Consider the following 72,089-nt stretch of genomic DNA (forward strand, 5'->3'; position numbering starts at 1 on the left):
AACATTAAGTTGGAGGACTCGAAGAGCAGGACCAACAGCTTGAAAGCTGTCAGGAGCTGCTTGTTGCTGGCTTTGAAAGTGACTGGGATCCATGTGGATTCAGTTGGCTAGGAAGGATCGTCAGTTTCCCCAATGAATGGGTACTCACGAGATGCACCACGGGAAGGTCGATCCAATGCATCCAAACTCAGTGGCCAGTCACCTAACTCAAGTTGGACGTGCTAAGATCGACCCAGTCTGGAAAAGAGAAATTTCCCATGAGTGGTCATCCCACTTGCGGTTATCTTGTCCATCTCCAAAACTCTCTCCCTTTACACTGTCTGAACTGGAAGACGCTTTGAAGAGGGTTAAACCGGGAACAGCTGCTGGCTATGATAACATCACCCCAGAACTCATTCTTAACCTGGGTCCCGCGGCAAAGAAGTGGCTCGCTTCATTCCTGTCCCACATCTTGGAATCTGAGTCTATGCCCAAAGTTTGGCGTTGTGCGAAGATTATAGAGGTTTTGAAACCAAAGAAAGACCCAACACTGGCCGCCAGCTATAGACCAATTTCTCTCCTCTCCGTGTGTTACAAACTCCTTGAGAGGCTGCTTCTGTCACGTATTTCTCATCTTACAGAGAAATTCCTATCACCCGCCCAGGCTGGTTTCCGCCCAGGAAGATCTACCTGCGAACAAGCCCTGGCCCTCTCAACTTACATTGAAAATGGATTCCAGAAGAATTTAAAGACGGGTGCTGTCTTTGTTGATCTCACAGCAGCCTATGACACAGTCTGGCACTGTGGTCTCCTAGTCAAGATCTCAAGATGCCTGCCTCCATGGGTGGCCAACACTATATCGTTTCTTCTCCAAAACAGAAGATTCCGGGTACATCTGGGTGACAAGTCTAGCAGATGGAGACTTGTCTCAAGTGGTCTCCCCCAGGGCTCTGTTCTGGCTCCTACGCTATTTAATATTTACATCAATGACCTCCCAGAAACTTCTTCAAGGAAGTTCATATATGCCGATGACATCTGCTTTGCAACTCAGGCATCAAAGTTCGACATCCTTGAGGAAACACTCATGAAAGACATGTCTCTGATATCTGATTACTGTAAAAAATGGCGACTAATCCCTAGCACTGCAAAAACGGTATCATCTGTTTTCCATCTACACCATGCCTCGGCCTCGCGTGAGCTTAATGTGCAGCTTGGCGATACAAGAATCCGGCATGAAGCCCAGCCAGTCTATCTTGGCGTTACTCTCGATCGCACTCTGTCATTTCACGAACATCTCATAAAAACTGCAGCAAAGGTGGGCGCGAGGAATCACATCATTGCAAGACTGGCCAGCTCCTCATGGGGCGCGAGCGCTTCCACACTACGATCATCATCTCTGGCATTATGCTATTCCACTGCAGAATACTGTGCCCCAGTATGGTTCCTTAGCCCCCGTGTCCACTTGGTCGATTCCAAATTATATTCCTCCATGAGAATAATTTCTGGAACCATCCGTTCCACCCCGGTTCCCTGGCTGCCAGTTCTTAGCAACATCGTCCCGCCAGATATTCGTCGGGATGCGGCATCATCTAAGTTCATTTCCCACGTCTACGCTCGACCGGACCTGCCAATATACGCGGATATCTTCGCCCACCCTGTCCAACGCTTGACGTCTCCTCACCCAATCTGGTCCCCTACGCCTACACTGAACTTCTCTGTTCCAGACTCTTGGAAACAGAGCTGGCAGTCAGCTGAGGTAAAGAACAAACACCTCATCACAGACCCCTACAAGCGTCAACCCGGCTTTGACCTGGCACGTTATGATTGGGCTCTCCTCAATCGCTATCAAACAGGCCATGGCCAGTGCGCCGCTATGTTCCATCGCTGGGGAGCCAGAGACGACCCGAACTGCCCCTGCGGCTCCAGACAGACTATGACCCACATAGTCAATGACTGCCACCTCTCCAGATTCAAAGGAGGTCTCAAAACTTTACATCAGGCTCAACCTGATGCTGTTGACTGGCTACGGAAGAAGGGCAAACGCTAGAAGAAGAAAAAGAAGAGGCTTTCCTGTTTTGTTTATGGTTTTTGTTGTTGTTGTTTCACTGGTTTGTTTTTGCCTTCCCAGGAAAAAAGCAACAGAGCAGATTTAAATTTGCTTACTAGCATTCACATTCCCCTGCTCTTTCATTACTTTACATTCTAATAATAGTAAGTGCAGGATTTCTTTCTTTCTTTCTTTCTATTTATTTATTTATTTTACCAGAGCACTGCTCAGCTCTGGCTGACTGTGGTGGGAGGGTAGGTAGGATTGAACCTGGGACTTTGGAGCCTCAGATATTAGTCTCTTTGGTGCCTCACACATGGGAGTCCTTTTGCATAACTATTATACTATCTCCTCAGCCAAGATTCTAATAATAGAATCTAGATCTTATATCACACATAAAATGAGCCAGACACAACCCCATGCAGGAGGCACTGTTATTACCTACAGTTACAGATGAGTAAACAGAGGCACAAGTAAGTTGTCCGGTGTTGCACAACTGATGACTGCTGGAACTGGGATTCACACAAGACCATGCAGTCTACCTCTAGCACCCAGATGGATTTCTTAAATATACAGTGAGATTGACTTTGCTTTCTCTTTTTTATTTATTTATTTATTTATTAATGAGAAAGACAGGAGGAGATGAAGAGTCAGTCAGACATTGCTCTGATACATGTACGGCCGGGGACTGAACTCAGGACCTCATGCTTGAGAGTCCAGCACTTTATCCACTGTGCCATCTCCCGGACCACCTCTTTTCTTTTACTTTTTTAATTTAATTTAATTTTATTCCCTTTTGTTGCCCTTGTTGTTTTATTGTTGTAGTTATGATTGTTGTTGATGTCGTCGTTGTTGGAGAGGACAGAGAGAAATGGAGAGAGGAGGGGAAGACAGAGAGGGGAAGAGAAAGACACCTACAGATCTGCTTCACCACCTGTGAAGTGGCTCCCCTGCAGGTAGGGAGTCGGGGGTTCGAACCCAGATCCTTATCCCAGTCCTTGTGCTTTGTGCCACCTGCACTTAACCCGCTGCGCTACAGCCCGACTCACTTTTATTTTTTTTTTAACCAGAGCAGTGCTCAGCTCTAGTTTATGATGGTGTGGAGGATTGAACCTTTGAAACCTCAGGCATGAGAGCCTCTTTGCTACCTACCTCTACCCTGATTTCTTTTCTATACTTTCATGGCTATGTGTTGGTTCACCACAATCAGTTTACAGAACAATTCCATTAGCACTCATGTCTTAACCATATAGTACCTCTTCTATATACTAGAACCTATCACACGTCTCAAGAAAAACTTCAAAATTTTTTAATCTTTTTTAAAAAATTTATTATTGGATAGAGACAGAGAGAAACTGAGAAGGGAGAAATAATAGAGAAGGAGAGAGATAGAGAGACACCTCCAGCCCTGCTTTACCACTCGTGAAGCTTTCCCTTTGCAAGTAGGGGACCAGGAGCTTGAACCTGGGTCCTTCTGCACTGTAATGTGTGTACTTAACCAGGTGTGCCACCACCTGGCCCCCAAAAATCTTCAAATTTAAGCAGAGAAACTTTTTTTTAGATTGATTTTATGAGGGAGAGACCAGAGCACCATACTACAGTGCCAGACATTGAACCCAGGGCATCAGGCTTGGAGGTTCTCCTTTATCTGCTAAACTATCTTCCCACCTTTAAAGGTTACAGTGGCTTATAGTGGTGTGGGGCATTGAACTTGAGGCTTTGGAGCACTAGGCATGATTTTTTTTAAAGATCTTATTTATTCATGAGAAATGAAAGGAAAGAGATAAAGAACCATACATCACTATGGTATATGTGCTGCCAGGGAATGAATTTGGGACCACAACATGAAAATCCTTTTACAGAACCATTATGCTATTTCCCTCATCTCTCAGTTAGTTTTATGTTGATTGTACTTTCCTGGCTGGCTAGGAATCTTTTCACATTGTTTACTAGTTTTGCCAAGTACCACAGACAGATCACAGCATGCTTTGACATCCTGACCTATAATTCTGATTAAGAAAATAATAACTGGGTCAGGGGTAGATAACAATGGTTATGCAAAGGTACTCTTATGCCTGAGGCTCCAAAGTCCCAGGTTCAATCCCCTGTACCACCATCAACCAGAGCTGAGCAGTGCTCTTGTTAAAAATTTAAAAAGAGGAAAGAAAGAAAGAAAGAAAGAAGAAAGAAAATAATGACTGTGGTCCAAGAGGCAGTGCAGTGGGTAAAGCATGAGGTCCTGAGTTCGATTCCCAACAGCACATGTACCAGAGTGATGTATGGTTCTTTCTCTCCTATATCTCTAATAAATAAAAAATCTTAAAAGAGAGAGAGAGAGAAGAAGGAGAAGAAGGAGGAGGAGGAGGAGGAGAAGGAAGAGGAGGAGGAAAATAGTGACTTAGGAAGAGAAGATGGAACCATAGGAAAATGGGTAAATATACCTAAATATAGGTAGTTACACAAATAATAGTCAGCCCATATCTATGACTTTGGGAGAACTACTGCAGTTTCCAATGGAGGCAATGGGGACACAGAACTCTGGTGATGGGAACAGTGTGGAATTATACCCATTGTCTTATAATTTATTAAATCATTAATGAAAAAAAGAAAATAGTAAATGGGGGGGGGTCAGCTATGACAGACCTGGTTGAACATACCTGGTTCAAATTTCCACTCCCTTCCTACAGGGTGGTAACTCAGGAGTAATGAAGCAAGTCTGCAGGTGTGTCTCCTTCTCTCTTCCCACCCCCCACCCTCTCAATTTCCCTCTGTCCAATCTAATAAAAAAAAAAAAAAAAAAAGAAAGAAAGAAAGAAAAAGAAAAAGGGAATAATTGGCCATCAGGAACTGCATTTACTGTCTGGGTACCAAGAACCCAGCAATAACCCTGGTGGTAATTTAAAAAAAGAATAAAAAACAGATATACTAAGTTACACACACAGGAGATTTGGAATGCAAACATCCCTCTGGATGGTATACCACTAAGCTATATGGGAAATAGACTATTATTTTTTAATATTAGTCTTATTAGTGACATAGACAAACCCAAGTTTTAAAAACTAAGTTTTTTGAACTGTGTGTGGCATATTACACCAAAGCAAAGGACTCTGGGGAAGGAGGGGGTGGGAAAGGATGATAGTGTTTGTAGATCCTTGTATGTCATGGTGGAAAAAGACCTAAGTTGGGGATAAGCATGGTGCAGACATTTATCACAAAGAGATAACAAATTGTACCTTTGTGACAAAAACTGTACTATAAACCTTTACCTGGGCGGGGTAGATAGCATAATGGTTATACAGACTCTCATGCTTGCAGCTCCAAAGTCCCAGGTTCAATCCCCTGCACCACCATAAACCAGAGCTGAGCAGTCTCTGATAAAATAAATAAGGGAGTCAGGCAGTAGTGCAATGGGTTAAGCACATATGTCGCAAAGTGCAAGGACCTGCATAAGGATCCTGGTTCGAGCCCCTGGCTCCCCACCTGCAGGGTAGTCGCTTCACAGGTGGTGAAGCAGGTCTGCAGGTGTCTTATCTTTCTCTCCCCCACTGTGTTCCCCTTCTCTCTCCATTTCTCTCTGTCCTATCTAACAACGACATCAATAACAACAACAATAATGAAAAACAAGGGCAACAAAAGGGAAAATAAATATTAAAAAATTATTAAACAAAAATAATAAAAAATAAACCATTACCCCCCTTATAAAATGATTTAAAAATTTTTTGACAGGAAGCAATATGATTTGCTACCCAGATAAAACCTCCCTTAAACAGATATTGGTTAGTGTAGATATTGTAAAATATCTCTCTCTTTCAAAGGATTTATTTGGGCTGGGGGAGATAGCATAATGTTTATTATGCAGACTCTCATGCCTGAGACTCCAAAGTCCTACGTTCAATCTGCTGCACCATCATAAGCCAGAGCCAAGCAGTGCTCTGATATTTCTCTCTTTTTAAAGACTCTTCTTTTAAAAAAAAAAAATTATTTATTCCCTTTTGTTGCCCTTGTTTTTTTTTTATTGTTGTAGTTGTTACTGGTGTTGTTGTTGGATAGGACAGAGAGAAATAGAGAGAGGAGGGGAGACAGAGAGGGGGAGAGAAAGATAGACACCTGCAGACCTGCCTCACTGCCTGTGAAGCGACTCCCCTGCAGGTGGGGAGCCGGGGGCTGGAACTGGGATCCTTACGCAGGTCCTTGTGCTTTGTGCCACGTGCGCTTAACCCACTGCGCCACCGCCCGACTCCCCAAAGAGACTCTTTTTAAAATATTTATTCCCTTCTGTTGCTCGTTGTTTTATTGTTGTAGTTATTATTATTGTTGATGATGTTGTCATTGTTCGATAGGACAGAGAGAAATGGAGAGAGGAGGGGAAGACAGAGGGGGAGAGAAAGATAGACACCTGAAGACCTGCTTCAACCACCACTTGTGAAGCGACTCCTTTGCAGGTGGGGAGCCGGGGGCTTGAACCGGGATCTTTATGCTGGTCCTTGCGCTTTGCGCCATCTGCGTTTAACCCTTAATCCTCTGCACTACCGCCCGACTTCCTTTTTTTTTTAACTAGAGCACTCATCAGCTCTGGTTGATGGTGGTGCAGGGGACTGAACCTGGGACGTCACAGCCTCAGGCATGTCAGTCTGTTTGCATAGTCATTATGCTATCTACCCCTGCCATTCTCTCTCTCTCTTTTTTAAAGATTTTATTTATTTCTTAATGAGAAAGATAGGAGAGGGAGAGAAATAACCAGATGTCACTCTGGTACATGTGCTGCTGGAGATTAATGCAGCACCTCATGCTTGAGAGTCCAACGCCTTATCCACTTTGCCATCTCCCAGACCACTTGATATTTTTTCTCTGTATCTCTATCATTAAAATAAAATTAATAAAATAAAAAGGATTTGTTTTATGAGAGATTAAAAAAAAATTAAAACCAGATTTTTATTGATGAACCAGTAGGTGGAGCAGTGGATAAACTGTTGGACTCTCAAGCATGAGACCCTGAGTCCAATCTCCAATATTACATGTCCCAAGTGATACTCTGGCTCTCTCCTCCCTATCTCTTTCATATCTATATGTATATACATATACATACACACACATATACACACACACACACACACACATACTTAAAAAAAGTTAGATGCCTGGGAAGTAGTGTAGTGGATAAAGCACTTGACTCACAGTGCAGCGGGTTAAGTGCACATGGCATAAAGTGCAAGGACTGAAGTAAGGATGCCAATTTGAGCCCCAGGCTCCCTACCTGCAGAAGGGTCATTTCACAGGCAGTCTGCAGGTGTCTTTCTCGCCCCGTCTTTCCCTCCCCTTTCGATTTCTCTCTCCTACCCAACAACAGCAATAACAATGATAAACAGCCAGAGCAACAAAAGGGAAAAAATAGCCTCCAGGAGCAGTGGATTTGTAGTGCAAGCACCAAGTCCCAGCGATAACCCTGGAGACAAAATAAATAAATAAATAGATAAATAAGACTGTTCTGTTCTCTCCAATCCCCTAAATAAACTTGGATCAACAATGGTAGAGAATGTTCCATCCTCCGAAGGGAGGCTGGACAATATACTCGATGCTACACCTGAGGAAGATGGGTCCTGATATTGGGGCAGCTTGGAACGTTCCTACTTATGACCTCAGAATGTGAGCTTATATCTATGGGATGCAGAGGTCACATAGGCTCCTAAGCTGAATATGGGCCCCAGACCAAATCAAATTGATGGGATATACAATCAACAATATTTATACCCCTGGGAGTTGGGCGGTAGCACAGTGGGTTAAGTGCAGATGGCGCAAAGCACAAGGACTGGCGTAAGGATTCCGGTTGGAGCCCCGGCTCCCCACCTGCAAGAGTCACTTCACAGGTGGTGAAGTACGTCTGCAGGTGTCTTTCTCTCCCCCTGTCTTCCCCTCCTCTCTCCATTTCTCTCTGTCCTACCCAACAACGACATCAATAACAACAATAATAAAAAAACAGCAAGGTCAACAAAAGGGAATAAATTTTAAAGTTATACCCCTTTTTCCCATATTAGGGAGCTTACTTTCTTCCCTGATCCAGCTCTCTGGTCCTTTTCCCAGCCATAACATCATCTCCCCAGACAATAACTATGATCTACCTGCATATCAGATTTCAGGCTCAGGCAAGAAAACAAAAACAATACAAAAAAAAAAAAAAAAAAAAACTAGTATAGCCACAGGCCCTTTGGCCCATTCCTGTAAGAATGGCATACATCAAAAAGGAAAGTAGCAACAAATGTTGGAGAGGCTGTGGGGAGACAGGAACCCTTTTACATTGCTGGTGGGAATGTAAATTGGTACAGCCTCTGTGGAGAGCAGTCTGGAAAACTCTCAGAAGGAATATAACTAAAATATACCTACTAGCTATCTACAAAACAGAGACCCTCCCAACTCTTCATCCACTATTCCAGCCTTAAGGTTCATGATTGGTCAACAATGTTTGGTTTCATATGTTAACTCTCTTTTCAACCACCAGGTTCCAGATGCTAGCATGATGCCAACCAGACTTCCTTGGACAGACAACCCCACCAATGTGTCCTGGACCTCTGCTCCCCCAGAGCCCTTCCCCACTAGGGAAAGAGGGAGACAGACTGAGAGTATGGATCAACCTGTCAACACCCATGTTCAGCGGGGAAGCAATTACAGAAGCCAGACCTTCAACCTTCTGCATCCCACAATGACCTTGGGTCCATATTCCCAGAGGGTTAAAGAATAGGAAAGCTATCAGGGGAGGGGATGGGATACAGAGCTCTGGTAGTGAGAACTGTGTCAAGTTGTACCCCTCTTATCCTCTGGTTTAGTCAATGTTTCCTTTTTATAAATAAAAAAAAAAAGCAAATTATTAGGGGCTAGGCAGTGACACACCTAGTTGAATGTACCTGTAACAAGGCACAAAAAGACCCAGGTTCAAGCTTCTGGTCCCCATCTACAGGGGAAAGCTTTCCAAGTGGGGAAGCAGTGTTGCAGGTGCCTTTCTTCCTCTGTATCTTCCCCTTCCCTTGAGATTTTTCTCTATCCAATAAAGATAATACAAAAAAAAACTTAATAAATTTTGTCCTAATGTTTTCAAAGATGTATAGTATTATTTCTATCTATCAAATAAACAAGGGAGGGGGTAGACAGCATAATGGTTATGCAAACAGAATCTCATGCTTCAAGTTCCAAAGTCCCAGGTTCAATCCCCCGCACCACCATAAACCAGAGCAGAAGTGTTCTGGCAAAAAATAAAATACATTAAAAAAATACTTTTAAAGTACTTACGAAGCTATTCTATGGATAGAGGTACTCTGCCATTATTTTTTATTATTTTCCTTTTTAAATTTTTATTTTTGTCTGGTTTGTTCATGCATGTATGAAGGCTGGGGGCATATATTTGAGTAATAAGCACTCAAATACACAATGGACATTAAAATCATTTGCAAACGCTGTTTAATGTAAAGATTCCTTTACTAGCAGGTATGAGGAACACAGTTCTTAGCACCTTCACCTGCCTTTATGGACCTTAGGATGAGCACTGCAAAATACCTTGGAGTGGTCTGGCCCAGGGCCTTTATGGACCTTAGGATGAGCACTGCAAAATAACTTGGAGTGGTCTGGCCCATGTGGTAGTGAATGAACTGTTGGACCTAAGATGAGTTTGAATTAGATCCCTGGCATCGCATGCACCAGAGTGATGCCCTGATTACCTCTCATTAACATATATTTTTTAAAAAATTAGAGGGAAGGGGAGATAGCCCAATGGTTATGCAAAGACTTTCATGCCTGAGGCTCCAAAGTCCTGGTTCAATCCTCTCCTCATAAGCCAGAGCTGAGCAGCAATCGTCTCTGTATTATTCTTACTGAAATAAAAACAAAACAGATTGGGGCCAGGTGGCAACATACCTGATTAAGCACACATTGTAGGGTGCAAGGACCCAGGTTCAAATCCTTGTTTCACCTGCAGGGAAAAGATTCACAAGTGGTGAAACAGGGTTGCAGGTGCCTCTTTCCCATTCCACTTCCTCCTCCCCTTTCAATTGCTTTTAAAACCAGAGCACTGGTCTGCTGTGGCTTATGGTAGTGCAGGGGATTGAACCTGGGACTTTGGAGCCTCAGCCATGAGTCATCTACCCCCACCCTTCAGTTGCTATCTCTGTCCAATAGAAGAATTACCTTAAAAATAATGAATCATTCATCTGCTCCAATATAAAATACCTTTAGTAGATTAATACATCCAGCATCCAGTTTTGATGCTTTGCATAGTTCTTGGAAATTTCTCCCAACTTCCTTTCCCTAATTCTCTCAACTCTACAACATATAAACTGCCAACGTTTATATTAACAAATAAACCAGAACTAGGAATATCTGTCACTTTCCCTTGAGTTCTTCTCAGGTCCTTTAAATACAGTAAAATCTTTTTAAGTGTCCTGGCTCTTAGTGACTCAATTTACTTCCCTTTCCCAATTATGAGTCACCTACTGTAGTTACCCCAAACAGCAAAGCTTGACAGAACCTTGCTACCCACCATGGGTTTTTTGAAGAGAAATAACTGAAGTTAGCTTGCAACTCCAATAAAAGCAATTTGATTTCCTTGTTTGATGTACCATGAAACACACAGGCATGTTTTTTTAAAACTTTATTTCAACTTAGCTATGCTTACAGAAATACACTCATACTGGTTAATATAATGCAATTTAACTTATCCTAGGCAATTTGGACCAAAACATGGTACATGGTTTAAGCTTCTTAAAAAACAAGAATTTGAAACCTGATTTATTTTTTATCTATTACAAATGTATATAAAAGATCTTCCATCAAATGCTGCTAAAGCAGGCAGCAATAACCTTGAGAAATTAACCTTTGGTTTGTCTCTGAAAAATAACACGTATTGCACTGTAAAAGTTTATAAAATTGGTGCAACAAAACATCATTGTAATGTTTCAATGCCAGTTTACAAACTTCAGTAACTAATAGATATTGAAAAGGGAAGGGAAGGCATATATACACTTACGAAACTTAAAAAGCAATCTGATTTAGTTAGCATTATATGTAGATAGCAAATCTACATAAACCAAGATTCAGATAATTTCTCAAATCAGAGCTGTTCATTTGCTGAGGTCAATAAGGAACTCCAGAATTTCTTATTTATGCAAAACAGAAAAAGTTCTTCTCCAGCTTCTTAGTCCAGAAACAACATTACAGGACAGTCAAAGTATACCTTCCATTGTTGATATTCATAGGGTGACATGATGAGGTCTCTTGAGTTTAAATTCAGATTAGCACTTACAAGCAAAATTTTAGTCCCCAAAGGTAAAGGTCACATGACTTTAGAATTACAAGAAGTAAAATGGCCCTTCTTGGGAGACTAGAGCAAAACTTCCAGCCATAGTTATATATATATATATATATATATATATATATATATATATATATATATATATATATATATATATATATATATAAAATGTAACCCCTTGTAAATTATACCTTGAAAAAAAAAAGCAGCTCTGCAAAGAAAATATAACTTAAAATATCTTGAAAACGAATGTGAATACAGGTTCAAAAGACAGTTGAAGGACACTTTTTCACAAAGACTACCTAATATTAGGCTTAAACATAACATTATTCTAATGTTTCAAGTTTATCTCTAGTTACTAAAAATCAATTTACAAAGACAGGTTCACTTTTTTGATCTTCTATCAAGAGGGAAAATTCTAGCTTCAGTTCTATTGAGTGGAGAAAATCAAGAAAACAAAGATTCAAACAGTTCCATGCAAATATCACATTTTTCAAATGGGAACTCCCAACTAGACCAGAAGTTCATATTACTAACAAGTTTTTCATTGAAACAATTTTTTAATAAGTAAAGTACAAATACATGGCATTAAGTTTCAGAACCTAATATAGGCCTGAAGAAGTTCTTGTTTTGTGGAAGAAAGGCCTCAAGTCCTACTCAATTCCCACTAATGTTTTCATAGACCAATTAAAAGGGGGTTTGACTTCCTTAATATTTTAGGAGTCTAGTCTCACAAACTAGAAATCAGCCCATTTCCCCAGATATCATTTTTTTACAGTGAAAGAATCCACAAAAACCTTTCTTAAACTAATTCCCAATCTGTACTAATCTTTTTCTCTTAATGTAAAAGACAACTTACATAAAATGTACCATGAACATTAAAACTAGTTATTAGACAGACTTAACTAGCTTTATAATTTAAGTTTTAAAACATAAATATTTGCAGCTTGATCTTCTGTTGACAATGATTGTCAGAGCCAAGAATTCAACAACATTTACTAATTTCCATTCATACACATAAACACACACCATTAACATACAACCTTCTCAAAGTCTTGAGTCTTCTTTAGATCTTTGGCCTCTCAGTCAATTCCATGTTCATGTCTTTTAACTCAAACTTCACTCAAGATTTTTAACAAAAACCCACGTCATCAGTACTTACTCTTTCATGTTGCACTGCCCAAATCTAAAATCTGCCTTATAAACCTAGTAAGATGAAAGAAAATAAATGAAATATAAAGTGGCACTTTCAGATGAGAACATGGGAAGATCATAACTGTCCACAATTCCCTATTGGGATCATACTTTATTTTACTATAATGAATATCACCAGCAAAATAAATCCTATGTTGGATTCTTTCACAGTCTTTGGCAACTGGCCAAAGAACCAACCAAAAAGTTAAAGGATATTCTATTTCATACAGAAGTGCTCCAATGGGAACACCAGGGTAGCTGCAATTCTCCTTGAGGCCTAAATTATAGAGAGGCTGTCACAAGGTCAGCCAGGACACCCACTAGTTTGTGGAGATCCCTGAGAAAGTGTGAGGCTTTACAAATCTGAACTTACAATTTCACCAGCATTTTCTACTGTAGTCATTTATCATAGGAAACCGAAGCTGGTCTATCAGCTGTCATACCACCTTCCCTATCCTAGGCTTTCTGTGTAATGGCTATGGCTTTTTAGAATTTCATAGCTGTTATCCCATAAAACTTGGAGTAATTATCTCTTATTCCAGGTTTTCAGTTTCTAAATATCACTTACAGTCCTTTATTTAGTTAAATAGTCATAGAGACAACCTCTATCGAAAGTTTCCATCTAAAATATGACTTAATACTGTGTTTTTTAAAAAAGTACCTGTACCAAAACAGGCCAAAATTTTTTACTGATGATTGGTAGGAGACAAAAATCCATTCAGTATATAACCCAGTGGTTTATTGCAATGTTCATACTGAGAGCTCTGAATTTACATTTAAAATAAATAAATGAAATACAGATTCTGGAGTAGATTTCTGGTGTGAAAAAAAAAAATCAAAGGACTAAACCAGCATGTTTCATTTGCTCAAAAACTTGCACACACTAATATTCTGCAAAAAATGCAACTGCAGCAAAAGAAAGGAGAACTGCCCTTTTGCAAACACAACTAAAAGCACCCCTCCAAAGAGGTAAAAAAATCAACATGCATATATAAAGTGTTACTGTATAACACAAATGCTACTTCTAGGGAGAAAAAAACTGCATAGTTTTAAAAAAAAAGAAAAAGAATGTGCAACATCTTAAGCCATTAAAGCACCCCCCCAAGGAAAAAAAAACAACACCTCCCCAAAATAATCATTCTTTTTTATGATTAACATACACAAGTAGGAAAGACTAATCAAAACTCAGGAAGTAAATACCTGAGCCAATACAATGACCATTGTTGGGAGAATCTGTATTCAGTTTAAGTGTCTCTTCTTCTCTAAAAAGATTTTTTTAAAGTGCTAAATTTTTATATAAAGCAGGCAAATTTTCAAGTAATTTCTATTTAAGCATGCCAATTTTTATAAACTAGTAAGCAAGGAGCTAATAATAAACTAAGGTGAAACACAAAAGAAGAAAAACTGCCAAGTTATAGATGGACAAAGCAAGAGAATACTATAATACCACCTTGGCCTTCTTTCAGTCAAATGAGTTAAGAGACATAGGCATCTGCTGGTTTTAGTACACTAACTCCCTTGGATTTGCTAAAAAGTATATATCAATAGTTATAGTACTAGCCAAAAAAAAAAAAAAAAGTGCTACATAGAAATCAACACTGGACACTAAAGCAATTTAAAATATAAAAGGTTGCCTACTGCTGTAAAAATATAAATGTAATAGACCTTACAAACTAAGAACTGAAGTTTTTTTTAAAAGTTTCATTACTCCTGCCCTTTAGCTGCTTTTTCTAAGAAATAAACATTAACCAAATGGCGATTGAGGTGTTTGCTGTAATCTTTCTCCTTTCTAAAAGACCGATCACAGAAAATGCAAACAAAATCTCCTTCAGCCACTTTGACAGCCACGGTCTCCTTTGCATTTTTTCTATCAGTTTCTTGTGGCACTGGACGAGCCCCATTCAATCCAGAATCATCACTACCCTCTGACATGTTGTCACTGAGGTCACTTCCATCATGACTGTGGATCCCTTCATCTTCCTCCTCATTTACTACTGGGGTAACAGGAGGTGATGCCACAGCAGTTTTGGACAGTGCTTCATGTTTTTCTATGGGTAGGGGAAGAAGGGGTGGCGAAACTGATTCATCATCAACTACTGAGTCTTTACCAGGGTGATTTTCTATTTTGTTCTCATCAATGTCCATCTCTTTTTCACAAAGTGTGTCGACCTGTTTATCATCTGAAGTTTTACTTTCTGACACATTCAAGTCTTCACAGGGCGAAATACTGGAAGATTCAACAGCAGCAAGACCAGCTGAACTCTCATCTGCCTCTTCTGATTCTCCTACTTGAAGAAGGACTTCATTATTTCCTTTGCCTTCTGTGGTTAATTTTTGGTCTTTTAACTCCTCTTGTAAGTTTTCCTTTGGTTCTGATGATGATGGAGGTGAGAGATTCTGTGTATCTGCACTTTCCTTTAGAAGCTGGCTGTCTTTAACAGGCATTAAACCAATTTCACTTAGAGCTTGCTCTTTCTGTGCCATTTCACTCTGCTCATTCAACTTTTCATTTTTATCATCTTTTTGAGGAGACATCGTGGGAATCAGCTGCATATGAACAGGTGGCTCCACTAGAGCAGGCTCTTCAGGAGGTGGTGGCTCTGTCTGAGCTGGCCCTACCTGAGGGGGCTCTGGAAGCGGCAACTCTGTCTGAGAAGGCTCCATCTCAGCTGGCTCCTTCTCAACAGTCTCTTTCTGCACAGACCCCTTCTGATCACACTTGCTGCCTTTTTTACTTGACTTATTTTTCAGAGTTTTTTTCTTTGTACTTGTTTTCATGCAGGTACTTTGCTTTTTATTCTCTACCTTGCTGTTACCCTTTGGCACTTCCTGGCTATTTTTGGATTTACTTTCTGCCTTTCTTTTCTTTTTTGCCACAGGCTCATCAACTCCAGAATCTTGTAAAGAATGGGGCTCAGCATCCATCTTTCTTTTGCTTTTCTTGGCTTTACAGGGTTTTTCTAAGTTATTTTCTGTAGGCACATCCATCTCTTTAGTTTCTACTGCTGGCTTGTGAATTTCAGAATTCACTTGGATTGAGGCATCACTATGAGGATTATTATCCTCTTTTGAGATATTGTCATTTTTCTCCACTGTTTCAGACTTTTCATTTTTCTGTCCAGCCACATCTTCTGGCATTTTTGCCTGCTCTGTATCTGGGTTTTCGCTGGAAATAATACCAGCCAACTCAGCCTCTCGCTTTTTGGTTTTCTTTAATTTTACTTTTGAGACATCCATTGTTTTATTAGTACAAGAAGAATGCTTAGATTTGAAGTGATATTGTAGATTACACTTTTTAGAAGCTGCGTAGTCACACACAGGGCAATTGAACTGCCTTGGGTTAATATGCAGTTCTACGTGCTTTTTGAAGTTACTTCTATCTGCTGTTTTGTAGTCACAGTGTGGGCAGTTAAGAGGCTTAGGCCCATTGTGAACCTGTCTTGCATGGCGCGTCACTTCATGTTGATTTGAGGCCACGTAACTGCACTGATCACATTTAAATGGCTTCTCACCTGAAGGTAAATAACAGATGTTACAAAGGACACAAAGAACCCAAAAAGTTTATTAAAGTATACTCATGGAATCTGGTTAAAAAAACAAAACAAAAAACCCACAAAATATATTTAAAAGATAGTATCATGCATATCACATTTACCATATTTATTTGTATATCTTTTCATCCACTTATGCTGATTCTCAAATCAAATGGAAGATAACTCCCTCAGCTTACCATCTTCTAAAAAATAGAACAGAGATTCATCAAAAAGGCCCAACTAACTATTGGCCATTAGGTGGGCTCTGGGTGTTAATTTTGGAACTAAAGTACTTAGAGAACATATAATGGAGTAGAAAATAAAAATCCGTGTGTGTGTGTGTGTGTGTGTGTGTGTGTGTCTGATATTTAAAAAAGAAATGCCTTACATTGTTAAGCTACACTCACAGACCTTTGGACTGAAATGTCTTAAAATACTGTCTTTAGCTTTAAGGAGCCACAGACTTTTAGACTGCTACAGCACCTGAGACAGGTGAGTCAGGTTCTGTTCATTTCCAATGCCAGAGTTATTTTAAAAGCAAAAATATGGTTAAGTTAGAAGACTGCTTTTTATTTCCCACATCAAAGGATATACAAATAGATACGGTATATAAGTTAAGCATACAAAGCTGCAGGTACACATAAAACCAGAACTGCCCCCACCCCCAAATGAAAGGTATCAGAGCACATTCTACCTGAATACATACCAATCTACATCACATTCTAGTTAATATTACCAAATGGTATCCATACCCCACTGGTCCAATGGAATGCATAGCAGAAAAATGGAAATCGACATTTATGAAAAGTCATTTGTCAAATATTCTCAAATTCATAACAAATCCTTTTTCTCCCCATAAAGCAAAGCCACTTGAACATTAAGTAAAATCAAGTAAATGACAATGTTTACATTAGATAGTGTCTGGTAACAAAATTATTTTATAGCAAACTAAAAATTCCTCTAGGTGCATCAAATTGACTATGTAGCTAACTAAACAACTTCCCCCACTGGTGACACACTGATGATTCCATAAGTGTTTCTATGGTATGCCATATTTATTTATTTACATATTTATTTACTTATCCATTTGTTTTTGTTGTTATTGTTGTTGCTGGACAGGACAGAGAGAAATCAAGAGAGAGGAGGAAGACAAGAGAGGGGGAGAGAAAAACAGACACCTGCAAAACCTGCTTAACCACTCGTGAAGTGGACCCCTGCAGGTGGGGAACTGGGGGGTTCGAACTGGGATCCTTATGCAGGTCCTTGTGCTTTGCGCCATGTGGGCTTAACCCATTGAGCTATCGTTCACCCCCTATTTATTTTTTTTAACCAGAGTACTGCTCAGCTGATTTATGGTAGTTTGGGGATAAAGAACCTGGGACTTTGGAATCTCAGGCATTACAACTTTGCATAACCATTATGCTATCTCCCCTACCCTGCTATATTACTAACTGACCCTATCTTCACACCAGTGAATGACTTCAATGGAGACAAACACTTGTTTTACATATAAACAATATTGGGAAAGATGACATAATGATTAGGAAAAAGAGCTCTACAACTTACTGGGAGATCTTGAGCTGAGTATTGAAACCTTTCTAAGGTTCAATTTTCTCACCTATAAAATAAAAATAATCTGGGTCCAGGCAGTGGCATACCTGACACTACAATGTGCAAGGACCCAGGGTCAAACCCCTGTTCCCCACCTGCAAAGGGAAAGCTTCACCAGTGGTGAAGCAGGGCTGCAGGTGTCTGTCTCTTTTCTTCTCTATCTCCCACTCTTCTCAGTTTTTCTCTGCCTCTATCTAATAAATAAATAAATACAAAATATAAATAATCTAATTGATATAATGCACTCCGTATGGAACAGATAGCCAATAGTAAGTGTACACTACCTGAAATTTAATTTTGGAATGAACTGGTGGTTTTTTGTAGACGCAAACAAAATGGAGCAGTCACATTTATCCTGCATGTCAAATCCAACCTCTAAATAAATAAATAGTTGATAGTTTTCCTTTATGAAAAACTGAGTGGCTGAACAAGTTGTGGTATATACACAATGGAATACTACTCAGCTGTAAAAAATGGTGACTTCACTGTTTTCAGCTGATCTTGGATGGACCTTGAAAAACTTATGTTAAGTGAAATAAGTCAGAAACAGATGGATGAATACGGGATGATCTCACTCTCAGGCCGAAGTTGAAAAACAAGATTAGAAAAGAAAACACAAGTCAAACCTGAAATGGAATTGGAGTATTACACCAAAGTAAAAGACTCTGGGGTGGGTGGGTGGGTGGGGAGAATACAGGTCCATGAAAGATGATGAATGACATAGTGGGGGTTGTATTGTTAAATGGGAATCTGGGGAATGTTATGCATGTACAAACTATTGTATTTACTGCTGAATGTAAAACATTAATTCCCCAATAAAGAAATAAATTATTAAAAAAAAAAAAAGAGAGAGAGACCAGAGCATCTCTCAGCTCTGGCATGTGAATTCCAAGGCTTGAAGCTGGAACCTTATGCAAGCAACTTCTGTAACCTACTACTGAACTATTTATTTGCACAGCCTTATACTTTATATATATATATATATATATATATTTATGGGCAGGGGTATAGAGCATAATGATTATGCAAACAGACTCTCATGCGTAAGGCCCCAAAGTCCCAGGTTTAATTCCCCACACCACCATAAGCCAGAGCTGAGCAGTGCAAAATATAGTAAAAAATACCACTTGACCTATCAGATACACATATATATCACAGTATAGTAAATACTTATATTAGAGTAGAAGGGCATACAATTGGTTACTACTTAGCAATAAAAACAAAGTCCTAATAATGAAACACAGGATGAATCTCAAAATAATTTTGCAGAAAAAGGTTTGTGCAAGGACCGGCTTAAGGATCCCGGCTCCCCACCTGCAGGGGAGTCGTTTTACAGGCAGTGAAGCAGGTCTGCAGGTGTCTGTCTTCCCCTCCTCTCTCCATTTCTCTCTGTCCTATCTAATAACGACAACAATAACTACAACAATAGGAAAAACTTGCCATATCTTTAGTGTTGTTTCCTTTTTTAGGGGCCAGATGGTGGTGCACCTGGTTAAATGTACACATTACAATGCACAAGGACCAGGGTTCAAGTCTCTGGTCCCCACCTGCAGGGAGAAAGCTTCATGAGTGGTGAAGCAGGTCTGCAGATGTCTCTGTCTCTTTCTCTATTTCCCCGGCCCTCTCAATCTCTCTATCCAATAATAAATAAATAAAATTATTTTTAAAGTCCTTATAAAATGAGGGCAATAATGGAAATTATACATCACAGTTCAACTTTTATTAAGTGTTATGGAACTTGTTAAAGATCTGATGAAAAGTGGTCCGGGAGTTGGTGCAGTGGATAAAGCATTAGACTCTCAAGCATGAGGTCCTGAGTTCAGTCCCTGGCAGCACATGTACCAGAGTGATGTCTGGTTCTTTCTTTCTCTCCTCCTATCTTTCTTATAAATAAATAAAATCTTAAAAAAAAAAAAAAATCTGATGAAAATTAAGACCCTTCTTTCCCAGAAAAGGTGCACACAGATCAACATTCAGTTTCAGAGCTTCTCCCTGTTAAGAATTTCCATTTAGTGGTCTGGGAGGTGGCACAGTGGCTAAGGCACTAGACTCTCAAGCATGAGGTCCTGAGTTCAATCCTCAGCAGCACATGTACCAGAGTGATGTCTGGTTCTTTCTCTCCTCCTATCTTTCTCATAAGTACATAAATTAAAAAAAGAAAATAAATAATCTAAAAAAAAAAAGAATTTCCATTTAACAGCAGAAGAGGTGTCTTCAGTATAGTGTGTAAGTTATATGCTAAAGCTTCCCAGTTTGCATGAGGTTTACATATGCCTGAGCAGAGCTGAGTAATAATCTCTTTAAAATTTAAATATTTCTAAGTTACTTTAAAAGTATCATAAATCATGACCAAGTTTCATGTCCAGAACAAACTTCCTTATAATGACTATTTACTAAAAATGATAAAAATTCCCCTTACTGTACCAACCTGAATGAGTTCGCATATGTCTAGTTAGATGAGTCTTCTGGGAACTTGAGTAATGACAAAGTTCACATTTATATGGGCGTTCTCCTGGAAAAGAAAACAAACATTTAAATATGATATAAGGTATATACAATTCCCAACAACTATACATTATTCAGAACTGAGCACTTTGCTCTGGCGTGTGGTACCAGGAACTGAACATTGGATCTGAAAGTCCACTGCATAAAGCAATATGCTATTGGTATTTCCTTAGCCCAGGAGTGAGCACTTTTTAAGGAGATATTTTCTTCTTATTCTTGGAAAAAAAGTCAAACATGTCATATATTAGGTTATAAATGTAAATGATTTAATTTAGAATTGACATAACTGTATTTTGCTACCCAAAAAGCTACTCAAATTTTCCGATGCTTTAGCCTGGATATTTTTGTGGATCCTTATAAATTACAAACCTACTATTTGAAACTATTACCTCAGGGCCAGGAAGTAGGTCAGCAGGTAATAATAAGCTCATCAGTTCAAACTCAGGTATCATATGGAAGCACCATGGAAGATCTATGAGAGGTCAAGAGGTCCTGTGGTGTCTCTCTTACTAAATGAAAAGTGAAAATACTGAACCCAGGAGACTACTCAGTAGTATTACAAATGCACAAGGCACTTAGCTCATTCTTAAGTACTGCATAAAATAATAAATCCTTGGAGCCAGGTGGTGGTACACCTAGTTGAACACACACACATTACCATGTGCAAAGACCTGGATCTGCATGTACCTTCCTCCTCCCCACCTGCAAAAGGGATGCTTCACAAGCAGTGAAGCAGGTCTGTCTCTTTCTCCCATCTCCCTTCAATTTCTCTCTGCCCTGTATCTAATAAAAAAGAAAAACAAAACAAAAATGGAAAAAAAAAAAAAAAAGGCTGCCAGGAACAGATTTGTAATGTTGACACCAAGCCCTAAGCAGTAACCTCAATGGCAATAAAAAATATTGAGAATGGGAGTTGGGTGGTAGAACAGCAGGTTAAGCGCAGGTGGCACAAAGTGCAAGGACCAGTGTAAGGATCCCGGTTCAAGCCCCTGGCTCCCCACCTGCAGAGGAATCGCTTCACAGGTGGTGAAGCAGGTCTGCAGGTGTCTATCTTTCTCTCCCCCCCCTCTCCATTTCTCTGTTCTATCCAATAATGACAACATCAACAACAATAATAACTACAACAATAAAACAACAAGGGCAACAAAAGGGAATAAATAAATAAAATATTGAGAATATTGGTTCAAAACAAGGAGACTTTTAAGGGAGGGGGGTAGTGTTGCTTTAAGGTATATCATAGATAACACCTTTATAAAAACACCTGATAGTGGTGGCACAGTGGATAAAGCACTGGATTCTCAAGCATGAGATCCTGAGTTCAATCCCCGGCAGCACAAGTACTAGCTAGAGTGATGTCTGGTTCTTCCTCTTTCCTCCTGTCTTTCTCATTAATAAATAAAGCCTTAAAAATATTTTTAAAAAATTAAAAAAATAAAACCACCTGGTAATTTTTCATCTAGTTTTGAGCTATAAGAGAGCAAATGACATTGAGTAAATTACTTGAGTTAATTTTCCTCATTTATAAAAGTAATTACTACCTTTACTTCTTAGCATTGAAGGTAAGAAGTAAAGGTAAGATATGCTGAGCACTTTAGCACTGTGCCTGGCTGGCACAGACTGAGGAAAAACTGAGTGTAGTAAAAAAAAAAAAAAAATGAGGTGGCAAGTAAGAAACATGTTTCTATTAATCTTTTATAAAACTAACTGTACAGAATGTTTGCTTTTCAAAGGTTTTAAATGTGTTTCTGTGAAAGTACTAAGAATGGTAAATAAATACATGAAAAGATGCACATTACCATTAGTCATGAGGGAAATACAAGTCAAAACTACAGTGAGATGAAGACTTCAAACCCAAAGGATAGCTGCAGTCAAAATTAAAGATGATCAGTGTGGTCTGGGAGGAGGCACAATGGATAAAAACATCAGACTCTCAAGCATGAGGTCCCAAGTTCAATCTTTGACAGCACATATACCAGTGATGTCTGGTTTTCTCTCTCTGCTTATCTTTTTCCCGAGTAAATAAAATCTTTAAAAAAAAAAATGTTCACAAGTACTAGTTTGGATATGGAGAAATTTTCAATACTTTGATGGTATTATTGTAAACTAGTGCTGTCACTTTGGAAAGAAAACTTTTATTAAGCTATCACTGCGTCTAGCAACTCTAGTCCCAAGAACACAGCCAAGAGGGATAAAGAATACATGCTCGGGAGATGGGCGGTAGCGCAGTGGGTTAAGCACATGTGGCACCAAACGCAAGGACCAGCATAAGGATCCCGGTTCGAGCCCCCTGCTCCCCACCTGTAGCGGAGTCACTTCATAGGCAGTGAAGCAGGTCTGCAGGTGTCTATTTTTCTCTCCCCCTGTCTTCCTCTCCTCTCTCCATTTCTCTGTCCTATCCAACAATGACAACATCAATAACAATAACTACAACAATAAAACAGCAAGGGCAACAAAAGGGAATATTAAAAAAATAAAAATTAAAAAAAATACATGCTCACAGAAAGAATTATCCATGAGATATTTACAGTTATGTAAAGAGACCCTTATGCCTGAGGCTTCAAAGTTCCAGGTTCAACCCCCCCGTACCACCATAAGCTAGAGCTGAGCAGTGATCTGGTAAAAATAAAATAAAACCTAAAAAAAAAAAGTGGTCCGGGAGGTGGCGCAGTGGGTAAAGCACTGGACTCTCAAGCATGAGGTCCTGAGTTCAATCCCCGGCAGCACATGTGCCAGTGATGTCTGATTCTCACTCCCTCCTATCTTTCTCATTAATAAATAAACTCTTTGGAAAAAAAAAAGAGAAAACTGAGAAATGTTACACATGTATAAATAACTGTATTTTATAAGCCATTAACACCAATTAAAAAAATATTGTGGGGCATCGGACAGTAGTGCAGTGGGTTAAGCACCCGGAAGGACAAGGACCGACGTAAGGATCCTCATTCAAGCCCCTGGCTCGCCGCCTGCAGAGGAGTCACTTCACAGGCGGTGAAGCAGGTCTACAGGTGTCTATCCCCCCACCTCCATCTCTCTCTGTCCTAACAACGATAGGCATCAATAACAATAACTACAACAACAATAAAACAAGGGCAACAAAAGGGGGGAAGCAAATTTAAAAAATATTGTATATCCATATAAAAGTAGTTTGGCAGTAAAAGGAAAAATGACTACTGTACATACAACATAGAAATAACCTTGAAAACAAGTAAAAGATAATCTCGAAGAATCACAAACTGTAGGATTCCATTTGTGTGAAATATCCAAAACAGGTAAATTCATAGTAAGCAAAATATATCTCCTAATTGGTAAAATCACCTGCAGAGGGATAATTCAAAATTATCATCTTTCAAAGGAGAATTAGGGCTGGGGACATAGCATAATGATTACACAAAGGCTTTTTTAAAAATTATTTTATTTATTATTGGATAGAGTCAGAGAGTATTTGAGAAGGGAGGAGGGAAATAGAGAAAGAGGCAGAGAGACACACCTGTAGCCCTGCGTCACCACTCGTGAAGCTTTCCCCCTGCAGGTGGGTACCAGGGTCTTGAACCTGCATCCTTGTGCACTGCAATGTGTGTGCTTAACCAGGTGTGCCATGGCCTGGCCCCTACACAAAGACTTTCATGCCTAAGCACCAAAGGCGCCATGTTCAATCCCCAGCACCACTATTAGCCAGAACTGAGCAGTGCTCTGATCTAAATAAATAAATAAATAAATGTAGAATTAAAGAACTGTTGTCTGGGAGGTAGCACAGTGGATAAAGTACTGGACTCTCAAGCATGAGGTCCTGAGTTCAATCCCTGGCAGCACATGTTCCACAGTGATGTCTGGTTGTCTCTCTCTCCACCTATCTTTCTCATTCATACATAAATAAAATCTAAAAAAAAAGTTTTCATGCAGGCATCGAGCCACAGTGATAAACCCTCAGACGACAAAAAAAAAAAAAAAAGTTAAACATCAAAACCACAGAATAAAAAATCTGGTGGTTTGTGATGCCACAACCTAGAGCACTCACAATATCAGCAGCCTCCCCTGGGCCAGTGTTCTCACTTTCCTATTTTAGAGAGTGTATGTGTATGTGTGTGGGGGGGTGGCGGGGGCGGGCGGGCGCGAAGAATGAGGGTTATCACAGCATCCATCAAACTTCCTCTGGTTCCTGGACTTGGAACCATGGACTGGCAGGCAACCTAACCTAGCATGTCTGAAATTAAAAGAATCCTTAGTCTCTTACAAAAATCTACCTAGAACAACTGATTTGGGGGCAATCTTTTAAAGGTGATGTTTTTCTCAGTAAAAATGGGCTGTCAAGTTACCTTGTAAGTTCTCCTCTGAATAATAACCGAATGGGGTTGGTGGTGGTCAAGGCAGTTGGCGCAGTGGATAAAGCACTGGACTCTCAAGCATGAGGTCCTGAGTTCAATCCCCGGCAACACATGTACCAGAATGATGTTTGGTTCTTTCTCTCCTATCTTTCTCATTAATAAATAAAATCTTTTTGAAAAAAAGGGGGTGGGGGTTGGGCTGCTAATGCTGTGGTATATACAGGCAACAATGATAGTTTTTTTTTTTTTAACCAGAGCACTGCTCAGCTCTGGCTTATGGTGGTGTGGGGGATTGAACCTGGGACTTGACAGAACCTCAGGCTTGAGAGTCTGTTTGCATAACCATTATGCTATCTACCCCACCCCAACAACAATAGTTTTAAAGGTTTTTTTTATTTTTATTTTTAATTATCTTTATTTACTGACTAGAGACAGCCAGAAATCGAGAGGGAAGGGGGTGATAGGGAGAGATGGAGAGACACCTGCAACACTGCTTCATCACTTGCAAAGCACTCCCCCTGCAGGTTGGGACTGGGGGTCGAACCCGGGTCCTTGCACATTGCAACATGTTCACTCAACCAGGTGCGCCACTGCCTGGCCCCAGTTTTAAAGTTTTTAGTAAGGTGCTATCCAGTAGAACCTAGAAACCTTGCTTGCAGAGATCCTTACAGTGGAATTTCACTGCAAACTTTATTAGATTTATTAAGTAATCAGAGTATCAATTCCTCTTCCCATGTGCCCACTTAACCTGTGGGGTTTAGTCTTCAGTTAACTCCTCCAAAAGGGATCTAATGATGTGATATGTTGGTAGAGATTCTCCTAGGATGTTTAAAACCTTCAAATTTTGCCTTTAAAAATAAAACTTTTTTTTTAGATTTATTTATTTATTCCCTTTTGTTGCCCTTGTTTTATTGTTGTAGTTATTGTTGTTGTTCTAGATGTCGTCATTGTTGGATAGGACAGAGAGAAATGGAGAGAGGAGGGGAAGACAGAGCAGGGGAGAGAAAGACACCTGCAGACCTGCTTCACCGCCTGTGAAGCGACTCTCCTACAGGTGGGGAGCCGGGGGCTCGAACTGGGATCTTTCTGCAGGTCCTTGTGCTTTGCGCTACATGTACTTGACCCGCTGTGCAACCGCCCAACTCCCTCTCTTTTTCTTTCTAAAACATTTCCTTGGCCTTCAACTTTACTTGTCTATTGTCCACTCAAGACCTGGAAGCTCTGGACCTGTCATCCATCTATCTATCTATCATCTATCTATCTATCTATAAAAAAAGAAAGAAAGAAAGAAAGAAGGAAAGAAAAAGAGAAAGTGCCAAACACTGTCTATAGCAACCAAGGTTAACTGCCCAGACACAGCTACACAGTCACCATAGCAGTAACCACCCTGAGCAGTGGGCACAAGTCCCACCCCCTTACCTTGGCAGCCTCTGCTTCTGTGAGGACTCTTTCTGCTCTGAGCCTGCAACCCCTGTATAAGCTTGTACCATCCCTTGGTTCAAGACCAGTGTTCTCAAAGAGGTCTGAACTCTTGACCCATGTGAAATAAAACTCTCCTTTCTTCCTTCACCCACCCCAGCTCGTCTTCCTAATTTACAGATTTCCTTAACAGACCCGTTCTCATTAAAAAAAAAAAAAAAATTAAAGTGAAGCTTAGTGACACAATTGCCAGCACAGAAGGCACTTAAAAATTAGAAGAGAGGGGGGGTCGGGCGGTGGCGCAGTGGGTTAAGCGCATGTGGCGCAAAGCGTAGGAACCGGCGTAAGGATCCCGGTTCGAGCCCCCGGCTCCCAACCTGCAGGGGAGTCGCTTCACAGGCGGTGAAGCAGGTCTGCAGGTGTCTATCTTTCTCTCCCCTTCTCTGTCTTCCCCTCCTCTCTCCATTTCTCTCTGTCCTATCCAACAACGAATTGTGTCAACAAGGGCAGTAATAATAACCACAACGAAGCTACAACAAGGGCAACAAAAGAGGGAAAAAAAATGGCCTCCAGGAGCGGTGGATTCATGGTGCAGGCACCAAGCCCAGCAATAACCCTGGAGGAGGAAAAAAAAAAAATTAGAAGAGAGACCAAAGGGGTAGGGGCGTTGGTGGGCAATTGTTGACGAAACCCCAAGGGCCCCAACTAGCTTCTCCTAAGGCACAGTGTGAAAGGCGACTGAGCAATATCTGTGATTTCAGGGCAGCAGAAGCTGTCTGGGGCAGAGCAGAGGGCAGCCATAGATCTGGGGTATCCACTAGGCATTGGTGACGATTCTGACAAACAGTCCTGAATCACTAAGAGCCCTTGAGGCCCTGCAAGGCTAGCATCTTTATGCCAGTCCTCTTCTTTTTAAAACTGTATTTATCTTAATGAGAGAAATAGCGAGACACAGAGACCAGAGCACAGCTCACCTCTGCAATAAATAAATAAATAAATAAATAAAATAAAACTCTTGGGAGTAGGGCGGTAGCACAGTGGGTTAAGCGCAGGCAGCACAAGGATCCTGGTTCGAGCCCCTGGCTCCCCAACTGCAGGGGAGTCGCCTGGCTTCACAGGCGGTGAAGCAGGTCTGTAGGTGTCTGTCTTTCTCTCCTCTTCTCTGCCTTCCCCTCCTCTCTCCATTTCTCTCTGTCCTATCCAGTAACGACGACATCAATAATTAATAGCTACAACAATAAAAAACAAGGGCAACAAAAGGGAATAAGTAAATAAATATTTAAAATATATATATATATAAAAGAAAACATTTTTCTCTCTTCTAAAAAAGATTTTATTTATTTATGAGGAAGATAGGAGGAGAGAACCAGGTATCACTCTGGCACATGTGCTGCCGGGAATCGAACTTGGGACCTCATGCTTGAAAGTCCAAAGCCCTATCACTGTGCCACCTCCCGGAACAGGAAAATTCTTTTTCTGTATTATCACTTATTACGCATTTATTTCCTTTCTTGGGAAAATACTTTTTTGTTTGTTTGTTTTTTAAATATTTTATTTATTTTCCTTTTCGTTGCCCTTGTTTTTATCATTGTTGTGGTTCTTATTGTTATTGATGTTGCTGTTGTCCAATAGGACAGAGAGAAATGGAAAGAGGAGGGGAAGACAGAGAGAGGGAAAGAAAGACAGACATCTGTAGACCTGCTTCATTGCTTATGAAGCGACCCCCCTGCAGGTGGGGAGCCGGGGGCTCGAACTGGAATCCTTAGGCCAGTCCTCGAGTTTTGCGCCATGTGCGCTTAACCCGCTGCACTACAGCCCAACCCCTGGGAAAATACTTTCAAGTATAGCGGTCCCACTGATCTTTTTAAAATGAACTTATTTATTAAACTACACTTCATTTTAGACGCAAGTAGATATCTTTCTCACATAAATAATTCAGTTATACTTTTGGTGCAAACTTCACTCTCATCTGGTATCTCTTCTAACAAAAAGAAATCATTTTTGTGGTCCAGAAGTGGCACAGTAGATAAAGCACTGAATTGTCAACCATGAGGTCCCGAGTTCAATCTCCAGCAGCACATGTACCAGAGTGATATCTGGTTCTTTCTCTTTTTCATGAATAAATAAATTATTTTTTAAATTATTCTTGTTTTATCTTTATTTATTAGACAGCCAGAAATTGAGAGGAGAGGAAGTGATAGAGAGGGAGACAGAGAGACACCTGCAGCCTTGTTTCACCACTTGCAAAGCTTTCCCCTTGCAGGTGGGGGCCAGGGACGCGAACCCAGGTCCTTGAGCATTGTAACGTGTGCTCAACCAGGTGCGCCACCACCTGGCCCCAAGAAATCATTCTTTAAAGAATACAGAGGGGAGAGCCAGGCGGTAGTGCAGCAGGTTAAGTGCAGGTGGCGCAAAGTGCAAGGACTGCTGTAAGGATCCCGGTTCAAGCCCCTGCTCCCCACCTGTATATGTGTGTGTGTGGGGGGGGGGGTCACTTCACAAGTGGTGAAACAAGTCTGCAGGTGTCTATCTTTCCCCGTCTTCCCCATCACTTTCCATTTCTCTCTGTCCTATCTAACAACAATAATAACTACAACAATAAAACAAGGGCAACAAAAGGGAGTAAATAAATATTTTTTTAAAAAGAATACAAAAAGGGCAGGGGTAGATAGCATGATGGTTATGCAAAGAGAGTCTCATGCCTGAGGCTCCCAAATCCCACGTTCAATCCCCACACCACCATAAACCAGAGTTGAGCACTATTCTGATAATAAAAAAAAAAAAGAGGAGGAGAAGGAGAATAATTTATAGACTACTTGGCAGCCCTGGAGATGATGCAGTTGGTAAGGCATTAGAGTCTCAAACATGGGAGCCCAAGTTCAAGCATCTAATGCTGTTTCTCTTTTAAACAAATCAATTGGGGCCAGGGGATGGCGCACCTGGTTAAGTGCACAAGGACTCAGGTTCAAGCCCCTAGTCCCCAGCTGCAGGGGGAAAGCTTTGCGATTGGTGAAGCAGGTCTGCAGGTGCCTGTCTTTCTCCCTCTCTCTATTTCTCTCGTCTTTGTCCAATAACAAGTAAAATAAATAAAGTAAATAAATAAGAAAATAAAGTAAATAAATAAGAAAAAAAAATCAACAAATCGGGATTGGGCAGTGGCACACCTTACATGTTACAATGCTTAAGGGACCCAGGTCCAAGCCCACAGTCCCCAACTGCAAGGGGAAAGCTTTGCAAGTGGTGAAGCAATGCCGCAGTGCAGTTTCTCTCCCACTCTATCACCCCCACCCCTCTCAATTTCTGGCTATCTCTATCCAATAATAAAGATAATTAAAAAAAAAAAGTTGGGAGTCGGGTGGTAGTGGAGTGGGTTAAGCACACGTGGTGCGAAGCACACATAGCACATGGATCCCAGTTCGAGCCCCTGGCTCCCCACTTGCAGAGGGGTTGCTTCACAAGTGGTGAAACAGGTCTGCATGTGTCTATCTTTCTCTCTCCCTGTCTTCCCCTCCTCCATTTCCCTCTGTTCTATCTAACGATGACATCAATAACAACAATAATAACTTCAATAACAATAAAAAACAAGGGCAACAAAAGGGAAAATAAGTAAATATAAAAGCAGTTTTATCTTACCTGTATGAGTTCGAACATGCTGGATATAATTGTTTTTCCTGTCTGAGAAATAGTTGCACTTTCCACATGTATATACTTTCCTTGGAAAATGGTTTCGCAAGTGTTTCCTCCAGTGATACTCACTTACTGTGGTGTATGAACAAATGATACATTTGTAGACACGTTCATTATCTCCAGCTCTTGTGTGGTGCTTCAAATGAGCAGTATAGTGATCATATCGATTGGTATTGTAGCCACAGCGTTCACAGCGAATAGGACCCTTGGAGAACTCACCCTCTTCCACAGGAGAAGAACCAGATTCCCTGGCTTTTGCTTGTTTCTCTGCACTTTCTTCGACAAAAAATTTCTTGGCACTATGAACTCTGATGTGATGCACAAACTGTTCTTCAGATTCTGCTTCATAGTGGCATGGCTTACAACGAAAGGGTTTGATCTTCAAGTTCTTGCATTTGTCCTCTGTTCCAGGTGCCTCAGGAGGAAGATCGTTATTTGAGCTATAAATTTCTGGGGCAGCTGATACTTCAAACATGGACTGTGGTTCTACTTCTACAATACTGAGTTGCAGACTTTCTAGTTCCATTCGTTCCAATCCGTTGGGTTCGCCTCCTATATGAGGCTCTTCAAGTCCTTCTCCATCACTATCTGAAAAGTTGTTATGACCAACAGGCATCAATTCAGCCATCTGTCTTTCTTCACCAACCAGGTAATCACAGCAGTTCCCATTTACTTCTCCAGTTAGGGCCACATTTGCCAACATGATAAGCTGAGGCGCAGCCAATTCGGCTCTTGAGAGGTCATGCAAGTCATACATGTCGTTAGGCAAAGCCATGCCGATGTTGCCACTGCTGGTGAACAGCCCGCCTCCTCCAGAAGACTGCCCCATTATCTGAGTGGCCATAGTTGTTGTCTGAATTAAAAACAAATATTAAACACCAGCTTAAGCACAAATTTAACTATCTAAAACCAAAGCATCACTGCAATTATTTAAAACTCAATACACTTACCAATATAATTTTTTAAATATTTTTGTAGGGGGCCAGGTGGTGGTGCATCTGGTTAAGCACACACATTACAGTAGCAAGGACTGGGGTTCCAAGCCCTTGGTCCCCACATCCGCAGGGGGAAAGCTTCAGAAGTGATGAAGCAGGGCTGTAACTATCTGTCGCTTTCCCTGTCTCCTCTCCTCTCTCAATTTCTGTCTCATTCCATTACTAAATAGATAAAAATATATAAAAAAAAGTGTCGTGATCCAGGAGGTGGTACAGTGGATAGTGTTGGACTCTCAAGTGTGAGGTAGAGTTCAATCCCTGGCAGCACATGCACCAGAGTGATATCTGGTTCCTTCTCTCTATCATTCTTCATGAATAAATAAAGTGTTCCCTTTTATAAAAAGGGGCGTGGGGGTAGATGTTTATGCAAAGAGGCTCTCATGCCTGAGGCTTCAAAGTTCCACGTTCAATCCCTCCACCATAAGCCAGAGCTGAGCAATGCTTTAGTAAAAGAAAGGGAAAAAAAATTTTTTTTGTTGGGTTGGTACACCCAGTAGAGTGCATGTTACCATTTGAGAGGACCCAGGTCCAAGTCACTGATCCCCACCTCAGGGGGAATGTTACCAGCAATGCTGCAGATGCCTCTCCCCACCCCCATCTCTTTGTGGGGGGGGGGAAGGAGGGAGACCATTAGGAGTAATGGTAGAGTTGTACAGACACTGAGTCTCAGTGATAACCCTAGTGGCATAATGGCTTGTGATAGCAGTGGATTTGTATAAGCACTGATCGCAGTGATAAGCCTTGTGAAAAAAAGAAGGAAAAAAAAAAACCCTTCTTTGTAGCTGGGGGTTACTCAACAAGTAGTATATGTTCTTTACATACCTAAGATCCAGGGTTCATCTTTGGCACTGATTATGCCAGAATTATGCACTGATGTCTCTTGCATAAAATCTTTATTATTTTTATTTCTTTACTGTAGGCACCAAAGATAATGTATTACCCTATAGAAAGCAGGGTAATTCTATCAGCTAACTCCATTATCTCAGTTTTACCACTGGCATATCCTTTGAACATATTTAAACTACTTGGTGGTGGGGGGGTGTGCAACCTAATTTTTTTTTCCTCCGGGGTTATTGCTGGGCTCGGTGCCTGCACCATGAATCCACCGCTCCTGGAGGCCACTTTTCCCCCCTTTTGTTGCCCTTGTTGTTGTAGCCTCGTTGTGGTTATTATTATTGCCATTGTTGACGCTATTCGTTGTTGGATAGGACAGAGAGAAATGGAGAGGAGGGGAAGACAGAGAGGGGGAGAGAAAGATAGACACCTGCAGACCTGCTTTACCGCATGTGAAGTGACTCCCCTGCAGGTGGGGAGCCGGGGGCTCGAACAGGGATCCTTATGCCGGTCCTTGCGCTTTGCGCCACATCCACTTAACCCACTGCGCCACTGCCCGACCCCCGTACAACCTAATTTTAAGGTTAACTAAAACAAATTTTTTTTTGCCATTCAAGGCAAAAAAAAAGTGATAGAATTCTAGACTTACTAGCAGGAGGTCCAGAATTCAATCTCCCTGTCACCAAATGTGCCAATTCTCTCTCTCAATCAAGTGAGTCTTTAATTTTTTCTCCTTTGGTGGTGGGTACTTAACACCGGGCATCACGCAAAGTAGGTGCCTACTAATGAACTATCTCCCTAGCCCAGAGCTTTTTTAAATTCAATATACAAATACTAATCAAGTATTCAATACCATTTATACCTGTAAAAAGGGCTGGATGCACTTAGTACATACAACCACCTCTTGAAAAGTAGAATGGGGGGGGGCAGGTGGTGGTGTACCTGATTGAGCACCTGGTTGAACACTCCTATTACAATGCTCAAGGACCCGTGTTTGAGCCCCCGACCCCACCTGCAGGGGGAAAGCTTTGTGAGTGGTGAAGCAATGCTGCAGGTTGTGTCTCTCCCTCTCTATCAACCGCTTCCTCTTGATTCTGGCTGTCTCTGTTTAGTAAATAAAGATTAAAAAGAAAGAAAAAAGAAAAAGTAGAATCCTGTAATTAACTGATTAATTTCAAATGAACTAACTTCACATGAATAAACTACTATGAAAAAATACCACTTAGGCTCATAGTTTTCCAGTAACTCTTTTAGAAGCTTTTTATAAAATTTGCTGTACTCAAAATCTCAAGAGAAAAATCTTTCAACACCCCCCTCATAAAACAACTCAAATGATGATAATCAGCAACTTTCTTGCATTGTGCTTCACTTGGCCTACTTGCCTAGTGGAAGCCATTACAAGATCACCTTCCTGCAAACATGTTGGGCCTTTTAAATCGTCTCAACCACGTTACTTCTCAATGTAAAAGAGGGTATTCTCAAATGAGGGGGTTCCCTTACAAACTGAAAAAACCAGAGAAACAAATACTAAAAGCAGTAACAATAATAATGATAGAAAAAAAAAAACCCACGAAAAGGGCACAGACACAATCCAGTAGTTCTATGTACCAACAAAAGTTGCAGTCAAATGCCATCACAGAAAACAAACTGAAGGCAAAGGCGGTCCCAGAGGTCATCAGCCCCAGGCAACTCGGTAATTTACCCAAAGACCGACTTTCCCAAGCCCCCCGCACCCCGGCTGCCATCCCTAAAGGAATTTTCACGTTTGTCTGGAAAGCCGTCCAAGCACAGCCCGAAAAACCCAACGTGCAGCCGAATTCCTCTGTGCGGCTGCCGCATTCCCGGCTGAAATAGGCATTCGGCCATTTTCTCAAAATACCAAACACAAAGCAGCTCTTTGCAAACTCGGGCGCTCTCGCTTCCTCTCGGCTCGGCTCGCTCACTGCACACATTTGCACACCAACTCAAGGGAGTTGTCCCAGCCCTCGTCCTGAAGCTCTTCCTGTGCTTCCCCGCTCCCCAACACTAAAAAAATAAATAAATAAATAAATAAAATAAGTAAAAAGTGGAAGATGGGCGACCTTGGGTTCCGCCGGGTTGGACCCAGTCTCGCCCAGCCGGGGCGGCCCCTCCCCGGCCCGCGGGCCCCCGTCTGCGAAGAGCGAGAAGAAAAGTTACCGCGGAGCCGACGTCCCGGTTCCCTCGGCGCCCTCGGCGCTCGCCCTCCGCGGACGGCCGGGAGCTCCCCGCGGGCGCCCTCCCGAGGTGCCGGAGCCCGAGGCGTCGGAGGGGGGCCCCCCACGCGAGCCGGCCGCCCCCCCGCTCCCGGCGCCCCGGAAGTTTGCGAACTCACTCCCCCACGGCGCCCCTCGGGACGCCCGGCCCCGCACAGCCGGCGCGGGTTGCGGGGCTGTCCGACGTTGAAGGCCGCGGCGGCGGGGAGGCCCGGGCGCGGAAAACGTCGCTGTCCAGCCCCATAGGCGGAACCGCCCGGGCCCCGGGGCTGACTCAACCCGCCCGTCCGCGCTCAACTCAACGGCGCCTTCCGGCGAAAGGGAGAGGCCGGACAGGGAGGGGGACGGGAGGGCCGCCCGCCGGCGGGGGCAGCGGCGGGCCCCGGGCCCCGGGCGACCACCGAGAGCAGCAACTTTCAGGACCAGAGCCCCAACCAGCTCCGCTCGTGGAGCGCAGGAGCCGACTCCACCGGGCCAGCGGGCCGGCTCGGAGGCGAAGGTCCGGCCTCGATTGAGGAGGGGGCCCCGGCGCCGCGCCGCCGACCCTCCGACGCCCCCCGGCCGCGCGGTGTAACCCGATCCAGCTCGGCCCCCCGCCCCCGCCCGCCGCGGCCGCAGCCGCCGGAGCCGCCGGAGCCGCAGTATCTGCAAATCAGCCCTGGACAGCGCCTCGCGCCGCGTCCTTCCGCGCCCTCCCCCTCCCGCCGCCGCCACCCGGCCCTCCCCCACCCGCGCCGAGCCCCCCAGCCCCGCGCAGCGCTCACAGACCTTCCCGGGCGAGGAGGGGCGAGCGACCCCAGGCGTCGCCGCTCCTCCGACTACTTTTCTTTGTTGCTGGAGTTTCGGGGGAGGGGAAGGAGCAGAGTGGAAAAAAGTTGGGCGCCGGGGCCGTCGAGGCCCGTTAAGGCCCAGGAGCGGGGTTACGGGGAGTGTTCAGGCCGCCAGGGCTCGGAGTGCCGCGCCGGCCGCCGCCAACGCCGGAGTCTGGGGCCCAGGGCCTCGGCGGCGCTGGCTGGGCTGCTGCGCCGCGAGCTCTCGGGAGCCGCACATTCCAACACAGGAGGCTGCGCCGCGCACCCGGCCCGCGCCGCCGCGGCCCGCGGGACACGCCCCCTCCGCCGGCGCGCGCCCGCGGGACACGCCCACTCCGCTGCTGGCGCGCGTGGCCGCCGAGCGCGCCCCGCCCCTTGGAGTAGGGGCCCTTTTCCGAGCTCTGGTGGAGCTGAAGCTGGGGGTGCCTGGCGGGAGCCCGGCTAATCCTCTGCGCTCGTCCTCTTGCCCCTAGGTCAAAAAAGAGGCGGACGCCGCTCCCCTTCTAGGTTTCTTTTATAAGCAAACAACATAAAAGTTAGCCTCCACTTCGGGCTCACTTGCATGAGAATAGAACCATTAAAAAAATCTGCAGGCTTTGACCGTTCTCTTTAGAACTATTGTCAGACGCCTTTCACGTCTAAAATGTTCTAAAAAGAAAAAAGAAAAAAAAAAAAAAACCTTCAGAACCTCTTCAAGCCTCCACCCATATCCACCCTAAACTAATTAAACTAGGTTTTAAGCATCAATACACTCTAAATTGCAAACAATTTTGGAGAAAAAACGCAAAGTTGAAGGAAAATGTTTCCGGAAGATCTTGGCTTTAAAGGATGGAGAAAAAAAGAGAATTATGAGGTAGCTAGTCACCAGCTGGGCCTTCAAAGTACGGTTTCAATGTAACAATTCTCTCAGCTGGTGAAGAGTATGAGGACGTTGTGAACACGTGTTTAAGAGTAATCTGGCTTCCGTTTAGAGAAGTTCAGGTAATCGTGTACTGTGAAATACGCTGTAAGAGAAAAAGGCCAGGAGGAAGTGAAGCATCGGAGCACATGCCTTACATATCTGAGGCCCTGGGTTCAGACCACACCTTAAGACATTTTTTAAGGGGAAAAAAATTGTGAAAGCGTTTATGCATCCCATTTTTCTATCTCTCTCTTTTAAGATTTATTTTTTATTAATCCCTTATTTTTTTTTTTTTCCTTTTCACGAGACAGAGGAGAGAAAGAAGCCAGAGAATCACTGGTACGGACAGAAGTAAGGATTGGGCCGGGAACCTCAGCCATGTGAAACCAGAACTCTACCAGTCATTTCTCAGGTCACACATCCCTCCCCTTCTACTTGCACCTTTAATACCTTCTTTGAGACTTTATTTTACTAGATCCCTGCACAGCTCTGGCTTATGGCGGTACCAGAAATCGAACCTGGGACTTCCGAATCTTAGGCATGAAATGTTTTGACACTTTAAAATCACTGCTGTCTTCAGAAATGTAATGGCGCCTTTAATCCCCTTAGTGTGATATTTGAAATCTTGCATTACCTGATCTAGATAAATCAGATTGTCCCTACTATTATAAAATTTTCAACTTAGCAGTAATTGCTGTAAGATCAAAGAACTGAGAGGCCAAAGATCTAAAGAAGCAGAAGATTCAAGACTTTGAGAAGAAGGTTGTATGTTAATGGTGTGTTTTATGTGTATGAATGGCAATTAGTAAATGATGTTGAATTCTTGATTTTGATAATCATTGTCAACAGAAGATCAAGCTGCAAATATTTATGTTTTTCTAACGAAGACAACATAAAAAGTTCTAGAAGTAGGTGGCTTCTCCAATCTGGTTGTGGGGAATTAGGAGAATTTCAAGAGGTAGAAAGTAGGGAATGGGGAAAAAATGTATTTTAGGGTGGGGGATGTAGCATAATGGCTATATAAAGAGGCTCCCAGGTTCACTTTTCTGAACCAAGTATTTTAAGTAAGAGTTCGGTTACAGACACTACTTTATGTCAGAACTGAGCGGTGCTTTGGTCTCTATCCTCTCTTCTTCTTCTTCTAGCGTTTGCCTCTATCCTCTCTCATAATAACTAAATGAATCTTTGCTTAAAAAGTGAAAAGTGGGAACCGGGTGGTGGCACATCTGGCTAAGTGCAAGAATTACTATGCACAAGGACCCAGGCTCAAAACCCTGGTCCCTACCTTCAGGGGGAAAGTTTCACAAGTGGTGAAGCTGTCCTGCAGTCATTTCTCTGTCTCTTTTTCCCCTTCTCTGTTCTATCAAATCAAATAAATAAAGTACAAAAATTTTTAAAAAGTGAAAAGGGCCCAGAAGGTAGGACTCAAGCATGAGGTCCTGAGTTTGATTCAAGTTCTCTTACTACTTTCAGACTCCTCATTTTCCTGGTATCCCTTGTGTCCCTATACCCTTCCCTATGGAGCACCAGGTACAAGATGGAATAAAGACCTGAAGGTGCTTCACCAGCAAAAACTCTGATAATTTCATTGAACCGAAGGGGAAAGAAGGAAGAAAGAAAAAAAATGTGTGTGTGTGGGGGGGGGCAGGTGGTGGCACACCTGGTTGACCATACATGTTACAATGTGCAAGGACCTGGGTTCAAGTCCCCAGCCCCCCACCTGCAGGGGGAAAACTTTGTGAGTGGTGAAGCAGTGTTGCAGGTGTGTGTCTCTCTCTCTCTATCACCTCTTTCCCTATTGATTTCTGGCTGTCTCTATCCAGTAAACAAATAAAGATTAAAAAAAATAAAAAAGAGGGGGTCGGGCGGTGGCACAGTGGGTTAAGCGCATGTGGCACAAGGCGCAAGGACCAGCGTAAGGATGCCCGTTCTCGCCCCGGACTCCCCACCTGCAGGGGAGTCGCTTCACAGGCGGTGAAGCAGGTCTGCAGGTGTCTATCTTTCTCTCCCCCTCTCTGTCTTCCCTTCCTCTCTCCATTTCTTTCTGTCCTATCCAACAACAAACAACATCAACAATGGCAATAATAATAACCACAACGAGGCTACAACAACAAGGGCAACAAAAGGGGGGAAAAATGGCCTCCAGGAGCGATGGATTCATGGCAGCAATAACCCTGGAGAAAAAAAAAAAAAAAGAAATACAGGGAGTCGGGCAGTAGCACAGCGGGTTAAGCACACATGGCGAGAAGCACAAGGACCAGCCTAAGGATCCGCGTTGGAGCCCCTGGCTCCCCACTTGCAGGGGAGTTGCTTCATAGGTGGTGAAGGAGGTCTGCAGGTGTCTATCTTTCTCTCTCCCTCTCTGTCTTCCCCTCCTCTCTCCATTTCTCTCTTTCCTTCCTAACAACGACAATAATAATTACAACAATAAAAAGGTAAAATAAATAAAATAAAAATTAATTAATTAATTAATTTTTAAAAAAGAAAAGAAAAAGAGTGGTCTGGGAGGTGGCACAGTAGATAAAGCACTGGATTCTCAAGCATGATGTCCCGAGTTCCATCCCCGGCAGCACATGTACGAGAGTGATGTCTGGTTCTGTCTCTCTCTCCTCCTATCTTTCTCATTAATAAATAAATAAATTTTTAAAAGAAAGAAAGGAAGAAAGAAATGTGGACTGGAAGATGGCTCAGTGAATAAAACACTGAATTCTCAAGCAGGAGGTCCCAAGTGCAGTTCCAGGCAGCACATGTACCAGAGTGGTATCTGGCTCTTTCTCCTCCTATTATTCTCATTAATAAATAAATAACATCTTTTAAAAAAATTGTAGCCAGGGGCCGGATGGTGGCACACCTGGTTGAGTGCACATATTGCAATGCACAAGGACCTGGGTTCAAGCCCCCAGTCCCCACCTGCAGGGGGAAGCTTTTCAAGTGGTGAAGCAGTGCTGCAAGTATCTGTCTCTATTTCCCCCTTCCCTCTCAATTTCTGGCTGTCTCTATCCAATAACTAACTAACTAACTAAATAAATAAATAAAATAAAGCTAATCTTTATTTAAACATTTTGTAACCTTTTAAAACAAGCATGTCTACAATTATTCTTAGCTTACCTTTTTTTTTCTTTCCTTCTTTCCATTTTACTTAGGGACTGGAAGAGTAGCTTACAGATAGGATATGTACTTTGCAATGAAAATAGCCCAGATAGGGAGCTGGGCGGTAGCACAGCGGGTTAAGCGCAGGTGGCACAAAGCGCAAGGACTGCCATAAGAATCCCAGTTTACAGCAACATATCAAAGATTGTTCATCACGACCAAGTGGGATTCATCCCAGGAATGAAAGGTTGGTTCAACATCTATAAGTCAATCAATGTCATTTACCACATCAATAAAAGCAAAGCCAAAAACCACATGATTATCTCAACAGATGCAGAGAAAGCCTTTGACAAAATCCAACACCCATTCATGCTCAAAACTCTACAAAAAATGGGAATAGATGGGAAATTCCTCAATAGTGGAGTCTATATATAGCAAACCTACAGCCAACATCATACTCAATGGACAGAAGCTGAAACATTCCCCCTCAGATCAGGGACTAGGCAGGGCTGTCCACTGTCACCATTACTATTCAACATAGTATTGAAGTTCTTGCCATAGCAATCAGGCAAGAGAAAGAAATCAAAGGAATACAGATTGGAAGGGAAGAAGTCAAGCTCTCACTATTGGCAGATGATATGATAGTATACATAGAAAAACCTAAAGAATCCAGCAGAAAAGTACTGGAAGTTATTAGGCAATATAGCAAGGTATCAGGCTACAAAATCAATGTACAAAAATCAGTGGCATTTCTTTATGCAAACACTAAATCTGAAGAAGACATCCAGAAATCACTCCCATTTACAGCAAAATCAATCAAATACCTAGGAATAAAGTTGGCCAAAGAAGTGAAATATGCTGAAAACTATGAGTCGCTACTCAAGGAAATAGAAACTGATACCAAGAAATGGAAAGATATCCCATGCTCATGGATTGGAAGAATAAATATCATCAAAATGAATATTCTCCCCAGAGCCATATACAAATTTAATGCAATACCCATCAAAGTTCCACCAAGCTTCTTTAAGAGAATAGAACAAACACTACAATCATTTATCTGGAACATGAAAACACCTAGAATTGCCAAAACCATCTTAAGGAAAAGAAACAGAAATGGAGGCATCACACTCCCAGACCTTAAACGATATTATAAAGCTATCATCATCAAAACAGCATGGTACTGGAACAAAAATAGGCACACAGACCAGTGGAACAGAATTGAAAGCCCAGAAATAAATCCCCACATCTATGGACATCTAATCTTTGATAAGGGGGCCCAAAGCATTAAATGGAAAAAGGAGGCTCTCTTCAATAAATGGTGCTGGGAAAACTGGGTTGTAACATGCAGAAGAATGAAATTGAACCACTTTATCTCACCAGAAACAAAAATCAACTCCAAATGGATCAAAGACCTAGATGTCAGACGAGAAACAATCAAATACTTAGAGGAAAACATTGGTAAAACACTTTCCCACCTACACCTCAAGGACATCTTTGATGAATCAAGCCCAATTGCAAGGAAGACTAAAGCAGAAACAAACCAATGGGACTACATCAAATTGAAAAGCTTCTGCACATCCAAAGAAACTATTAAACAAACAAAGAGACCCCTCACAGAATGGGAGAAGATCTTCACATGCCATACATCAGACAAGAAACTAATCACCAAAATATATAAAGAGCTCAGCAAACTTAGCACCAAAAAAGCAAATGACCCCATCCAAAAATGGGCAGAGGATATGAACAAAACATTCACCTCAGAGAAGATCCAAAAGGCTAACAAACATATGAAAAACTGCTCTAGGTCACTGATTGTCAGAGAGATGCAAATTAAGACAGCACTAAGATACCACCTTACTCCTGTAAGAATGGTATACATCAAAAAGGACAGCAGCAACAAATGCTGGAGAGGATGTGGGGACAGAGGAACCCTTTTACATTGCTGGTGGGAATGTAAATTGGTCCAGCCTCTGTGGAGAGCAGTCTGGAAAACTCTCAGAAGGCTAGACATGGACCTTCCATATGATCCAGTAATTCCTCTCCTGGGGTTATACCCCAAGGACTCCATAACACCCAACCAAAAAGAGGTGTGTACTCCTATGTTCAGAGCAGCACAATTCATAATAGCTAAAACCTGGAAGCAACCCAGGTGCCCAACACCAGATGAGTGGCTGAGAAAGCTGTGGTATATATACACAATGGAATACTATGCAGCTGTCAAGAACAATGAACCCACCTTCTCTGACCCAACTTGGACAGAGCTAGAAGGAATTATGTTAAGTGAGCTAAGTCAGAAAGATAAAGATGAGTATGGGATGATCCCACTCATCAACAGAAGTTGAGTAAGAAGATCTGAAAGGGAAACTAAAAGCAGGACCTGACCAAATTGTAAGTAGGGCACCAAAGTAAAAACCCTGTGGTGAGGGGTAGACATGCAGCTTCCTGGCCAGTGGGGGGTGGGAGTGGGTGGGAGGGATGGGTCACAGTCTTTTGGTGGTGGGAATGGTGTTTATGTACACTCCTAGTAAAATGTAGTCATATAAATCACTAGTTAATTAATACGAGAGGGGGAAAATTAATTGTATGTCTCAAAGTTTTTCAAAACACAAACTGAATCTTTTTAATATATAGGCTGTGTAATTGATATGCAGACTCTCTCAAAAGCCTAGACCAAGTAGATCAGAAGCAACCAATAGCACAGCAATATACAAGATACTGGGTACTGTACAGCAAACCCTAACAAAAGGACTTTTCAAAGTTAACCCAATTAACAAATAATGTGATGATAACATTAACTATCCATTGTCTTTTTGAACCCTAAGACAGCAGGAACCTCGCGTCTTCACTATAGAGCCTCTACTTCCCCCAGTCCTAGAACCGTTGTATAGGGCCCACGTTCCTGCATGCCTCTCCCAATCCATATCAAATAATATTGCATCTGCCGATCACAACCTAACCAACACAACGATTGCCACCTCAACATGCTTCACTTCAGACTGTGTCCAGAGACTTCACGTGTGGAATGACAACCCTTCAGCTTCGTTACTCGGGTGAGACCTTTCCTTTCATAGTATACTCTAATTCCATCTCAGGTGGTTCATTTTCTAACAAAGTTCCAAAACCTAGATATACACCAGGTTCTGTGAGAGAGAGCATATGTTCACACATATCCGTAAACTACTGCAAAATATATACTTGAAAGCTGAAGTACACTAGAGTTTGCAGTAAGAACCCCCCCCCCCCCAACACTTCCTCTCCACTATTCCAAGCTTTGGGTCCATGATTGCTCAACAATTTGTATGTTAACTCTCTTTTCAGTCACCAGGTTCCAGATGTCATCAGGATGCCGGCCAGGCTTCTCTGGACTGAAGATCCCACCAATGTGTCCTGGAGCTCCGCTTCCCCAGAGACCCACCCTACTAGGGAAAGAGAGAGGCAGACTGGGAGTATGGACCGACCAGTCAACGCCCATGTTCAGCGGGGAAGCAATTACAGAAGCCAGACCTTCTACCTTCTGCAACCCACAATGACCCTGGGTCCATGCTCCCAGAGGGATAGAAAATGGGAAAGCTATCAGGGGAGGGGGTGGGATATGGAGATTGGGTGGTGGGAATTGTGTGGAGTTGTACCCCTCCTACCCTATGGTTTTGTTAATTAATCCTTTCTTAAATAAAAAAGAAAGAAAAAAAAAAAAAAGAATCCCAGTTTGAGCCCTGGCTCCCCACCTGCAGGGGAGTTGCTTCATAAGTGGTGAAGCAGGTCTGCAGGTGTGTATCTTTCTCTCCCCTTCTGTCTTTCCCTTCTCTCTCCATTTCTCTCTGTCCTATTAAATAATGATGACATCAATAACAATAATAACTGCAACAATAAAAAAATAAGGGCAACAAAATGGAAAAGAAAGAAAGAAAGAAAGAAAGAAAGAAAGAAAGAAAGAAAATAGCCCAGATTCCAGACCCAAGATACCATGTGGGAATACCATGGCACCAGGGGCTGGCTGCTCTTGTGCTTGGTGTCTGTAATAGAAAGCGGTCCAGGGGCTGGGTGGTGGTGCACCTGGTTGAGTGCACAGGTTACAATACTCAAGGACCCGGGTTCGAGCCCCCCCCCCCGCCTGTAGGAGGAAAGCTTTATGAGTGGTGAAGTAGGGCTATAGGTGTCTCTCTGTCTCTGTCTCTCTCCCTCTCTGACTCCCTCTCCCCTCTTGATTTCTGGCTGTGTCTACCCAATAAATAAATAAAGACAATTAAAAAAAAACTTAAAAAAAAAAAGCAGCCCAGAGGACCAGCAAAATAGTTCACTTAGTGAGCTACTTTGCCATGCGAGCAACCCAGGTTTGAACCCAGCTCTCACTGCATTAGAGGAAGTTTCCTTGCTATAGTCTCTTTCACTCTCTCTGCTTGTTTCTGTCTCTATCTGAAAAATTAAAAAAAAAAAAAAAAGGTCACTCTGGAGGGTGAAGTCCTAATGACAAAATAAAAAAGCAGCCTGAAAGCAATGAAATAGCACATGTACAAGACCTCAACTCCACATAAGTAGTAGTTACTATTTTAATTAATGAGAGAAAGAGGACCAAAGCATCATGCTGGCATATGCAGTACTTCATAATTCTAAGTTCAGCTGTACATTCTCCTCCTCCCTTCCCAACCCCTTTTTTCCTTCCTGTTTATTGTTGCTTTTTTTTTCTTTAAACTAAAATCTAAATTGAAGTTGCATGATTGTCTTAAATTCTGTAGTCCGAAGAATAATCCTGGCCTCTATAAAACCAATCAGAATAAATTGTTTCCTTTCTTTCTTCCATGTCTTCCTTCCTTCTTCTTTTCCTTTTTTTTTTTTAAGCAAAAAGTCATTAATGGAACATCTCTTTAAACTTACTAGATGCAAGTCCTTCATTCATCTGTCTGACTGACTGCTCACTGGAAATGTTTTATTAATTGTGAATTTATTCCCACATATTGTGATGCAAATAGAGTGGAACTGGGCCGCTGCATTCATTTAAAATTAGCAAAAGCCCTTGTTCAAGGGATGACATATTCAGACTGACCCAAATTATCATGACATGAAGGTCACAGGTCAAATTTAAGGGCAAGTTATGAATCAATAGAAAATTTCTTTGGGGGTTGTTTGGTGCTATGAACTTGATTCTTAATTGTTTACGAGTCTGTATTTCACTTTGCTGCATTCAAATATTAAGGTTTTTATGTAAGTAAAGACTGACGTGGGTGATTCTGCTTTTCTTATTTTGCAAGTATGGATCCTTTTCTACGTATTTAATTCCTAGCATATACTATGCTAGGGAATATACTCAGGACTTCATGCCTGAGAGTTCAACATTTTATCTAGTGTACCACCTTCTAGGCCACTCAGTTTTTGTTTTAACTATATGTTCTTTTTTTAAAAAAAATTTTTATTTATTTCCTTTTGTTGCCCTTGTTGTTTTATTGTTGTAGTTATTACTGATGTCATCATTGTTGGATAGGACAGAGCGAAATGGAAAGAGAAGAGGAAGACAGAGAGGGTTAGAGAAAGATAAGACATCTGCAGACCTGCTTCACCACCTGTGAAGGGACTCCCCTACAGGTGGGGAGCCGGGGTCTGGAACTGCGATCTTTACGCTAGTCCTTGCACTTTGCGCCATGTGTGCTTAACCCACCATGCTACCGCCAGACTCCCAACTATATGTTCTTTTTAAATATATATATTTTAATGAGAGAGAAAGAGAACACCAGAACACTACTCTAGTACATGCAATGCCAGAAATTGAACTTCGGGTCTCATGCTTGAGACTCCAACATCTTATCCACTATACTACCTCCCAGGCCATTGCTGTTATATGTTATTATTATCATCATTGATTTAATTATGATCAACAAGTTCATTGGATAAGAGGGGTACAATTACCACCACCAGAGTTCCGCATCCCATCCACTCCATTGGAAGCTTTCCTACTCTTTATCCTTCTGGGAGTATGGATCCAGGATCACTTTGGGGTGCAGAAAGTGGAAAGTATGGTTTCTGTAATTGCTTCTCCTCTGGACATTGGCATTGGCATATCAATCCATACTCCCAGCTGGTTTTTTATTTTTCCCTAGCAGGGCAGGGCTCTGGAGAAGAAGGGTTCCAGGACACATTGGTGGGGTCATCTGCCCAGGGAATTCACTTTGGCGTCATGGTAGCATCTGCAAATTGGTGGCTGGGCTGTTATATTTTCTTAATAAATTTCTCTAGATTTTTAAGTTTGTAAAATACTGTTTTTAGCTTCCACATGTTTTCTATTCTTAACTATTTCTTTGGTGCTATAACAAAGCCCTAGAATAGGACTTTGGGAGTTGATTAGCATATGTCTGAGGCTGACCATGAGAACACAATTAGCATACGTCTGATGGACTTATATAAACCAAGTGATTTAACTTACAGGCAGCAGGAAGTCCTCCCTTCCCCCCAGGCCAGCTCCACTTCCCAGGACCCGCCAAGCTGCCTATCCCAGGAGATAACATGTGGAACTAAACTTTAGTAACTTAAGGATTCACGGGTCTGGCCTACTCTTACTTCTGCTGATAACTGCCTATTTTGCTATACCTGAAATAAACAGTCTGTACTACTTTACCATCATGTAATAAACCATGATTTTTTTTCTTCTTTTTTAAAATATTTGTTTATTTATTTATTCCCTTTTGTTGCCCTTGTTGTTTTATTGTTTTAGTTATTATTATTATTGATTTCATCGTTGTTGGATAGGACTGAGAGAAATGGAGAGAGGAGGGGAAGACAGAGAGTGGGAGAGAAAGATAGACACCTGCAGAGCCGCTTCACCACTTGTAAAGCGACTCCCCTGTAGGTGGGGAGCCAGGGTTTCCAATCAGGATCCTTAGGCCGTCCTTGCGCTTCACACCAGGTGCGCTTAACCTGCTGCGCTACCGCCTGACTCCGGTACCATGATTGTTTTAAACCTGCACCAAGCAGCACTCCCACAAAGCCTTTTTTAAAAATTATTATTTTTAAAAGTATTTTATTTATTTATTTTTGAGAGAGATGCAGAGAGAGAAAGACACAGAGAAACACCAGAGCAGTGCTCAGCTCTGGCTTATGGTGGTGTGGGGGATTGAACCTGGGACTTTGGAGCCTCAGCACAACAGTCTCTTTGTATAACCACTATGCTGTCTACACCCGTCCCCTTTTTAACTTTTTAATTACAGTACTTGGAGAACTTAATTTTGACTGAACTCACATTAATGATTCTCTGAAGTTCAGTTATAATCACTGAATGTTACATCTGGATCAGGGTGGGAAGATAGCTCAGTGGTAACATACAGGACTTTGCATGTGAGAAGTCTCAGGTTCAGTCTCTGGCATTTCCAGTAACCAAAAACTGAGTAAAGTTTTCTGGTCAAAACAAGCAAGCAAAGGGGCCCGCGGTAGCGTAGCGCAGCGGTTAAGCGCATATGGCAAAGCCCAAGTACAAGCGCAAGAATCCAGGCTTGAGCTCCCCTCCCCCACCTGCAGGGGTTTTGCTTCATGGGTTGTGAAGCAGGTCTGCAGGTGTCTTATCTTCCTTTCTCCTCCTCTGTCTTCCGCTCCTCTCTCGATTACTCTTTATCCTATCCAACAATAACAACAACAATAAAAAGGGCAACAAAAGGGGAAAAAAAGCCTCCAGGAGCAGTGGATTCGTAGTGCAGGCAATGAACTCCAGCGATAAACTTGGAGGGAAAAACAAAACAAACAAACAAACAAAAAAACAAGCGAACAAACAAAACCAATAAAACATGAATGACATCTGAATCAAGGTTTGCGTTGATTCAAGTAGAACCTGAACTGGAATTGGCGTATTGCACCAAAGTAAAAGACTCTGGGGTAGGTAGGGGGGAGAATACAGGTCCAAAAAAGATGACAGAGGACCTAGTGGTGGTTGTATTGTTATATGGAAAACTGTGAAATGTTATGCATGTACAGACTATTGTATTTACTGTTGAATGTAAAACATTAATTCCGCAATAAAGAAATTTAAAAAATAAATAAATAAGGCTTGTGTTGATTAAAAATTGATGAATGGGGGCCGGACAGTAGCGTATCCGGTTAAGCGCACATGGCACAAAGCACAATGCCAGGATGATGCTCTGGTTCTCTCACTCACTCCCATTCTCCCATCAATACAGAAGTTAAAATTAAAGATTAAGAGGGAGTCAGGCGGTAGCGCAGCGGGGTTAAGCATAGATGGCGCAAAGCCCAAAGACCAGAGTAAGGATCCTGGTTCGAGCCCCTGGCTCCCCACCTGCAGGGAGGCAGCTTCATGAGTGGTGAAACAGGTCTGCATGTGTTTATCTTTCTCTCCCCCTCTCTGTCTTCCCCTCCTCTCTCCATTTCTGTCTGTCCTATCCAACAACAATGACATCAATAACAACAACAATAAAACAACAAGGGCAACAAAAGGAAATAAAGAAACATATTTTTTTTAAAAAAAATTAAAAAAAAGAAAGAAGCCTGGGCTGAAGGAGAAGCCATGTTCAGACACCATCAATCCTAAAGCCTTCTTGGTTCAAAACCTATTGGTGGGTTTCAACAGAAAGCAAAAGAGATCTATAGGAAAGAAATCTGGGAGGCTAAATATGTTGAACTTAAAAAAAATACATACTTGTCCTAGCAAGTATGTGCCTGCACTACAAATCCACTGCTCCTGGAGGCTATTTTTTCCCTTTTGTTGCCCTTGTTGTTTATCGTTGTTGTTGTTATTGTTGTTATTATTGCTGTCATTGTTGGATAAGACAGAGAGAAATCAAAAGAGGAGGGGAAGACAGAGAGGGTGAGAGAAAGACACCTAGGAAGTTGGGTGTTAGCAAGGACCAGCGGCGTAAGGATCCCGTGAGGCAGGTCTGCAGGTGTCTTTCTTTTTTTCTAATTCTTTTTTTAAGTGTTATTGTTGTTGTTATTGATGTTGTCGTTGTTAGATAGGACAGAGAGAAATGGGGGGGGAGACAGAGAGGGAGAGAGAAAGATAGACACCTGCAGACCTGCTTCACCACCTGTGAAGCGACCCCCCTGCAGGTGGGGAGCCGGGAGCTCAAACCTGGATCCCTACTGGTCCTTGCTACCCCCCAATTCCTAGGTGTCTATCTTTCTCTCGCCCTCTCTGTCTTCCCCTCTCCTCTTCTTTTGATTTCTCTCTGTCTTATCCAACAATGACAGCAATAATAACAAATAATAACAACAACGATAAACAGCAAGGGCAACAAAAGAGAAAAAATAGCCTCCAGGAGCAGTGGATTTGTAGTGCAGGCACCGAGCCCCCACAATAACCCTGGAGGCAAAATTAAAAAAAAAAAAGATGAACATGGGATAAAGGGTACATAGCTCACCAAGTATGTACTCTTGAGTAGAGAGTGCCCACCTTACCATATGTGACGACATAGGTTTATGTTTCCAGCATTTTATGAGAGCACCAGGCATGGGAAAGCTGCATGGGCAGTGGAAATGGTGCTGTAGTGTATCTCCTCTCTCTTCCACTCTGTCTCTGATATTGAAAGGAAGAAAAAGCCTATTAAGAAAGTGTAATCACACAAGCACAAAGTATAATAACACTAATAACAACAACAACAACAGTAACAATAATAAAGATAATAATAAATAGAGATACACGTCCATCTTTTTTTTTTTTTACCAGAGCACTGCTCAGCTCTGGCTTACAGTAGTGTGGGGGATCGAATCTGGGACTTTGGAGCCTCAGGCATGAGAGTTTATTTGCATGACCATTAGGCTATCTATCCCCACCCCACTTCCATCTTGATGCTAAAATATTTCAGTTCCACTCTTGCTATCACCAGTCAGAGAAGACATGAGTCTGTCAGGGACTAATGCTTGTCTTTTTTATTACATGTCTAATAGTACCTGTCACTGCTCCACTATTCCCAGAATTCCTCCCTGTGGATCCTGCAGGGGCTGAATTCCAGCTCTGAGATTTTTGCTTTCTGAGTCATCTCAATTCCCGGTTCTCATTTTGTTAACAGTGAACTTTTAAGAATGACTTAAAAGCTTTTTCTGTAACCATATTCTGCAACATTAGGTGAGGGTAAAATGATTGTGAAAGAAGATAGATGGGCAAGATTGACTACAGACCTGTTTGTTTCTCCTGTGTCACTTGGAGAAATCACTGTCCTGAACTTTGTCTTTACAATGAAGGACTTGAACTCGTGATGATTAAACTTCTCAACAGTTTAGAAATCTAGAATCTTGTTTATCCTAAAATTTAATAATACACAAATACTTGGTAGGACAGGTATGTATTTTTTTTAAGTTCAACATATTTAGCCTCCCAGATTTCTTTCCTATAGATCTCCTTTGCTTTCTGTTGAAACCCACCAATAGGTTTTGAACCAAGAAGGCTTTAGGATTGATGGTGTCTGAACATGGCTTCTCCTTCAGCCCAGGCTTCTTTCTTTTTTAAATTTTTTTTTAAAAAAATATGTTTCTTTATTTCCTTTTGTTGCCCTTGTTGTTTTATTGTTGTTGTTATTGATGTCATTGTTGTTGGATAGGACAGACAGAAATGGAGAGAGGAGGGGAAGACAGAGAGGGGGAGAGAAAGATAAACACATGCAGACCTGTTTCACCACTCATGAAGCTGCCTCCCTGCAGGTGGGGAGCCAGGGGCTCGAACCAGGATCCTTACTCTGGTCTTTGGGCTTTGCACCACTTATGCTTAACCCCGCTGCACTACCGCCTGACTCCCTGGTTCTTTAATTTTAACTTCTGTATTGATGGGAGAGGGTAAGTGAGTGAGAGAACCAGAGCATCCTCTTGGCATATATAATGCCAGAGATCAAACTCAGGACTTTATATCTGTCAAGTTTGTGTGAATGAGGTTCCTACTTCAATTCCCAGCACTGCATATTCCAGAAGTGATGTTTTGGTTCTTGCTGTCTCATTAATAAATGAATAAACTTATTTTAAATTTAAGAATATCTCTTAATGAAATCATGACGCCCCAAAGGGCAGGGAAGTCTGATATGGGGGTAGAGGGTAACCAGGAATTGATTCATGGGTTGATTTAACTGCTGGTAGATTGCCAGCACTTAATATGATACAAAAACTGAATTTGAAACAAAAGGAGAACAACTGGGAACTCAAACACCTGTGTGAACATACACACACACACACACACACACACACACAATCAGACCCAATGTAGGTTTTGTTTTAGGAGAAATTTTACAGAAGGCTCATTATGATCCAGAAGGAGATCTCAAGGCCTAGGACTCCTCCCTGCTTGCTCCTGAGCCCAGCTCATGTTTTCACTCTCCCCACCGCCTTTAAAAGCTCCCTGAGGGGCCAGGTAGTGGAGCATTTGATTGAATGCACGTTACAATGTGCCAGGATCCAGGTTTGAGCTCCTGGTCCCCACCTGCAGAAGCAGTGCTACAGATGTCTCTCTTTCTCTCTCCCTCATATCTCCCCCTACTGTCTCTATTTTTGGCCATCTCTATCCAATAAATAAAGATAACTTAAAAATTAAATTAAAAGCTCCCTGAAATCAGAGGTTGATATGAGTAATAACTTCTGCTTGAATTTAATAGTTCACACTGCAATAAGCAAGTACTCTTCTCCTCATAAAAGTTAGTGTGACAGTGTTTGCTTTTATTTCTTTTTAAAATTTTATTAAGTTATCTTTATTTATTGATTAGAGACAACCAGAAATTGAGAAGAAGGAGGAGAGGGAGAGAGACAGAAAGACACCTGCAGCCCTGTTTCACTGCTTGTGAAGTGATCCCCCTGTAGGTGGGGAGCTGGGGGCTCAAACCAGGACCCTTGCACTAGTCCTTGTGATTTGCACTATGTGCACTTAACCGGGTTCACTACCGCCTAACCCCCTGATCTTACTTATTTAAATTTTGTTTTTGGTTTCAGTAGAAGGGTAATATGATGTTTGTTTGTTTACTTTTATTTATCATGTTTATTTAATATATATAAAATATTACATATATACTTTAATCAGAGTACTGCTCAGCTCTGGCTTAAAGTGCTTTTGGGGACTGAACCTGAGATTTTTGGTCCTTCAAGCATGAAAGTCTTTTTGCATAAACATTATGCTATCATTCCAGTTCCAACTCCCCCCCCCCAACTTCTATTTTATTTTAAATTACATTTATTTTTATTGTCACCAGAGTTCTTACTGGGGTTCAGTCCTTTCACAATGAGTCCATCACTCATGGTAACCTTCCCACCCGCCTTTTCTTTTCTTTTTTTTTTTCTCTTTTAAAAAATTTTTTAATTTAAAAAAATTTTTTTTCCCTTTTGTGGTCCGGGAGGTGGTGCAGTGGATAAAGCATTGGACTCTCAAGCCTAAGGTCCTGAGTTCAATCCCCAGCAGCACATGTACCAGAGTGATGTCTGGTTCTTTCTCTCTCTCTTCCTATCCCTCTCATTGATAAATAAATAAAATATTTTTAAAAAATTTCCCCTTTTGTTGCTCTTATTTATCATTGTCATTGTTGTTGTTATTGCTGTCACTGTTGTTGGATAGGACAGAGAGAAATTGAGAGAGGAAGGGAAGACAGAGAGGGGGAGAGAAAGACAGATACCTGCAGACCTGCTTCAGGGCCTGTGAAACAATTCCTCTGCAGGTGGGAAACTGGGTGCTCAAACCGGGATCCTTATGCTGGTCCTTGCGCTTTCTGCAATGTGCATTTAACCTGCTGCACCACTACCCGGCTCCCTCTGTTTTCCTCTTTATTATATAGTACAGAGAGTAATTGAGAGAAGTGGGGAAGATAGAGAGGGAAAGAAACAGAGACACATCTGCAGCAATGTTTCATAGCCTTAAAAGCTTTCCCCCTGCAGGTGGAAAGAGAGAGTTTGAGCCTGGGTCCTTGTGCATGGTAATATGTGCACTCAACTGATTGTGCCACTACCCAGTCACAAATTTTATTGTATTGTACTTATTATTATTGTTGCCACTAGCATTATCACTGGGGCTTGGTGCCTGTATGACAATGACTCCACTGTTCCCAGTAGCCATTTTTCCATTTTTTTTTTTTCCCCCCTGATAGAGACAGAGGGAAATAGAGAAGGAAAGAAAAACACCTGTAGCACTGCTCCAGTTCTTATGAAACATCCCCCCCTGAGTTCAAGCTCCCTTTAGGGGGGAAGTTATAACTTCAACAATAAAACAACAAGGGCAAAAAAGGGAATAAATAAATATTTTAAAAAATATTTTTAAAAGGTAAAAAAAAAAAAAAAAAGAATCTGTCTTGTAGGGAGTCTGGCAGTAGCACAGCAGGTTAAGTTCATGTGGCAGCAAAGCACAAGGACTGGAGTGAAGATCCCAGTTCGAGCCCTGGCTCCCCACCTGCAGGGGAGTCACTTCACAAGCGGTGAAGCAGGTCTGTAGGTGTCTATCTTTCTCTCCCCCTCTCTGTCTTCCCCTCCTCTCTCCTCTCTCTGTCCTATCCAACAACAATGACATCAATAACAACAACAATAACTACAACAACAATAAAAACAAGATCAACAAAAAGGAAATGAATAAATAAATAAAAGAAAGAAAAAAGAATCTCTTTGCATAACCATTAAAGCTATCTACCCACCCCCTTATTCCAGGATGATGAGTTCTAAACCTCTAATAAGAATTTCCAGAAGGCTCTCTGTATTTAAAAAGATAGATATTATTTATTTTAAAATATTTATTCCCTTTTGTTGCTCTTATATTATTTATTGTATTTTTAATTTATTTCTTTATTGGGGAATTAATGTTTTACATTCAACAGTAAATACAATAGTTTGTACATGCATAACGTTCCCCAGTTTCCCATTTAACAATATAAACCCCACTATGTCATTTATCATCCTTCATGGATATGTATTCTCCCCACCCACCCACCCCAGAGTCTTTTACTTTGCTGCAATACGCCAATTCCATTTCAGGTTCTATTTGTGTTTTCTTTTCTGATCTTGTTTTTCAACTTCTGCCTGAGAGTGAGGTCATCCCATATTCCTCCTTCTGTTTCTGACTTATTTCAATCAACATGAATTTTTCAAGGTCCATCCAGGATCGGCTGAAAATGGTGAAGTCACCATTTTAAACAGCTGAGTAGTATTCCATTGTGTATATATACCACAACTTGCTCAGCCACTCATCTGTTGTTGGACACCTGGGTTGCTTCCAGGTTTTGGCTATTACAAATTGTGCTGCCAAGAACATATGTATACACAGATCTTTTTGGATGGATGTGTTGGGTTCCTTAGGATATATCCCCAGGAGAGGGATTGCAGGGTCATAGGGTAGGTCCATTTCTAGCCTTCTGAGAGTTCTCCAGACTGTTCTCCACAGAGGTTGGACCAATTGACATTCCCACCAGCAGTGCAGGAGGGTTCCTTTGACCCCACATCCTCTCCAGCATTTGCTGCTGTTACCTTTTCTGATGTATGACATTCTCACAGGAGTGAAGTGATATCTCTTTGTTGTCTTTATTTGCATTTCTCTGACAATCAGAGACTTGGAATTTTTTCATGTGTTTCTCGGCCTTTTGGATCTCTTCTGTGGTGAATATTCTGTCCAAGTCCTCCCCCCATTTTTGGATGGTGTTATTTGTTGTCTTGTTGTTGAGTTTGGCAAGCTCTTTATATATGTTGTTTATTAAACTCTTATCTGATGTATGGCATGTAAAGATCTTCTCCCATTCTGTGAGGGGTCTCTTGGTTTGGGTAGTGGTTTCTTTTGCTGTGAAGAAGCTTTTTAATTTGATGTAGTCCCATAGGTTTATACTTGATTTAGTCTTTATTGTAATTAGATTTGTTTCATTGAAAATGTCTTTAAAATGTATGCGGAAAAGAGTTCTGCCAATTTTTTTTCTCTAAGTATATGATAGTTTGTGGTCTAACATCCAAGTCCTTGATCCACTTGGAATTTATTTTTGTATTTGGTGAAATAGAGTGATTCAGTTTCATTCTTCTTCATGTTTCAACCCATTGTTTCCAACACCATTTGTTGAAGAGACTCTGCTTTCCCCATGTAATAGTCTGAGCCCCTTTGTCAAAGATTAGATGTCCATAGGTGTGGGGCCTCATTTCTGGGTTCTCAATTCTATTCCACTGGTTAGTATGTGTATTCATGTTCCAGTACCAAGCAGTTTTGATGACGATGGCCCTATAATACAGTTTGAGATCTGGGAGTGTGATGCCTCCGGTTCTGTTCTTTTTTCTCAAGATTGTTTTGGCAATTCTAGGTCTTTTCTGGTTCCAGATAAACATTTGTAGCATTTTTTCTATTCTCCTAAAAAATGTGCTTGGGATCTTGATGGGGATAGCATGAAATTTGTAGATGGCTCTGGGTAATATATTCATTTTGATGATGTTAATTCTTCCAACCCATAAACATGGAATATCTTTTCACTTCTTTGTGTCTTTTTCAATTTCTTTGAGTAGTGACTCATAATTTTCAGTATACAAGTCTTTCACTTCCTTGGTTAGATTTACTCCTAGATATTTTATTGTTTTTGTTGCTATAGTAAAAGGAATTGATTTCTGGATTTCAATTTCTTCTAACTTAGTGTTTGTATAGAGGAATGCCACTGACTTTTGAATATTAATTTTGTAGCCTGACACCTTACTGTATTGCCTGATGATTTCCAAAAGCTTCTTGCTGGATTCCTTAGGTTTTTCCATGTATACTATCATGCCATCTGCAAATAAGGAGAGTTTGACTTCTTCTCTTCCAATCTGTATGCCTTTAATTCCTTGCTCCTGCCTGATTGCTATGGCAAGAACTTCCAACACTATGTTGAATAGTAATGGTGATAGTGGGCAGCCCTGTCTAGTACCTGATCTGAGTGGAAATGCTTCCAGTTTTTCATCATTGAGTATGATGTTGGCTGTAGGTTTGCTATATATAGACTCCACTATCTTTAGGAATTTTCCATCTATTCCCATTTTTTGTAGTGTTTTGATCATAAAGGGATGTTGTATTTAAGTCAAAGGCTTTCTCTGTATCTATTGATATGACCATGTGGTTTTTGGTCTTGCTTTTGTTGATGTGGTGGATCACATTGATTGATTTACGTATATTAAGCCAACTTTGCATGCCTGGGATAAACCCCACTTGGTCATGATGGACAATCTTTTTGATATACCGCTGTATCCGGTTGGCTAGAATTTTGTTCAATATTTTCGCATCTATGTTCATCAGAGATATTGGTCTGTAGTTTTCTTTTTTGGTTGTGTCCCTGTCTGCTTTTGGTATCAGGGTGATGTTGGCTTCATAGAAGCTGGCAGGGAGTATTCCAGTGTCTTCATCTTCTGGAAGACTTTTAAAAGTAGAGGTATTAGTTCTTCTTTGTAGGTTTTGTAGAATTCATTTGTAAAACCATCTGGTCCAGGACTTTTATTTTTGGGGAGATTTTTGATAACTGTTTCAATTTCATTAGCTGTGATGGGCCTGTTCATGTTATCCACTTCTTCTTTACTTAGTTTTGGAAGTTGGTAGGTATCTAGGAAATCGTCCATTTCTTCCAGGTTCTCTAGCTTGGTGGCATATAGTTGTTCATAGAAGCCTCGCATGATATGTTGAATTTCTGCAGTGTCTGTTGTGATATCTCCTCTTTCATTTACTATCCAATTTATTTGGGTCTTCTCCCTTTTTTGTTTTGTGAGTCTGGCTAAAGGTTTGTCGATTTTGTTTACTCTTTCGAAGAACCAACATTTACTTTCGTTGATCTTTTGTATGGTTTTCCTATCCTCAATGTTATTTATTTCTGCCCTAACTTTAGTGATTTCTGACCTTCTCGTTGCTTTAGGGTTCCTTTGTTCTTCTTCTTCTAGGTCTTTAAGGTGTGCAATCAGGCTGTTTATTTGTGCCTTTTCTTGTTTCCTAATGTGTGCTTGTATAGCTATGAACTTCCCTCTTAGGACTGCTTTAGCTGTGTCCCAAATATTTTGATAGCTTGTGTCTTCATTGTCATTGAACTCTCGAAACATTTTGATTTCTTCCTTGATTCTTGATTTCCTCTTTGACCCAGAAGTTGTTAAGAAGTGTACTGTTGAGCTTCCACATTTTGGCACTGTTACTAATCTTTTGTTGATTGTTAAGTGTTAGTTTAATTCCACTATGGTCTGAGAAGATGCTTGGGATGATTTCAATGCTCTTGAATTGGCTGATGCTGTCTTTGTGGCCTAACATATGGTCTATCCTTGAGAATGACCCATGTGGATTTGAGTAAAATGTGTATTCCAGTTTCTTGGGATGAATGACTCTGAAAATGTCCAATAGTTCTAGTTTATCTATCTCTTCATTTAGCTCCCTTATGTCTTTATTGATTTTCTGCCTGGATAGTCTGTCAAGTTGAGAGAGTGGGGTGTTGAAGTCCCCTACTATGATTGTGTTGCTGTTAATATATTGCTGTAGCTCTTTCAGTAGAAGTTTGATGTATTTAGATGGCTTCTCATTGAGTGCATAGATATTAATAATTGTTAAGTCCTCTTGATTGACTGATCCTCTGAGCATTAAGTAGTGTCCAGTCCTATCTTTTTACATCTTATCTATTTTAAAGTCTATCATGTCAGATAGGAAAATAGCTGTTCCTGCCCTTCTTTGTGGGCCATTGGCTTGTAGGATAGTTTTCCATCCTTTCACTTTAAGTCTGTGTTTGTCTTGTTGAGTTAGGTGGGTTTCCTGTACACAACATATTGTTGGATTGTGTTTTCTGATCCATCTTCCTACTCTGTGTCTTTTAATAGGTGAATTCAGACCATTGACATTTATTGATATCAAAGATTGAAGATATTTGAATGCCATTCTTGTAGAGTTTTAGAGTGTTTTGATATATATCCTATTTGTGGTGGTCTGATTGTTTATAGAGACCTTTCAGAACTTCTTTCAGGGCAGGCTTGGTGACAGTTGATTCCTTCAACTGTTGCTTGTCTGAGAAGGTTTTGATGCCTCCATCTAGTCTGAATGACAGTCTAGCAGGATATAGTATTCTTGGCTGAAAGCCTTTCTCATTGAGCACTCCATAGATATCTTGCCATTCTCTTCTGGCCTATAGTGTTTGTATGGAGAAGTCTGCTGCTAATCTTATGGGTTTTCCTTTGTAGGTGACTCTTTGTTTTTCTCTTGCAGCCTTCAGGATCCCTTCTTTATCTTTATTCCTTTCCATTCTAAGTATGATATGTCTTGATGTCTTTAGGTCTGGGTTAATTCTGTTTGGGACCCTCTGGGCTTCTTGAATCTTTATGTCTTTGATGTTGTCTAGACTATGGAAGTTTTCAGCTATTATGGCCTGGAAAATGCTTTCTTCCTCTCCTTCTCTTCCTCTGATATGCCAATAATGTGTATATTGTTTCTTTTGAAGACATCCCATAAGACTCTGTTGTTGTTTTCAGCATCTTTTAATCTCTTTTTGAGATCTCTTATTTCTTTTTTAGTTGTCTCTAATTCATCCTCAATCTTGCTAATTCTGTCTTCAGCCTCATTGATTCTATTCTCTCTGCCCTCTACTGCTTTCTGGAGTTCATCTATTTTGTTGCCCTGCTCTGATACTGTTTTAGCTTGTTCAGCTAGTTGCATTCTTAGCTCAGCAATTTCAGCTTTCAGCTCTCTAATAACCATGAGATAATTAGTATTTTCTTCCATATTCTCATTTGTTGTTCCTGCATTTCTGATTACAATTTTTTCAAATTCTTTACTCACTCCTGTTATTATTTCCTTAGCTAATGTTTGTATGTTGAACTTGTTATTTTGTGCTTCACCCTCTGGAGGACTTTTATCTGGACTCTTGTCCTGGTTCGATTCTCCAATATTTTTTCTTGTTGTTTTAACCATTTTATATATTATGTTATGAGTTCCCTTTATCAGTTCTTTTCAAATTATTGACCACTATTGCCTGGATTGAGTTGTATCTAAGTAAGTTAATTAAAGGGTTTACAGTGGTGGAAATTAACAGTTTTTTCAATCCCTGAGTTGGAGCTCAGTGGTGTAAAAGCCTCTTTTTTTTTCTTCCCTGTAGGCTATGGGAGCCTGAGGACTTTTAAACTGTCAATAGGCTTCTTAGCTTAATCACTGACTCCTGACCAAGAGATAAAGCAGGGTGTGGCAGAGATAATCCAGTGGTTATGCAAAGAGACTTTCTCAGGCCCTCAACTAAGCCACCGAGGTATAGGTCTTCTCCTGAGTTTCCTGGTTAGATCTCTGTCCCCTGGTGTCCCTTCCTGTTGCTGCTCCAGATTCTGAGGGTAGTAGCAATGGAGACTCAGAGTTGCACTTCGTGAGTCTCTGGGGAGTCTTCTCCTCCCTTAAGCTGTCCCCTTGTTGGTGGAGCAGACTGGAGGTGGTGTCTCAACTGATAAACTGCTGAACTGTTAGCAGTCACTTAATCCCTCCTTAGGCTCCTCTCTCCTCTCTGTCACCAGCCAAACGTGTTTGTACTCACCGGTGATTTACTGGGTTCCTGTGGTCATTCTAGTCCTGTCTTGTTTCGGTCCGGGTGGTCTCCTTTGGTATTCCTAGTTGATCTGGGAGAGGAGTGGAGAGAAAGTGATCTCCATGCTTTTTCTATTTTGCATAGAGTGAGAGATAAAATAGCATCAGAGATTCCCCCTGGTTCCCTGGCACTCCTGTTGGTAGTGCTGGGACTCAAACCCAGACCATACACATTTCCTGTGGTCCTTAATTTTGTTGTTGTTGTTGTTGTCACCAGGGTTATACTATTCTGGACCAACTTTTCCAGAGATAGATAGAGAGAGAGACATCCTCTGAATGCTCTTTTGTATACCCCTAATTTCACATACCAATCTAGTAGGATTTCCTTGGTGACCTTTAATGGACACCCAAAAGGGTTTAACTGTTCCTCCATTTGCCTGGGGGTGGGTGAAGCAGGTCTGAAGGTGTTGATCTTTCTCTCCCCTTTTTTGTCTTCCCCTCCTCTCTCGATTTCTCTCTGTCCTATCCAACAACAACAGCCGCAATAACAACAATAACTACGACATTGATAAACAACAGGGCAACAAAAGGGGAAAAAATAGCCTCCAAGGGCAGCGGATTCGTAGTGCAGGCACCGAGTCCCAGCATAATCCTGGAAGCAGAGAAAAAAAGAAGTTATTTATTTATTATTTATTTATTTATTGCCTCAAGGGTTATTGCTGGGGCTTGGTGCCTGCATTAAAATCCACTGCTTCTGGAGGCCATTTTTCCCCTTTTGTTGCCCTTGTTATTTATCAGTGTTGTTGTTGTCATTATTATTGTTGTTATTGGTGTCATTGTTGCCGGATAGACAGAAAGAAATGGAGAGAGGAGGGGAAGACAGAGAGGGAGAGATAGACCCCTGCAGACCTGCTTCACCCCTTCTGAAGCGACCCCCTGCAGGTGAAGGTCTGAGGGCTTGAACCTGGATCCTTAAGCCGGTCCTTGCGCTTTGCGCCATGTGCGCTTAAACCACTTCACTACTGCCCACCCCTTAATTAATTAATTAATTTTAAATTAAAGAGAGAGAGATAGAAGGGCCAGGTGGTGGTGATCCTGTTGAGTGCACATGTTACAATGCATGAGGACCCGGGTCTGAGCCCCAGTACCCACCTGCAGAGGGAAAGCTTTACGAGTGTTGAAGCAGGGCTGCAGGTGTCTCTCTGTCTCCCTCTCTATCACCCCCTTCCCTCTCAATTTCTGGCTATCTCTATCCAACAAATAAATAAAGATAATAAAAACTTTTTTAAAAAGATAGATGGGGGGTCTTGGAGGTGGCTCAGTGGATAAAACATTGAACTCTGAAGCATGAGGTCCTGTGTTCAATCCCTGGTAACACATGTACCAGAGTGATATTTGGTTCTCTCTCTCTCTCTCTCTCTTTCATGAATAAATAAATAAAATCTTAAAGAGAGAGAGAGAAAGTATTAGTATTATTATCTTAATAATAATATACATTCCCCACACTTTTATTTCAAGACATTTGCAGATGTAATTAAATTAAGAATTCTTAGGGGAGGGATAGCATAATGGTTATGCAAAATGTTTTCACGCTTGAGGTCCCAGGTTCAATCCCTGGCACCACCATAAGCCAAAGCTGACCAGTGTTCTGGTTAAATAAATAAATAAATAAATAAATAAATAGCCATTCCTCAATGAATCCCAAGCAAAAACCAAATAGGTGCACATCAAAACTCATCATAATTGAAAAGGCAGGATAACTGAAAAATTAGACTTAAAAATCTTCCCTTTCTTCTCCTAGCGTCTCAGTTTTTTCTGTCTCTATCCAAAATAAATACATTAAAAAAAAAAAGAAAGAAAGAAAAAAAGAAAGAGGGGGCCAGGTGGTGGCACACCTAGTTGAATGCCTGTTACAATGTACAAGGACCCAGGTTCAAGCCCCCTATTCCCACCTGCAGGTGGAAAGCTTTGCTAGTAGTGAAGCAAGGCTGCAGGTGTCTCTGTCTCCTTTTTAAAAAAATATTTATTTATTTATTCCTTTTTGTTGCCCTTGTTGTTTTTATTATTGTAGCTATTATTGTTGTTGTTGATGTCATTGTTGTTGGATAGGACAGAGAGAAATGGACAGAGGAGGGGAAGACAGAGAGGAAGAGAGAAAGATAGACACCTGCAGACCTGCTTCACCACTTGTGAAGTGACTCCCCTGCAGGTGGGAAGTCGGGGGCTCGAACCAGTATCCTTACGCCAGTCCTTGTGCTTTGTGCCACCCGTTCTTAACCCGCTGCGCTACCACATGACTCCTGCTCTCTCTCCTTTTCTATCACCCACTTCCCTCTCAATTTCTGGCTGTATTTATCCAATAAACAAAGCTAGTTAAAGAAAGAAAGGAAGAAAGAAAAGGAAATCTACAGCCAGAGAAGTAGCACAAGACTTGCATGCCCTGGCATTACATGTGCTAGAGTAATAGCCTGGTTCCATTTTTCTCTCATTAATAAATAAAGATAAGTTGTGGGAAAGATAAGGAGACAATCCTGAAGGCAGAAAATTAACGCAAAGAACTACTTATAAAGGAACCCTATAATATTACAAGCACATTTCTCAACAGAAACTGTAAAGGCTTAAACCTGAATTCAGAAACAATTGACAAGGTACAATGAAGTGTTAAACAGGAAGATTTCCAGCCAAGAATACTCTACCCAGCCAGGTCATCATTCAGATTTTAGGGAGAGATAAAGAGTTTCTCTTACAAGCAGAAGACTTCATCACCACCAAACAAGTCCTGCAAGAAATACTAAAGGGATTCCTATAAATGGTAGTGAAATCTTACTCAGAAGCAGTTCTTCTTCTAGCATTTGCCCTTCTTCTGTAGCCAGTTAATGGCTTTGAAAGTGACTGGGATCCATGTGGATTCAGTCGGCTAGGAAGGATCGTCAGTTTCCCCAATGAATGGGTACTCACTGGATGCACCACGGGAAGGTCGATCCAATGCATCCCCTCAGAAGCAGTAATATATGGGAAAACAAATTTTAATGGCAACTGATTTTTTTTTTTTAATGGCAGATAGAAACACACCAGGAAGAGCCTGGGACCTGGAGAGGTAGCACATGCTTCCTCTTCCTTCCTTCTTTCTTTCTTTCTTTCTTTCTTTCTTTCTTTCTTTCTTTCTTTCTTTCTTTCTTTCTTTCTTTCTTTCGTTGCCTTCAGGGCTACTGCTGGGGCTTGGTGCCTGCACTAAGAATCCAAAGCTCCTGGAGGCCATTTTTCCTTTTTGTTGCCCTTGTTGTTTATCAGTGTTGTTACTATTATTGTTGTCATTGTTGGCTAGGACAGAGAGAAATGGAGAGAGGATAGGAAGGCAGAAAGGGGGAGAGAAAAGTAGACACCTGCAGACCAGCTTCACCGCCTGTGAAATGATTCTCCGGCAGGTGGAGAGCCGGGGGCTCGAACCAGGATCCTTATGCCCCTTGCGCTTTGCACCAGGTGTGCTCAACCCGCTGCGCTACCGCCCAACTAACTTTCTTTCTTTCTTCCTTCCTTTCTTTCTTTCTTTCTTTCTCCCTTTCTTTCTTTCTTTTTTTTATTTTTTAAAAATATTTTATCTATTTATTTTCCCTTTTGTTGCCTTTGTTGTATCCAGCGTAGTCTTTAGCCACTTGTTTTTGTTTTAAATTTTTATTTTTTTATTTTTTAACCAGAGCACTGTTCAGCTCTGGCTTATGGTGGTATGGGGGATTGAACCTGGGATCTTGGAGCCTCAGGCATGAGAGTCTGTTTGCATAACCATTATGCTATCTACCCTCCGCCCTCTTTCTTTCTTTCTCCTTCTTTCTTTCTTTCTTTCTTTCTTTCTTTCTTTCTTTCTTTCTTTCTTTCTTTCTTTCTTTCTTTTTTCCCTCTCTCTCTCTCTCCCTCCCTCCCTTCCTTCCTTTCTCTCTTTCTTCCTTTCTCTCTCTTTCTTCCTCTATTCCTTCCTTCCTTCCTTCCTTTCTTTCTTTTCTTTTTTTTTTTTTTTTTTGCTGCCAGGGTTATTGCTGGTTCTCCATGCTTGCACTATGAATCCACTGTTCCTGGAGAACATTTTCCCTTTTTGTTGCCCTTGCTGTTATTATTATTGTTCTTGCTGTTGTTGGATGAGACAAGGGAAATTGAGGAAGCTTTAGTACTGTGTTGTCTTTCACTGGCTCTGTTTATCTCTCTTGTTTCTTTCTTTCTTTCTTTCTTTCTTTCTTTCTTTCTTTCTTTCTTTCTTTCTTTTTTTTTTTTTGCCTCCATGGTGGTTATTGCCAGGTCTTGGTGCCTGCACCATGAATCCACAGCTCCTGGAGGCCATTTTCCCCCCTTTTGTTGCCCTTGTTGTTTTATCATTGTTGTGGTTATTATTATTGTTGTTGTTGTTGTTGGATAGGACAGAGAGAAATTGAGAGGGGAGGGTAGACAGAGAGGGGGAGAGAAAGATAGACACCTGTAAACCTGTTTCACTGCCTGTGAAGCAACTCCCCTACAGGTGGGGTGCCGGAGGCTTGAACTGGGATTCTTATGCTAGTCCTAGCGCTTTGCACCAGGTGTGCTTAACCCGCTGCGCTACTGCCCAACTCCCTCTTGTGTCTTTCTATCTGAATTAAAAAGCAGCCTAGAGCTGTGAAATTATGCATGTGTAAGACTTCTGCTTTGCAAAAAGAAAATTCTCTATGGAAATTTTTTAATAAAGATTACTGCTTTTGCGAGGAAGCAATTACAGAAGCCAGACCTTCTACCTTCTGCAACCCTCAATGACCCTGGGTCCATGCTCCCAGAGGGATAGAGAATGGGAAAGCTATCGGGGGAGGGGGTGGGATATGGAGATTGGGCGGTGGGAATTGTGTGGAGTTGTACCCCTCCTACCCTATGGTTTTGTTAATTAATCCTTTCTTAAATAAAAAAAATAAATAAATAAAAAATAAAAAAATAAAAAAAAAAAAAGATTACTGCTTTTAGGGGCCGGTGGTGCACATGGTTGAGTGCACATGTTACCGTGCCTAAGAACCCAGGTTCGAGCCCCTGGTCCCCACCTGAAGGGGGAAAGCTTTATGAGTGGTGAAGTGTGGCTGCAAGTGTTTCTCCCCTTTTTTATCTCCCCTTCTCAATTTCTGGCTATTTCCATCCAAAAAAATAAATAAATAAAGATAAAAAAATTTAAAAATATATTTTTGCTTTTATTCTTACCTATTAATTATTTATTGGATAGAGACAGCCAGATATTGAGAGAAAGGAAAAGATACAGAGGGAGAGAGACAGAGAGACACCTTCAGACCTACTCATGAAGCTTCCCCCTGCAAGAAGGGACTGGGGGCTTGAATCCAGGTCCTTGAGCTCTCCACCAGGTATGCTATCTGGGCTTGAACCTGGATCTCACACATGGCACAGCAGCACACTATCCAAGTGAGCTATTTCACTGACCTTCCCCCATAATTTAAATATAACATTATAAAATGTGTACTATAGAAATAAGCCTTGGGGCTCACTTGATCATGTACTCTTTTGCCATTTGCAAGATTTAAGTTCAAGCCCAGCACCCACTACACTGAAGGAAGCTTGGTGCTGTGGTCCCTTGTGTTCTCTGTCTCTATTTAAAATAAACAAATAAATAGGAGTATACTGGGAAATAGCTCAACTGGTAGAGCATAAGACACTCATGACCGAGGTTCCTGGCTCTATCTCCAGAGTGGTTCTCTGGTTTGCTCCCCTATACCACTTCATGTGAAACTCATATGAGATTAAAAAAAATACATTTTAGCAATGGAAAATAAGTCATAGAGGCGGAGGGTAGATAGCATAATGGTTATGCAGAGACTCTCATGCCTGAGGCTCCAAAGTCTCAGGTTCAATGCCCCGCACCACCATAAGCCAGAGCTGAACAGTGTTCTGGTTAAAAAAAAAAGTGGGGGTAGATAGCATAGTGGTTATGCAAAGAGATTCTCATGCTTGAGGCTCTGAAGTCCCAAATTCAATCCTCCACACCACCATAAACCAGAGCTGAGCAGTGCTCTGGTGTTTCTCTCTGTGTCTTTCTCTCTCTGCATCTCTCTCAAAAAGTAAAATAAATAAAATACTTTAAGAAAATTAAAGAAAAAATAAATCGTAGAGATTACATTTGTTTACTTCATTCATCCAATCATTATTGGCACTGATAATGTTTCAGTTTTCCCCTTTGAATCTTTCCTCACCAGTAGAAGATTTGGAAGAGTTTTGTTGTTGTTTGTTTGTTTGCTTATAAGGTATAATGGAGACCTCAGATGTGTGATTTCACCACTCCAGCTCACCCCCCCCACACTCTCTCTCTCATTCAGATAGAGAGGTGGAGAGACACCACAACACCACAGCTGCTTCCATTGCCATAGCACTTCACATGTGGCACAAGGTCTGGGCCACAGATCATGTACATGGCAATACAGGTGCCTGGCCAGGTGAGTATCTCTCTGACATGAGGGGAAAAAAAGAAAAAGTATTTAAAGGGAAAGAAACTAATTCTTGACGTCAGAAAATGTACACGATGCAGAAAAACTAGGAAAAAAGATAGAATGAAGGTGCTGTTTGAAAAATTTCTGAGTCATAACCTCAAAGAAAGACCCACAACATCAGCCACTTCAGAAAAAGAGCCTGAGTGTTCTGGGAGATGGCACAGTGGATAAAGTGTTGGATTTGCAAGCAGGAAGTCCCAGGTTTGATCCCTGGCAGCACATGTACCAGAATGATGTCTGGTTCTTTCTCTCCTCCTGTCTTTCTCATTAACTAATAAATAAAATCTTTTTTAAAAAGCCTGATAGCTAAAACTGATTCCTTACACTGAACTTCAAAGATCGTCCTTCAAGGCTCAGAGATTTCAGCTTGAAAAAAATAGTGTTACCTCACCACTTGACTACCATTCATAGTATTGCTTTAGTGAGTATAGCTTTTATCTTTACTTAACCTATCCTGGGGCTATTAAATCAGCAACTTAAATAAAAATAAGTCCATACTTATCTAACCTTTTCGTTTGTTTGTTTTTAAAAGATTTATCATTTGTTTCTTTTATAATTTTATGGGGGAGGGGTGTCGCACTCAGTTAAGCACACTTTACATTACATAAGAACCCAGGTTTAAAAAACTGGTCCCCACCTGCAGGGGGGAAGCTTCAGCAGTGGTGAAGCACTGTTGCAAGAGTCTTTCTTTCTCTTTCCTTCTCTATTTTTTAAAAATAAAACTTTTTTTTTTCCCTCCAGGGTTATCACTGGGGCTCAGTGCTTGCACTACAAATTCACTGCTCCCGACAGCCATTTTCCTCATTTTATTTGATGGACAGAGAGAAATTGAAAGTGAAGGGGGAGAGAGAGGGGGAGAGAGAGAAACCTTCAGACCTGCTTCACTGCTTGTGAATTGACCCCCCTGCTGGTGGGAATCTGGGGGCCTGAACTAGGATCCTTTAGCTTGTCCTTGTGCTTTTTATTATGTGTGCTTTTTAACTGGATATGCCACCACCCTGCCTTGTTCTCTTTCCTTCTCAATCTTCATGTTTCCTCTCAGTTTCTCACTGTCTCTATCCAAGAAGTGAATAATCTTTAAATTTTTTTATCTTTATTTATTTATTGGATAGAAACAATCAGAACTCGAGAGAGAAGGGGGAACATATAGAAGAAGAGAGACAGAGAGACACCTGCACAACTGCTTCACCATTTATGAAGCTTTCCCCCTGCAGGTGTGTTGGGAAATTATGAGGATGTGGTGGAGCCTGACAGGGTTTGACCTGAGGAGTGCGTCTATCCTGTCAGTCTCTCTCTCTACCAAGAGGTTGAGCATGGAGGGACAGGAGTAACCCCAAAGGTTTGCCCCATCTTATCAGACTCCCTGCCTCACAAAGCATCCTGCATTCCTGATACTATGGCCTATCTACATAATCATTGTTTTGCCTGAAAGATCCCCACCCATTCCATTCCTTTGATCTATCTTCTTTGTACCCTCAAGGCCCTCCCTGCCTGCAGGGTAGTGTTAATCCTACCAGTTAAAACATTTGCAACAGTTGCTAAGGAAGTTTCTATCTTCCCAGCCCCCTTTTGCCTTTCTCTGCCCCTTTCCTAGCCATTTCTGTTTCCAACTTGCCACTTCCGGGTCTGCTCTTTAAAAGCCTTGGGTCTCTGATCAATAAAGATTTGCATTGCCTCGTGCCAGTGCCACGTGTTTAGTTTCTGAGTCATCTCCCTCGTGTCGCTGAGTGACTAGCAGCCCAGGCTGGCTCCAGTCGAGTTCTCTCCAACCCAGAGAGTACGAGCCTGTGAAGAAGCACCTCCAAGCTAGCCTGGCACAGGTAGGGACTGGGAGTTCAACCCCAGGTCCTCTCACATTGTAACATGTGCACGCAACCAGGTGTGCTACTGGCCCTAGCCTGAATACATTTTTTAAAAAATCATTTTATGGGAGTAGGGTTGTAGTGTAGTGGGTTAAGCGCACATGGTGCAAAGCGTGAGGACCAGCAAAAGGATCCTGGTTCGAGCCCCTGGCTCCCCATCTGCAGGGGGTTGCTTCACAAGTGGTGAAGCAGATCTGCAGGTGTCTTTCTCTCACCCTTTCTTTCTTCCCCTCTCTCCAGTTCTCACTGTCCTATCCAACAATGACAACATCAATAACAACAACAATAATAACTACAACAATAAAACAGCAAGGGCAACAATAGGGAGTAAATATTTTTTAAAAATTTGAAGAAATCATTTTATTAGGGGCGAGCTATTAATAATTAACAGTACAGTTGTTGCCACATGGGTATAATTTCTCATTTCCCCACTAAGGGTGTCTGCAAAACACTCTCACTCCTAACGTAGACCATCATACACCAGGCCCCCAAAGCCTCCCTCCCTCCCCACACACACACACACGTTCCATGCCCACCTTCCCCAGAGTCCTTTGCTTTAGTGTAATATCACTAAACTCAGTCCAAGACTTATTTTTTGCTAAATTTACTTACTTACTTATTGTGAGAGAGATCATGAAAGAGTAGAAAAGACCAGAGCACTGTTCAGCTCTGGCAAAGAGTATTGCCAGGAATAGAACTTGGGACCTGAGCATTCAAGTTGGTTCTCTAACAAGCTAAATTATCTTCCTGGCCCCAATTCCTCAAGTCATTGTCATTGTTGTTGCTGGGACATCATAACTTCTGGCTGCCTTTTTCAGGTGGGTGCTAGTGGGGAAGACACCTAGCACTGAAGCTTCCTCCAATTTGTGGAGACTGGACTCTAGCCCGGATCACACAGATGGCAAAGCAGGTGCACTCTTCAGGTGAGCTCTTTTGCCATCTCCCTCTAGTTTATTTTATAAACTTTTTTATAATTAATTTATTTATTCCTTTTTGTTGCCTTTGTTGTTTTATTGTTGTATTTATTATTGTTGTCATTGATGTCATCATTATTGGACAGGAGAGAGAGAAATGGAGAGAGAATGGAAGACAGAGAGGGGGAGAGAAAGACAGACACCTGCAGACCTGCTTCACTGCTTGTGAAGTAACTCCTCTGCAGGTGTGGAGCCCGGGGCTCGAACCTGGATCCTTATGCTGGTCCTTGTGCTTTGCGCCACCTGCGTTTAACCCTTAACCCTCTGCGTTACCACCCGACTCCCTATCTAGTTTATTTTTAACATGAAATCTAAATCATAAACAGATAGCTATGTGATCACTCAGTTTGTGCAGACAACTGTGATAGCATTAATTACTCAATTTCAAAAACAGCTAAGAAAAAAATAAGGTTCACTGATCAGGGAATGTTGGATAGGGAAGGTCTTCTGCATACTCTGAGTCATACTGGTTTCACATCACATTACCTGTTTAAAAGATCTGGTGTTCCATTTTTCAGACTCTTCTGCTAGAGAGGGAAGGTGGTTTTTGCTCTAGGCAAGCACAATGAGTCCAGAATCTGTGACTATAGCAAGCAGTCCAAATGCTACCCACTGGGCTCTGCCAGGCCCGCGTGTGTGTGGGTGCTTGTGGTCCTGGACTGGCCTTGAATCTGCCTGCCATATCACCAACAGTTTGAAAGCATTGATTCTTGAAGGCTGCTTATTGTCATCAAAAATGTTTTTCTTTTCTTTTCCTTTTTTCCAGAGCACTGTTCAGTTTATGGTAGCCCTAGGAATTGAACCTGGGACTCCAGAGCCTCAGGCATGAAAATCTTTTTGAATAACCATTTTCAAACATACTAAAAAATAGTGATATGAACTTCATATGCCCATCACTTAGTAAAGTATGCTTTTTTTTCCCTCAGATATTCTTCATCACATGAAGATGTCTCTAAAAAAAAGAATGAGTATTTATTTATTTATTTTAGGTAGAGGCAGAGGGAAAGAGTGTGTAAGAGATGGAAGCTTCTTCCAGTGTGGTAAAGGTATGGGCTCAAACCTGGGTCATGTACATGGCAAAACACTACATTATCCATGAAAACTATTCTGCCAGCCCACTTTTTTTTTTTTTTTTTGGTCAGATAAGAGAAAGATAGAGACATAGAGAAAACACCATGACACCAAATTCTTCCTCAGGAGGATGGATACAAGGCTAGAGCCTAGGTTGTGCCCCTACCAAATTAAGTACACTATGGATGGGCATATTCATTTACACCCAGCTCCACTATGTATAAGCTGGGTAGCATTAAATAATAATTGGTGACATTTGGCACTTGGTTTCCTCATAAAATGAGACAAAGAATTTTGAGGCAACAAATTTCTAAGGATTTTTCAGGCCTTTTGTCCCATATAGGAATTCTAAATTGCTCAACAATTTGTTTGGCTTTGTATGTCATAAATAAATAAATAAATAAATAAATAAATAAATAAAAGATAGACACCTGCAGACTTGCTTCACCGCCTGTGAAGTGACTCCCCTGCAGGTGGGGAGCCAGAGCTTGAACTGAGATCCTTATGCCGGTCCTTGAGCTTTACACCACTTGTGTTTAACCCGATGCGCTACCACCAGACTCCCAACTTTAGAATTTTTTTTTTTTTAAAGAAAGGATAAATTAACAAAACCATAGGATAGGAGGGGCACAACTCCACACAATTCACACCACCCAATCTCCATATCCCATCCCCTCCCCAATAGTTTTTCCATTCTCTATCCCTCTGGGAGTATGGACCCAGGGTCGTTGTGAGTTGCAGAAGGTGGAAGGTTTGGCTTCTGTAATTGCTATATTTTTCCCTGGTTTATGGACATGTGTGAACATATGTTCTATCTCAGGGGACCTGGACTATATCTAGGTTTGGGGACTTTATTGGGGAGTGGACCACCTGGAATGGAATTAGAGAATACTATGAAAGGAAAGGTCTCCTGAAGGATGATAAATGACATAGTGGGGGTTGTATTGTTAAATGGGAAACTGGGGAATGTTATGCATGTACAAACTATTGTATTTACTGTTGAATGTAAAACATTAATTCCCCAATAAAGAAATTAAAAAAAAAAAAAAGGTCTCACCCGAGTGATGAAGTTGAAGGGTTGTCATTCCATACCTGAAGTCTCTGGACACAGTCTGAAGTGAAGCATGCTGGGGTGGCACTCGTTGCATTGATTGGGTTGCAATCGGCGGATGCAATATTATTTGATATGAATTGAGAGAAGAATGCAGGAAAGTGGGCGCCACCCTAAGGTTCCAGGACTGGGGGAATATAGGCTCTATTGTGGAAATGTGAGGTTCCTGCTGTCTTAGGTGTCTATCTTACTGTCCCCCTCTCTGTCTTCCCCTCCTCTCTCCATTTCTCTCTGTCCTATCCAACAATGATGACATCAATAACAATAACAATAACAACTACAACAATAAAACAACAAGGGCAACAAAAAGGAATAAATAAATAAATAAATATTTTTTTAAAGTAATCTTTGAAAAAAAAAGAATTCTAAAGTTTAGTCATTCACTCAGTTTACATTCATTCAGTTACCATTATCTCTTGCTCTAATCATCACTTCACTCTTTCCAGCTCTTCCACATTCTTTTCACCATTTAGTGGTCTTAAAGAGTGGATTTTTTTTTTTTTTTTGCCTCCAGGGTTATCACTGGAGCTTGGTGCCTGTACTCAGAATCCACTGCTCCTGGTGGCCATTTTTTTCTTTTTTTGTTGTTATTGTTGCCCTTGTTGTTATTGTTGGATAGGACAGTAAGAAATTGAAAGAGGAGGGAAAGACAGAGAGGGGGAGAGAAAGATAGACACCTGCAGGTCTGCTTCACCTCTTGCAAACGACAAGGTGGGGAGCTAGAGTCTTGAACTGGTATTCTTGCACTTTGTGCCATGTGCACTGTGCCAAGAGTCGATTTTTTAAAAAAATGCAGATCAGAGTATCTAATCATATTCCTCTGCTAAAATACCCTCCTGAAGCAATGTTCAAACTGCTCAATTTAAGCAAGGCCCAAGAGGAACTGCCTGACCTGGATTGTGGCCTCTTTCTCAATTGTACTACACTGGTTATTCTTTTGTTTGTTTATTTTTTAACTTCTCCAAAGAAAGCATTTTATTTTCTACTTGCGGGGGGGGGGGGGAGGGATTAATGGTTTACAGTACAGTTGTTGACATGTAGGTACAACCTCTCATTTCCCACATAATAGATGTCTCTAAGACACTTTCCCCTAACCTAGGTCTTTTTCTACCTACCACCACACTGCAGGGCCCCAGCACCCCTGTTTCATCGCTTTCCCTCCTTCTCCAGAGCCCTTTGTTTTGGAGCAATACTTCTCAGTTCAAATTTTCCTTATGGCTCAAGCTTTCTTTCTTTTTCCCTCCCTCCCTCTCTCCCTCTCTCTCTCTCCCTTGCTTTTATTATTTTTTTTTTCTGTCCTTGTTTTTTAAATGAGTGAAGTCTCTGTGAGTGAGATCATCAGTATTTGTCCTTCTCTTTCCAGCTTATCTCACTCAACATGATGCCTTCCAGTTCTGTGCAAGACATGGCAGAGAAGATGTCTCTGTTATTGTTAAGAGCTGCATAGTATATACACAGGTCATTTCTATTCTCAGCCTCCCTTGTTGTTCTTACTGTTCCTATCTGGGTGGTGTGCCTCAGCACCCCAGAACCCCAAATAGTTGCACCCTGACACTCTGCTTGGGCAGTTTGTTCTCATTCTTCAGGAATCAACTTACACATCTCAGCCACCACCACCCCCACCTCCACCCCTTGGAAGTTTCACCTGAACCAGATGACATCCTACACATCCCTATGTGCTTTGTTAACCCCTGATACTTGGAGATAACGACTTTAGATATCATTCAAACTAATTGGTTTCTTGTGTTATCCTTTAGAATTGTCTTCTCTCACGCTATCATTTTAGTTGTTACTATTTTGTTTTGTCATTGCCAAGTCTTCATTGAGAATCTGCCCAACTTTTTTCAAAGAGAAAGAGAGGGAGAGAAACCACAACACTGACACTTCCCCCACTGCCCTAGTGTTATACCCAGGGCTTGAACCTGAGTGAGCGCAAGACAAAGCAGGTACCCTCCCAGGTGAACTACTGAATATTGCATGGGTTCGGTTGTTACTGTTGTGATTACCAGCGAATTCCAGCAACCAGCACGAGGCCTGAGGCAGAATAGGTACCTATGTAGCCAGGGAGGTGGCTCAGCAAGTAGAGCACAGGACTTGTACTGTGAGTTTGAACCACATATGCCAGAGTCTGACTCTCTCTCTCTCTCCAAACAAATTAAACTTAAAAAGGAGAAGAAGAAAAAAAAAGAGAAAAGGGCAGTAGTAAAGCTTTATAACACAGAACTCACATGCCTGGTGTCTCAGAGACAAATCATGACTCTGATAATAAATATTTTAAAAATATGTTATTAATATTTAAAAAACATTTTATTATTTTTATATTTATTTATTTATTATTTGGTAGAGATAGCCAGAAATCAAGAGGGAAGGAGGAAGTAAGGAGAGAGATGTCTGTAGCACTGCTTCACCACTTGCAAAGCTTTCACCCTGTAGGTGGGGACCTGGGGCTTGAACCTGGATCCTTGTAACATATGCACTCAACCCAGCCCCAGATTGTAAATATTTTAAAAGTAGAAAAAATAGTTTCACTGATTACAATAAAAAGTTTTTACCTCAAACTTCATGCAAATAAATGAATATATATCCCTCTGTCCTTCTAATACCTTTATTTGGGGAGATTTTCTCATAAAAAGTTCTATTGGATTTTGTTTTTCTCAGGGTTATTGCCTGTACTACAAATCCACTGTTACTGTGGTTATTTTTGGGATAGGACTGAGAGA

The 72,089-nt window shown here is 41.5% G+C and overlaps 1 protein-coding gene across 2 annotated transcripts; it reads right to left on the bottom strand.

Moving 5' to 3' along the window:
* Positions 1 to 11,532: 11,532 nt before the first annotated feature.
* Positions 11,533 to 34,764, bottom strand: REST (RE1 silencing transcription factor). 2 transcript variants are annotated; one of them, XM_016188488.2, is made up of 4 exons: positions 34,421 to 34,764; positions 29,536 to 30,442; positions 20,085 to 20,168; positions 11,533 to 16,024 (listed from the first exon to the last, which is right to left on the bottom strand). In XM_016188488.2, the coding sequence occupies exons 2-4, from the start codon at positions 30,431 to 30,433 to the stop codon at positions 14,217 to 14,219; spliced, it is 2,790 nt and encodes a 929-aa protein (XP_016043974.1). In that variant the 5' UTR covers positions 30,434 to 30,442; positions 34,421 to 34,764; the 3' UTR covers positions 11,533 to 14,216. The 2 variants fall into 2 exon arrangements, with proteins under 2 accessions (XP_016043974.1, XP_060044004.1); XM_060188021.1 differs by lacking the exon at positions 34,421 to 34,764 and adding an exon at positions 33,597 to 33,747.
* Between the last annotated feature and the right edge of the window lie 37,325 nt (positions 34,765 to 72,089).

This window comes from Erinaceus europaeus, chromosome 3 (genome assembly GCF_950295315.1).
Source record: "Erinaceus europaeus chromosome 3, mEriEur2.1, whole genome shotgun sequence".
Lineage (NCBI taxonomy): Eukaryota > Metazoa > Chordata > Mammalia > Eulipotyphla > Erinaceidae > Erinaceus > Erinaceus europaeus.

What these genes read in the sequence shown, in the direction of transcription:
- REST (XM_016188488.2), bottom strand. Translation starts at nt 30,433, where the DNA reads ATGGCCACTCAGATAATGGGGCAGTCTTCTGGAGGAGGCGGGCTGTTC. An exon ending in GCATGTTCGAACTCATACAG is followed by an intron (nt 20,169 to 29,535) that starts GTAAGATAAAAC and finishes TTTCTTTTCCAG; the next exon opens with GAGAACGCCCATATAAATGT. An exon ending in ACATATGCGAACTCATTCAG is followed by an intron (nt 16,025 to 20,084) that starts GTTGGTACAGTA and finishes ATTTACCTTCAG; the next exon opens with GTGAGAAGCCATTTAAATGT.